At 40.1% G+C, this 60,948-nt stretch overlaps 1 protein-coding gene across 6 annotated transcripts; it reads left to right on the forward strand.

Annotated features, from left to right (window-relative positions):
* The first annotated feature begins 9,956 nt into the window (after positions 1–9,956).
* On the forward strand, positions 9,957–56,789 carry ALKBH8 (alkB homolog 8, tRNA methyltransferase). Of its 6 annotated transcripts, none has more exons than XM_017816022.1 (13): positions 9,962–10,032; positions 12,196–12,291; positions 13,415–13,555; positions 16,220–16,460; positions 17,532–17,663; positions 18,532–18,627; positions 19,958–20,062; positions 23,761–23,831; positions 41,169–41,275; positions 45,977–46,131; positions 46,948–47,213; positions 54,748–54,897; positions 56,098–56,789. In XM_017816022.1, the coding sequence occupies exons 3-13, from the start codon at positions 13,424–13,426 to the stop codon at positions 56,668–56,670; spliced, it is 2,028 nt and encodes a 675-aa protein (XP_017671511.1). In that variant the 5' UTR covers positions 9,962–10,032; positions 12,196–12,291; positions 13,415–13,423; the 3' UTR covers positions 56,671–56,789. The 6 variants fall into 6 exon arrangements, with proteins under 6 accessions (XP_017671509.1, XP_017671510.1, XP_017671511.1 ...); XM_017816026.1 differs by having other exon boundaries at positions 13,415–13,492; XM_017816024.1 differs by having other exon boundaries at positions 12,196–12,285.
* Positions 56,790–60,948: the final 4,159 nt, after the last annotated feature.

Below are 60,948 nucleotides of genomic sequence, written 5' to 3' on the forward strand. Positions count from 1 at the left end.
AATATATTTTATCTAACAATCCGAGTACTCCTGAAATAATCTAAAAAGTTGTAGTGCAAAAAGATAAGGAAGGAATAAGAACAATCTCCTTATTTACATAAGGATCTTTCTTACCTCAGTTTTCAAAATCTATAGTCCAGATTATCAATCTCTCTAGTTTTTACTCAGCATGAGACAGGATACTGTCACCATAAATGAAAAATTTCTAAGGCTGTTTTCAGTCTTCCTCACCTGCCTCTTTTGAGGGGACTCTAGTCAACTGGGGGTTATCAGGGATCATACCCTTGGCTTTAATCTGACAGGAGTTTTCCAGAGACCTGTGGATCACCAGAAAGTTTTTATTTTTTATTTCTTAGTGTTTGATCTTCAGGCTCAATCAACCCAAGTGTGATTTAAGAGACCATAGTATATTAGGCAACTGGTGACAGTGCTGTGCATTTAGAAGAAAATAGCTGTAATGGAGGCATACTGCTAAGTATAATGAGACTCGTGATATCAAAGGAACAAGAGTGGATTAAGTACTGCAAGACCAGCTGCTCTTTTTCTTTATTACTTTGACTGAGATGATCAAATATTTTTGCTTGTGGAGAAAAGCTTTGCATTAAAAAGGTTATACCTTTCTCCTAGTATTCCTGCCTATTGGAGCACATGGAGTAAGGTTTCAGTTTAAACAGCTATTTGCTCTCCATAGGAAAAGGCATCTCAACTCTTGTAATTTGGAAACTCAAGTTTTTGTGAAACTGTATGGGATCTTGGTGTTAGACCTCTATAAGAAATGATCAAACACTGGTATGTGGTGAAATGGAGCCTTTTCAAAGCCAGTAACAAATAAGTGACAAAAGAATGCTGTCATCTGTAAGTCTGATCTACAGCTTTTGCTCACAGCAGAATCAAGCTCAGATTACCTTAGGCGTAGGACATCACCAAGCAAAATTCCAGACGTCTTCTGGAAGGTGTTATATGGTCCAAGTTAGTGGGATGTTCAGGTAAAGGTGCAGATGGGAGAACACTTGTCTGAGCAAAGTTTGTCACCATTCTGCTCTCATGGATCATGCCCCATATGAGGATTAGGCTGAGAGAGTTGGGGTTGTTTAGCCTAGAGAAGAGAAGGCTCTGGGGAGACCTTAAAGCATCCTCTCAGTACTTAAAAGGGCTCTACAGGAAAGATGGGGAGGACCTCTTTATCAGGGAGTGTAGTGATAGGATGAGGGGTAATGGTATTAAACTGAAAGAGGATAGATTTAGATTAAATATTAGGAAGAAATTCTTTATTGTGAGAGTGGTGAAGAACTGCAACAGGTTGTCCCGAGAAGATATGGCTGCCCCATCCCTGGAAGTGTGGAAGGCCGGGTTGGATGGGTCTCTGAGCAGCCTGGTCTAGTGGAAGGGAGCTACATGATCTTTGTGGTTGAACTAGATGATCTTTTAAGGTCTCTTCTAACTGAAACCATCCAGTGTTTCTACACATTTGAGGTGTAAGGTACTTGCTGACCAAAAAAGAAGAAAACTCCAGTAAGAATCATTGCAGGGTTTGAATCTGTAGTCTTGGAGGCTGCCAGTGGGAGCAGAAATCATGTGAGAGATACACTAACTATAGCAAGCTCTGGAATGGAAAGTGTCTGTAGTAAATTGAATTCCAGCTGCTGGACTGTACTATGGATGCAGCTGGACAGGTGCTCCCAATACAGTTCTTACTTCTGTGCCAGCATAGCCACGAACTTTTCTATATCTACATGGAACTTTATAGTTTACTTCTCATAATTAAAAGAAATTAAATATTTGGAAACAGGCTTTCTTGGGTATCCATGAGAATCTACAAAGAGAGTACTAAACATCTGTAGATTCGCTTATGGGTAAGAATTATTGCTCTTTTGGAGCCTTTCATCTGAGGATACTCACGTGTTAGCATGAGTTAGCATCTCTGTTTTATGTTTGATAGTGCACAACATATGTAGGAGCCATTTGGTTTTACTCTATACAATCATATATATCTGCACTGGGATTTACTGAGTGGGATCTGGAGTTTGTAGTTCATTCCTCCCCATTCCAAGCAGTGCTCAGGTAGTGGGCATGACCCTGAATTATGTGATTCGGTCATAGATTCCTCTCTTTGGTCTCCATGCACATTCAAGTAGGTGGTGATTCCATTTCTAGGACAGTGTGCTGTGTAATTGGCAGGTTTTTGTTGACTTCCTTGCATATATCCTCACCTCCAAAATGCATTCCTACAAACTGAGCTGTAGAACACTAGAGAAGTATGTTGTAAAGAACCATTCTGCTGCAGTGATGAGAAGGATGGGTGAAAAAATATATTTCCAAACTCTAACTTCTATAATTTTCTTGCTTAAGAAATGATTCCTCACATTAAAAACTATTTTATTGTCATGTGTGAGCATCTATTTCAAATCTACATTCTACTTTGAAATATTGAACAGCTGTCAATTCTTCGTGCCTAGCTTAGGACAAGCATCAAATACAGATTGTCCTGCAATGGTGAATTATATGGCTTTCATGGACTGATATCACAGCAACTAGAGCAGTGTGTACACAAGCTTCATGATAATTTTTTAAACCAATCTTCTCATTATTTTGTTCATTTACAGTCCCACGCTTTGCCTCACTTGTATTCCTTTGACTAAAGATGCTGTTAAGTTTAACATGGAAGACACTAACAGAAGCATGTAGATGATGAAAACATGAGAGATGAAGTTTGTCAGGCTTACTTATAGAGCCTTTGGAGAGATGACAGCTAAGTGAAGCAGCCAGTATGCTCATTTAGTTCAGCTGTCTCTTTAAGCAAAGATTTTTGCCAGAAAGGACTTTGTCTACGTATGAGTTAAGAGCATTTAATGTTATAATATTTTAATTTAAATAATTCTGACTGATATTTCTATATAGAAAGAGTAAAATAGAGTGATGTAGACATGAATTTCAAATACTATATGCTCACAATGCCTGCTTATTTATCTTTATAAAAGTGAACACACTCAAATATGCTGTAACTGTGTCCTAATCTTCACCAAGATGTGTTCTAACCATGTTATGTCTGTGTGGAAAAGAAAGATTTGCATTTGTAAAAGAGAAATTTTTTAAACCACTATTGAACAAGTAAAAAAAGCTGATGTGATATTTTTTTCATCTATTCTTTTCATTTATCCTCTGCCATTCTTCAGATCCATACTCTGAATGCATGTGCTACATTTCATTCAAGGATTACAAAGTGTTTCACAAACAATGATTCATGAAGATTAACAACCTTGGCGAGTTGGGTAAATATTTATGTAAATGTCATCGAGATTGCCAAATTGAGTCACAGAGAAGTGGTGTTTGTAAAAAAAATTCAGTAAGTTAGGATGCATCTTCTTTGGTTTGCCTAATCAGTTGAAAAACTAACAACTTCTGTTTTTCAGATATGTCAAGTGTGCATATAGATCCAGAGAAGTAAATGAAAACCAGATTACAAGAGCAGCAAGTGGGGTGACCCAAGTATCCAACCATGTTTTGTGTAGAAAATTTCAACTTAGAGTTGCACAGCTATTCTTCTTACGAAGAAGGTAAACCAATTGCATGAGCAACAGCTAACGAGACCTCCTGAGATGATGCGTGAACGGAACTGAAAGGATGGAGTTCTAGTTTAAGGAATACATTGCAATATTCTCTCCAGTCTCACTGGAGGCCCCAAGGATCTCACTTACGATGGAAATGAAATATTTAATTCTTTGTATGTAAACAATACTATGTCTTTAAAAAATAACTTCACAGATTGTGTCCAGGTTGCAAGCACCATATCCTTAAAAATGTATTGATTGATGAAGTAGACAGAATTAGTGCCTGATATTCCATTATTGTCCTTATGATACATTTGTGCCCTAAAGTTATAACTGTGAGAAACGATGGTTTCCAAAGATATGCAGGAAAGCAGGCTGCCTGCCCAGTGTAGATATCAGGGAGGATCCCTGTGTAAGGTCGCATTGCTTTCTGCATGCCTATCAAATCCTAATTGCTTCTGACAGAACTGAATTTTGCCAAGTTAGTGTAAGATTTTGACTGTAGGGCCAGAAGAGTATAATATAATTCCAGCAGTAATTAAAAAAAATATATATATTTTCTATTTCTTTATGGAAAACAGGCCTAAAGAGTGAAACTGTAAAGTACATGCAGACTTTGAAGAAGAGTTGATAATTTTCAGTCTTCATGTCAGAGAAAACAGAAATATTTTGTTTGAATCTTTCTAACAACATTGCTTTCAAGGCTAAACTAAACCGTGTGTTCACTGATTTAGAATGTTTCTTTCAGTACTTCATATTACTTTTCTGACACCCTGAAAAGTGTGTCAGATTGGCACAAGATCTTCCCTAGACTTTGCCTGAACTGCAGAGAAAGAGTTGCATGGGCAGTGAAAGCAACAGTTCTTGTTCAGCAGAGAACTATCATCTCTTCTTCAAAGCCTGCATGGCTTTGGAAAGATTTAAAGCCCCAAGTCTCCAAGATTGTTTACGCCCAGAGAAAAACTAGAAAATTAAAACCGAGGACAAAAAAATTTCCTGCAATGTGTGGTTTGCTTAGTATTGAGGTATGTAGGACTTTGAAGGCTGAAGACTATTCACTGAGAGCCTTTATTTGAGCAGAAAAGGCTGGCAGGATCTTCACTGTGAACTTTTATCTGAACTTCATGGATATTTATGCTTTCCACTAGTTGGGCCTAGGGAATTTACATCTCCTCAATTCTTCCTTAATCAAATTAAGAAATTATCTAGTTTCTGACATATGTGTTAAAATATGTGTGTTCCCACATGTTGCAGGAACCTCACAAGAGCTGATGCTTTGCACTGGCAGTATGTATAATGAAATGTCTTCAGACTTGCAGCATGCACATCATAATTACAGTAATTTCTGTCTTATGCCTGAAAGTTCAGAGCAATTTTCTGAGGACTCACCAGAAAAGGATCAAAAATTTTCTGTTTATTGAAGCTTACAGATTGTGCTCCCAGTCTTAGTGCAATGTTAATGGTCATCAATATAGGCTCCCAGCAATATAGGCACACCTTTGCTGTGTCTCTGACAATAGAGGTTAAAGTTGTTCCTCCCTGGCTCTGATAGACAGGCTTGCATTTCATTAATGCAATCTCATGGCATAGCAGAAGTGGTCAATTTAGCTAACCTCTGTCTAATCCTAAACATTCACTGATCAGTTTGGTTCTCTATATGACAAGACCTGTAGCTGTCCCAGTACAGAACTGGAATCTTCCTACCCAAAAAAAGTTGTCGTCACACTAAAGAGAGTTGTCCTACAAAAGCATCATACCTTCTAAAGGAGGCAGTGAACCCGCAAATAATCATGTATTTGTGCCACAAACACAGTGTTGCCAAATCTTACAATTTTATCATGAGACTTATGCTATTTAATGTATTTCTTAAAGTTACAGTATGATGAGTCTTGAGATTTCAGGAAAATTGCAGATTTCATTAAAGGAAAGGGGGAAAAAAAGTACTCCAAAGTCTTAAGTTTCTGGAAAAAAAGCTTGAAGGTATGAACAGGGTATAGCCTAAAGCTTAGAAGTCAGAAAGCGTACAGATATTACTTGACATATTTAGTCTCTTGAGAATACAAGAGTTTTTTTATTACTGATTTTACCAGGACCTAGATTTTTCACATCTCTTTCTATTCTTATGCAATTGCTAAAAAATTTCTTAAGGTTTTTTTTTTTCTTGAAAGAAATATGAAATCTAGCATTGAACAGCACAAATGCAGAATCAGAATGACATTCAGCACAGAGTCAGCCTTGCTGTCTTCCTGAAAAATATAAGCCTTTGGCATTGCAGAGGTTTGATATAGAGAGTTTTACTATCGCAAGCAGCAGCAGTAGCACATTTTGAATTTAGGTCAACACATATTTGTCAAAGTGCTTAACTATTACATGAATGCTACCCTAAAACAATTCATCTTGTGTCTCATCATTTACTACGGTACTCCTCTGCAGTACTAGTCACGGATGATTTTGAGCTGGATTTTGTGCTAAGAAGTTTCTTCTTACTTCTGAAACAAACTGTTATCCTGAAATATATCCTATTTGTCATGATTCTTAAACTGCGGTTTCTTAAATCGAGAGATTTGATACAGAAAATCCTACTATCTTCTTGCGATTCTCTTTTAATTCGGTTTGAAAGTGATGGAAATCCAGTATGATCACATTAGGCTAAAGCATGGCTTGGCTTAGTTTGCTAGGGAGTAAAATTGTTTTTCCACATATGGACCAGTAACCTCCTGTTTGCTGAAGGAAAAAAAAGTGTGTTTACTTGTTATCATAGAAGTGGATTCCCAGGAACTGACAAATACCTTGACTCTCCCTGGGAATGTGGCAAAGATAAAATAGCTAACAGCATAGCAAATATTATAATTTGCTCCTGAGAAAAGTGAGCAGCATTTTATTTTTCACCTATGAGTAAATGGGAGCGTGATATTCTTCTTTAGAAGACGTTTCCTCATTATCAATGAAAAAAAATAGAGCCAGAGCAAAGATTTTCTGATATAAACTTCATCTTAAGAGAACTATTAAACCTTAATATCAAACTAATAGAACATTTAAAACCAAAATAGTATTCATCATAAAAACTAGGTTTTTAAAAAGAAATATTGAGATTTCTGCCAAAGCACTTTAAATCAGAGATCATATTAACATCAAAGGTAAATGTATTTGAATCCTCACTTCCGTGACCTATTTCATGGGTTAGTCAGTGATAATGTTGTTAATCACATAGAGATGTATTTTTACTTGCAGTCAATAAGCACTGTGGTATCTGTAGGAGTCTGTATCCACGTTATCCAGCATAGGAGAAAACTGCACAGTGCTTCAGGGCCTAAATTATGAAGGGAATAATAGTTCTGATTTGACCAGAGCAAGCTTGTATTAAAACCCTTCTAACCAGCCTTTAACTGTTTTCTCTTTAAGTGGTGGAATTTTCCTATGTGAGAATGCTGTTAATAGAAGCAAAATCTCGATGTATTTACAGTGGAAATGATGTTGCCATATGCATGATAAATTCTTGACCAATACTAATCATACAGAGATACTTAAAAAAACCCAACCCCACAGGGAGTTTGTTCTCACCCAGAGAACACGCATGGACATGCAAGTAGAAGAATGGAGAGCCCACACAACCTGGAGTGTGGGCACTTAAGAGAAACAATCTTTGGGCAGGTATTTTCCACTTGTCAGAACAAATTGGTAATGAATTACAGATTGATTTCATTAGGATCATCTTTTCAGTAGCTTTCAGGGTTGGGTGTTTTCCAGGGCTGAGAGCCTCAGAGAATATTTTAATAGAGACAGCAGCTGTTGATGTGGCCTGGTTGTTCTTTCCCATTCATTTTGGCTCACAAGAAGACCAGATGATGCTAATGCTTAGTGTTCACAAAGGTTAACAAGATATATGCTATACTCTTACTAGGTAGGCAGTTTATGTTCACACTTTACATATAAGACAACTTAAGCAGAAGATCTGTGCTATCACGAGACCTTGCTACCCTCTGTGCGGGTCAGAGCGTGATGTAATGTCACAGAGTGTGGAGGAAGGACAGAAGTGGAACCACCCTTCTGACCAAATACTACCTTCACAGGCTGGTGGATGTGCCCTGTCAGCCTCACATCCTTAGTGCACTTGTAGCTCCTGCACACAGAATAGCTGTGTGCCTGGCACAGGGAAAGGGACATGCTCCAAGGGAAGCATATGGTTCATTCATTTATTTGTTTTCTTCTGAGTAAGCACAGCCATGGGTAGATTGCTCCAGAGTGTGGATCTGGGACAAACTTGAAGAGCTGGCTTTTGTCTACAGGTTTACAGGCTCATCAATCACCTTACATACTACCCACTTGGGAATCCCACACATAATTGATGTTGAGGAAAGTTACACACCCACAGGAGACTGAGGGAGGAAAAATAAAAATAAGTTTGGTACTTAAATGGAGAAAGAAAAAAAAAGTTAGAAAAAAGTTAGGCTTTTGGTAATAAGCTACAGTGAGAAGTAGAATATTTGCCAGGTGAAGACAGAAAAAGTAGGTAGTCCTCAATTTCAGTATTTTGGATAAAGAAGGGGGAAAGGCTATGTTTAGGGGCACAGTAGTGCCCCTAAGGGCTCCATTAGTCTATGATGAAGAAAAATGAAGGAAAGGCTTACACACTGAATCTCTGATTTAAGGGACCACTTTCTCACAGAGGGAGTCATGAGCTCTGGAGATGCTTCCTTTCAGTGGGGCAGGTCACTCAATAGCGTGGGTTTACTCTGCAGCCTTACTGGGGTTGCTAGCCAGCTCAAGGACGGAGCAGTGAAATATTTATGTACAACCAGAGGCTCGACTTCACATGGCCTTGTCTGGACGGGCATGGTTTTGTCTTCCTCTGTCCCTAGTGTGGCAGCGTGCCAAAGGTAACATGATCAGTGCTAGTGGCTTGTCCAGGTGATGGTCTCTTCTAGGGAGCGCCTCGGCCTGGGGGAAGCTGTCTTTAATGCACCCCAGCCTGAGGGGTGCTGCCTTTAGTTCATCTTGGCCTGGGGGAAGCTGTCTTTAACCTGCAGTGTGGATGTGCCTCCCACTGGCTGGTTTTGGATCCCTCATGCTGGATGAGGCTCTGCCCCAACCTGCTGTCAGTGAAGGAGCAGAGGCAGGCGTGGGGTTAAGGGATGGTGCACCACTGCACGTGGGGTTAAAGCACTTGTTCTGTGCAGACTCAGAGGGAGACTCTATCGAAGGAGAGGAGGATGACAAGGAGTTGGCTCTACCTGGAGAAAAGGTAGCACAAAGAGGCCCTGCTGGCAAGCGGAACTGGGCAGCACGGAGTGAGCAGGAACAGGAGGTGGCACAGTGACAGTAAGCATGTGTCCATGGCAAGCAGTCATGGGGGACTGCTCATGCCCTTCCCCTTGCCACTCCAGCTGCTCCCCTCAGTGCTGTGAGCCCCAGACCTCTGGGCATGGATATCCCTCCCCTAAGCAGTGGCTGCATGCCCCAGGAGAACATCACCGCGGTCATCATGAAGTCTTGGTGCAGAGTACTGGCTGCTGTCAAAGAATCACAGAATCAATTAGATTGGAAAAGACCACCGAGATCATTGAGTCCAGCCTTTGGCTGAACACTACTGTGTCAACTAGACCATGGCACAAAGTACCATGTTCAATCTTTATTTAAACACCTCCAGGGACGGTGACTCCACTACCTCCCTGGGCAGTTAATTCCAATGTCTAATCACTCTTTCTGTGAAGAAATTCTTCCTAATGTCCAACCTAAACCTAACCCCCCCCCCCGGTACAGCTTAAGACTGTGTCCTCTTGTCCTGTCACTTGTTACCTGGGAGAAGAGACCAAACACCACCTGGCTACAACCTCCTTTCAGGCAGTTGCAGACAGTGGTAAAATCCTCCCTGAGCCTCCTTTTCTACAGGCTAAACAACCCCAGCTCCCTGAGACACTCCTCATAAGACTTGTGCTCCAGACCCTTCACCAGCTCTGCTGCCCTTCTCTGGTCACACTTGAGCAACTCAATGTTTCTTGCACTGAGGGGCCCAGAACTGGACACAGTACTCGAGGTGCGGCCTCACCAGTGCCGACTACAGGGGGACAATGACTTCCCTATTCCTGCTGGCCACACTATTGCTGACACAAGCCACTATGCTACTGGCCTTCTTGGCCACCTGGGAACACTGCTGGCTCATGTTCAGCCTCCGTCGATCAGCACCCCCGAAGTCGTTTTACTGCGGGCAGCTTTCCATATGCTCTTCTGGCAGCCTGTAGCGCTGCGTAGGGTCAGTGTGACCCAAGTGCAGGACTCCGCACTTGGTCTTGTTAAACCTCAAAGTTCGGCTTCCTCGACCTATAATAAAAGGACAGACGTTTGCACTCTTTGGAGCGCCTCCGCGTCCCCGTCGCCTCACCGCCGGTGCGAACCCGCCCGCCGGGGGCGGGGCGGCGCCATGACGGCGTTAGGGGGGGGCGGTGCCGGCCGGGCTGCCCGCCCCGACATGGCCGCCTGCAGCCAGGTAACGCGACCGCGAGGTCGGGGCCGCCGCGTCCTGCTTCGGCTGGGGACGGCGAGCAACGGGGCACAGCGGGGGCGGCCTCTGCCGCAGACTCCCTTCCCCGCCGTGCCGCCTTGTGCAGGGAGCCGAGCCCGCGGCGGCCCGGCCCCGGCTCTCTCCCTCTGACCCCGTCTGGACGAGGTGGTGTAAGGGGGATAAGGCCAAGTCAGCCCCCGCGTCTGCCTTACAGCTTCTACAGCCCCACTCCGTGTTTACTCAGGGCAGAGCAGCACGGACACTGCTGTGTGGGTGCTGAGGCACTGGAACAGATTGCCCAGAGAAGTTGTGGATGCCCCATCCCTGGAAGTGTTCAAAGCCAGGCTGGATAAGGCCTTGAACAACCTGGCCTAGTGGGAGGTGCCCCTGCCCATGACAAGGGGGTGTTGGGACTAGATGATCTTTAAGGCCCCTTCCAAGCCTTTAACATTCTGTGATTCTGTGACACGTTCCTGTAGTTATTCGATTATCGTTGTTGTTTGTACGAGTGTCCAGGGCCCTCGGGTTTATGGGCTGTCGGTGGGAGGTTTGTGTGCCGGCTGTCCGTGGCACAGGTGGGGTGGGATAAGCCGCGGGGATGTGCTGGCGCCTTCAGGTGCATTTAGCCCATGATGGAGCTTTTAAAAGTCCCCAGCGGGGCTGCTGAATTTCGTGTTGTTGTTTTCTGGTTTTGTTTTTGTTTGTTTGTTTTTTTTTTCCCCGCGAATTTTGATTTCTATGTGTATGCAGCATCCGTATACGTTTATATTGATGTGTCCACGGCACAAAAACAAGCAAAAACTGAGCAATAAAACCAAACTTATCCCTGATCGTGGCGCTCCCTCTGCCGACGGCCGCCGCTCAGCTCCGCCCAGACACCAGCATTTTCCTTTTCAGAAGCGGCTTCTACAGCAGATAAGGTTCCCGCACTGCATAAAGCTTTACGTTAACCTTTATAGTAGTTTCAGGCCATTTGTGTGACCTGCTGTAACCTGAGCTCGCATTCCAAGGGCGAACTCTTTCGATGTATTTTCAGGAGCTACTTTTTAAAAATACTTGTCGAAGGGGGTGATAAGAGTAATACATGCAGCAGTGGATTATCCCTTTTTCTTCTGTAGTTTTGTTGGCCTTTGTAAAACGGGCGTGAGATCCTACCAAATGAGTTCTCACTTCCATGCAGTTTAGTGTGATTCCTTTACTCGGAAATCAAGGCAAACTGTTGGTTTCTGTGCCTGCAGAATTGAACCTCGGGTAATGATGCAACAGACAAGGCAGAGAATTTAGACCCAGTTCAGAGACCAAGCTGAAGCTGTCGGAGAAGCTTCTGCTGTCTCAGCCATGCAGGTAGTACTGTTTGAGATGCCTTCAGGGGCTGGAGGCAATACTGGCAAGCGTGACACAGCACGTTAAGAAGGTCTTCGGCTTCTTGAGCAGCAGCTGAAAGGACGGGCATTGTGGAGCAGTTTTATGTGCTGTTTAGGCAGCTGAATCACATCTCATCTGTCCCTTGTTCCGTTGTTTAGTTCAGAGGTTATGAGGAAGTAGTCTTTCAGCTTCAGTTTTTGTGCTAGTTTGTTAAATATTGTGGCAATGACTTCTCTCCTTTTGCCTGGAGAATGTGGGAGTTTGAGGACCTGACTAAAGGCCTGACTAAACTTCAGAACTGCTTCCCCCAGAGATCAGATGAAGTTTTCCAGTAGATGTTATGAGAAAGACCTGAGCCTTTTAGTTTGAAATCATTTTGTCCTGGCTGAGTCTATTCTGCAGGAGCTTCATGACAGTGGTCTGACTGGTATGGGTGATGTGCATAGTCTCCACGCTTTTCCATCTGAACCAGATTTGCCTGGTTCCAAAGCATTAACCTGTACTGTATTTCTATTTTCTTTCTGTAACCCCTCCTCATCAAGTCAAAGATGTGTCTCTCCTGTGTTTTCCTGTGAAGTAGTTTGAGACTGCCTGACCCCCTCCCCAGAAAACCCTGCACATGGGCCGTCTATAAAGCTGTTGGCCTCTGTGCACCTGTGTATGGCAAGAAAAGTTGGACATGCCAAGCCTTTTGGACCAAATTGTGTAGATGGTGGTGCTTACGGATGTGGTTTAGTGGTGGACTTGACAGTCCTAGGTTAATGGTTAGACTCCATCTTACAGGTCTTTTCCAACCTAAATGATTCTATGAAATCTCATAATTGGACAGCTTGGTAGGCTTGCTGAACGACCTTGCAAATCAGATAAATCCTGGTAAAGGTAACTCATTAGATGCACTTAGAGGAATGAACTTGATGTAAACTTTTTGGGCTTCTTTTCATGAGACTTTTATTTTTCCCCTCTCAGGTACCTTGGCTTCTATGTATGTTAATGGGGTTTTTTGTGATTTTTTTTGTTTGGTTTGGGGTTTTTTTTGTTTGTTTGGGTTTTTGTTTGGTTTTTTTTGGTTTTGTGTGTGTGTCTCACTGTGCCTTTTTTGGTGTAAGCAAGTTTGAGATTTCTTGATCATTATTTAACTAATGAAGGTTAAGAGGACCATTGCTCTCACCAAAAGTGGCAAAAGATGCAATAAAATCTGGAGAAGGCCAATGACCCTTAAGTAACTCACTGCTTGGTAAATAGTGTTGCCCTGAAATTCAATAGCTAACATATATGTGTACACAGTTTTTTGTTCCTTCTCATGACAGGAATGTGATTTGCATTAAGTTTGGCCTTGGGAGATGTACTAAATGAGGTGTGGAGCATCCTGGTTGCTTGTTCTTGAACATATAAGTATTGAACACATTTTTCTACTCTCAAAAAAAGCAAGTTTGGCCAAATGTCATACTTGTTTACAATTAGGAGCCAAATGAACAGTTCAACTCAAGCATTTGATGAGGCATGAGAATAACTTAGGAGCTGTGATGATACAAATCTCATGGCAGTTTCACATGTATCTTTTTTTTCATGTTGTGCTCTGGAGAGACTCTAGAGAGAAGGAAATAAGTTGAAACTACTGTGTGAAAACAGGAGAGGCAGACAGGTTAAAACCCACAAATGGGTGTAGTGATACTGTGAATAAAGGAGTGAGGAGGAAGAGAAAAATTGGAAAATATAATCAAACATCATGACAGTCTTTTTAAAGCTTTATTTTTGGGAGAGATCCTCTTAATAAAGCAGAGTTTAATAGCAAAACTTCAGAGATGGGGAAAACTCTTCAATTGACTAAGGAAGAGCGTACTTGGCAGGCTCGGTTTTGTCAGCCCCAAATAATTCATAAAATCTGGAATTATCTGAACTCCTATTCCTGTCCTAGAGATGACATAGGAGACTCTAGAGCACACTGAAGTACTTAATTTTTCGAGCAGGACACTTACTTTGTCTTGTTACTTCTGCTTTTCAGATCACCAGCATGGAAGCTAAAACCAGCAGAGATCATTTGAAAGTCCATAAAATGAAGAAGAAGGTATTGAGGAAGCAGGTCAGAGCTCAACATACATTGATGAGACACGAAGGCATTGAGTGCATCTCCCATGCCACACAGGTGACTGGTAGTTGTGATTTTGATGGTAGTGTAAAAATGCTGCTTATCTGTGTTCTGTTCTCATGTATGCCTTGTTTAAAATGCTGTTCTCCAAAATGCACTTTCTGAGACTGAGGGTTTTCTGTGCATCTTTGGTTTCAAAGCAGAACTGTACTTCAGCAGTTCAGTGTCCATGGAGAGACTTTGATGGGCTTTGGATAAGAGTTTTTTTAACCTGAAACAGTAGTTCCTTGGGTTGAGGAGAAGGAGGAAGCATGGGAAATGTTATTGAAGTAGATAAACTTTTCTTCTCTTTCTCTGTGATTTTTTTTTCCTCAGGCTTTTAACTTGTGTATCTTTCTTGCCTCTGTACTTTTTTTTTTTATCAAGTGTAATTTGTCTCATCTAAACTCCCCATTAAAAATATGTCTATTTTAGAAATCTTTTCCACTTTATTTTCTTCACCTAGATAAATTAAGGCTGTGGTTCCGTGGGATTTGCACTGATTGACTGACATACTGCTGTTGAAATGGGAACAGCTTTCTCTTTCCTTGCACAAAAGGGAACAAGATAGGAAGGAATTCTGCTTTCTTGTGATGCTTAATGAACTTTATCACGAGCCACTTTATTCCCTAACCTAACGGAAAACTACTCAGCTTTTTGATTTTCTCCCACAATAGAGTTATAGCAGATCAGGTGACCTCACAGATACTGGTGTAGGGAAAGATGACAGAAACTTGCAGACAGAGAGTGAAGAAGTTAGAGAGTTTCTAATTTCCCTCTGTTATTTGTGGAGGGATACTAATGGCTTGAAACGCTGTAGAGCAGTATCATTTACTCTGTCCTTGTTCATCCTGATCCTGCAAATTCTTCCCATTCATATGTGGAAACATCAGTTAGATTTTTATACGTTTTTGTAACAAAGTTTGATTTAGTCTTTACTTGGATTTCACACTACATGGACAGATGTTAAAATGACTCAGGAATCTTGTATTTATTGTAAACTTTTTGGAAGAAAGACTATGTTTTTCTAGTGTTGCTTGGAAATGGGTCTGTAATTTGGGACTTGTTCCCCTTCAAACTGTCCAAGGTACCAAATTATGCATCTAATCTATCCAAAGAGAAGTTTTGTGGTCCAGGAAGATCCTTATTGGTGGCAGAACATTTGAATAAGTGATATATGAAACAAAATCATAGTGCTAGTGGTAAATTTATGTCAAGAATACAGAAAATTATTTCAGGCTTTGTGCAAAATTCTGATTATCTCCAAATTGCTCAGTCAGAAGAACATGGTCAGTTGCTGCATGTGCTGCAGCTGCTGCATAGTGTAGGTCTGTGTAGATGAAGTGAAAGCACTGGTTTGAGCCTCTGCATGTCCTTCACATACATAGGCCTCTCCATTAATAACATTCTAGAAAACAACAATAATTAATAGTGAGGTGAACTTTGAAAAAGGTGATCAGTAATGGACAGCCTGATGCAGTGCTTGGAACTGATGTTAACAGAGCCATTGCAACAGGCAATACAGCAGCACTCAGTGTATAACTTTTTTTTTTTTGAATAATCCTTCTCTTCAGTGCTAAACCTTGTTTTGTGTTTTTTTTTAGAGAAGTGAAATGCTGTCATTTGAAACATTTGAACACTTTCCCAGCTGCCTTCAGAAAAGGTCATAGAACATTTGTAGACTTTTAAGGAAAAGATTGTCTGAAATCTTTCTGGAAAGGTATTACATGGAGTTAATCTGAGCAAATTGTTGCTGGCAGTTTGGAGTCACATTTACCCTTGAAAAGGGTCTTAAACTTCTTTCAACTACTATGATTAGATTGAGCATCCAGTTATGGCATATAGATATACAGATGTCAAAAAAACTTGTTAATTTATTTTGAAAAGGCCTATGTATTTTCAAAAAGATATTTCTTGAATAATAGTGCCATTTTGTTGTTTCTTGTAATATTTGGCAAACCAGCAACAGTCCTCACAAACTGCATGTTCCTTGGTAGTTTTGGACATAAATCACTATGAAAGCATAGAATTAAGCAATTAGGCATTATGCATTAAGTAGCCTGTGTTAACTAAGGATAGGACATAAATCCCTTTTGTTTATAAAACAAGAGAGAGAATTTTCAGAGAAAAATGCTGGAGCAGAACTAGATGCTGTGTTTCTAGAGGTTGCTGGTTATTTTTGGTGAACCTGATGTATGAAGGACTTACGGTGGGACTGGGAATATCGATCTCTATGCTTGGAGAGACTTCTTGGCAAAGATGAGAAAACCTGTCTTAAAAAAGGAATCAGTCTTTAAAGGATTTTCTGTCTGGTTTTGTTAGTGCTAACAGGTCTCTGGAAAAATTGTGTTTTAGATACTTCCAAAGTTATGTGTGCCAGTGTCACCGTTTGCCTGCAGTACACTCGACGCACGTGTGCTGATTCAAAGCATGTATTAGCTGAGGAGGTATTTCTGATAGAACTTGCAAGCCTTTTTGCCAGAATGTGTGCTAGGCGAGCAAAGGTTGCCTGAGCCACATACCAAGGTCATGGAAACGTAAATATCCCATGTGGACTACGAAAAAGAGTGCTCATGGGCTTAATTTTTCTTTACAGCGCTGCTCTCTTGGTAGAGTGTTAGTTTTAAAGGAACCGAGAGTAATCACTAATTCTTAATTTTTTAAACATTCCTTTTCAATTAGAGCCTGGTTATTGCCAATGCTGGTCTTGGTAATGGGATGAGTAGAAACCAACTGCTCAGGATAGTAGAAGAATATGGAGAGGTGGAAACACTCTTAATGCCACCGAATAAACCATATTCATTTGTGAAATATGAGACAACAGAAGAAGCCAAGAAAGCCTTTGATGCCCTTAATGGAAAAGAAGTAACATTGGAAGACTGTGGCCAAAACATTGTTCTGTATATTAATTTTGTGGAAAAAGGTATAGTTTTTTCTGCTCTCCTCTATATCCAGCTTCCTGCATATTGCTTTCCTTTGCATTTACTTCCTGGGTTGTAAATATAGCTAAAAGCCCACTAGTTCTTGTAAGTAGACACAGAGAATGAAAGCTAGAATCTAAGATTCAGGACATAAGATAATCTTTGCTCCTTGTATTTCATGATAGGATACTATCATGAAATTTAAACCCTTTTACTTGGAGGCAAAAAAAAAAAAGATTTAAGTAATTTTCTGACCATTCAGTACTGCATGTGAATGTTTTGCCATTAAGGAGCCTGGAGTTCTCTGAACAGTTAATTGGATTTCTTGCATGACCTTAGTCTTGTAATTTCTATCTCAACTCCAAGAAGAAAAATATGCACAATAAATTTTATGGCTTTTTTTCCCCTTTCCCCCAAGTTGTGGGGTTTTTTTTGGCTGATTATAAGCTATTTACTGTAAGAACTGTTGCTCTTTCTTTGAGCTTTTATAATGTCTAGGGAAAAGGCTTCCTGGTGTTGGTCTGTACATTCTGACAGTGAATAGATTTTTAGCTATTAGGATAGCAAACTGAACGTCCCTACATCATCAATGCTTGTGTTCACCTAGGGATTGCATTGTGCTACTCCATATTTGTGCATATTTGATTACAGAGTATTCTCTGTCTAGAGAAGCAATCTGCTGATATGGTACATCATCAAAGTTCTACAAAATTAAAATGAAATCCAGGTAGAACCTTGAAGTGACTGGGAAATTCTGCTTACCATTATTTTGACAGGAAAATCACAAGTGGTTTTGTGTTTGGGTAGTGTGGAGTCTTGTTGGTCTTATGCAGTAAAATTTTTAGGAAGTGCTTTGCATGATGCAAAACTTGAACCTTACCCTGTTTTATCATGACAAAAAAGGATCATTCGTTTTCCAAGTAAGACCACAATGAGGGCTATATTGTATCGTTAAAGTAAATATTTCTACAGCTGTACTATATTCTCATACAAAATAAATATCCCTTCAGGGAACACATGGTTTTATTTTCTCTAAACAGTGACAGTATTCTCCTTTTTTTCATACACCCTAGTTTCCTTGCAAAATGCTGTTCCTACAAGCTTACCTCCAGGCTTAACGGTAATTGAAAAGATTATTTCTCCAGAGGAGGAAAGGAGGATGTTGGAAAATATCGAGTGGATAGGAGATGAAGATACTCAAAGTGGTGGGTACAACTATAGGAATCCAGGTCTTTTATGCTGTTTTTTCCTGCAGTTTCAGTTTACAAGAAGTCTGCATCTTGGTAAATGCGTTGTCTGAAATGATTGTGTATTTGTTCTTAGTATTTTAGAAATTGGGTCTTATACTGCAAGTGATAGACTCCTTGGAGCAAGTGGTCTGAATTGATGTTCTAGAGTGGATTTACTTGATTAACATACCTGCATCCAAAACTAACTAAAGTCTTTTTTATGTGTTGTGCCAAGCATAAGACAGTTCTGTGGAGGTTCCCCTTGTAATTTGATGGCCGACTGAGGAGCTGTGTGTTCTTTTAATTAAAAAATAATTCAGTGAGACACATATTCTGGATGCTTTTTTTGCTTTCACTTGAGTTCTGTGGAGTTAAATCCCATAATAAATTAATTCTTGGCATTTGCTTCAAAGTTTCTGGGTAAATTTTGTTCCTTGGAGCAATGCAAGGGGTTGTGTTGACCTTAGCTAACATGTAAACTGGTGATTGATGAATATGAAGGATCTTGATCTTGTATGAATATCCGTAGGATATTCATCAAGTAAGTGAGTTCAGAGATCAGGACAAGAAAAAAGATGCATTAAGCATGGCTCAAGAAAACTCCCTACTTCTTGCATATACAAAACCACCATCCATTTGGCTTGAAACAGCAGTGAATGTGATGCTTGATGAAATACAAGAGTTAATAGGGCAGAAGTGTGTGCCGTGAAGGACAAGGGTGACATATATTGTTTTGACTGCTAATTGAAGAATGTTTAGGCTTAACAGGAATAGGGAAGAATAGCAAATTGCCTGTACTGTTTTGAGTAGTCTAATTTTACTTTAAACTTGTGTGTTTTTACAGCCCAGAAGAATTTAAAGCATAGAAGAGTAAAACATTTTGGATATGAGTTTCGCTATGATAACAACAATGTTGATAAAGACAAACCTTTACCTGGAGGTGAGAACTTCCCTATATGTACTTATTTTGCACTAATGTTTGAACCATTATGTGAAGCCTTTAAGCCTCACTGAGGTATGGATGTGAGATTCTAGTTGGACAGCCTTCACTGTATCTTAAGTACGCATCAAATAGTACTTTTGAATGAGATCCATTCCAAATTATTGTGAGTGCTGTAAGCTTATTTTCCAATCAGTTGGAACCAGACCTTGCTGCCCTTTGTTGAGGTCCAGTCAAGTAAGGCTTTTAGGAGTGTAATTGTCATTCTTTTTTAGCTTTTTGTTTCATAAAACAATTATGTGTTACAAATTGCATATAATTTGTTTGGGGGATGTGACGTATATTGCTGTATATATGTATCTTGATTAGCTTGAAGCTTGCTGGATGCATACCAAAATAAAATTTCCTTTGGACTGAAAGAAATTTTGAAAAGGTTTTAATAACTCTTGTTTGGAGTTGAAAGCTGTGAGTCAGAGCAAAGCAAGTGAGTCATCTTATAGTCTTAGATTTAAAAATAGTAAAATAGGGGAGTTAAATTCTTGTAAAACTTGAACGTGTTTAAGGTGATGTGTGCTGGGATGGATGTAGCATCTAGCTGAAGGATTCTGATTATATTGAGGTTTTAACAGTGAAGCTGTACCATCATAAAAGCATTGATATTTGAATTGTTTTCTAGTCTCACAGCTGGACTATTTTACGTGTGAAAAAAGCATACACACTTCTTGCATGAAAACAACTGAAAATAAAAATCAATAGGTTCATGGAAGGACTATTAGTAACATTTGTGGGTGTTACCTGCAGCAGACTTTTTCAATTACGTCCTTGGGTAAAATAGGAAACCAAAGCTTCACTGAAGGACTATAACTTTCCTTCCTGTTTCAAGACCAGCCTATCTTGAGCAGAGTTTTTTGGTCATATTCAATCTAATTCAGTAACAAATTTTCAGGAAGTAATTTTTTTAGAGCTCTCTGCACAACTTCTGACTCTCTGCATAATAATTTTGCTTCTTGACTGAAAATTTTTTACTGTAATTGGTGAAAACTTTACCTCTGATTTGATGTGCTTTTATTTATGTGTAGAGATACTGCAATTTTCAATTGTAAGGAGCCTTGGAGAAGTGGCCTTTCTAATTCTGAGATCTTATAAATACATTGGACTTGGACATTAGGTCCCCAATTCTGACATGTATGTTAGTAATCATTATTCAAGATGGACTTGCATTTATATAAAGCTGTTTCTGTGTACTTTTACAGTTATATTTATTGTAAAAAGAAAGGATAAAAATGTAAAAACTATCCTGTTTTGCTTAAAGTTCTGTTTCTATAACCAGGTCTTCCTGAAATTTGCAACCTATTCTTGGAGAAGTGCTTAAAGCAGGGATATATCAAACATAAACCTGATCAACTGACTGTAAATCAATATGAACCTGGACAAGGTAAGTTAATTTGTCTTTCAAAAATTTTGAGTTCTTTACCATGTTTAAACCACAATGTAAGGTAGGTAACTAAGCACCACATAGCCACTTGCTCACTCCCTCTCACTGAGATAGAGGAGAAAATTGGAAAGATAAAAGGGTGAATACTTATGAGTTGAGAGCAAGACAGTTTAGTAAGTTAAAAAAAAAGAAATAAAAAGAAAAACAAGTGATGCAAAAAAAGCCCAAACTTTTAGTCACTACCAGCCAATCAATGCCCAGCCAGTCCCTGCGTAATGACATCCCTGGTAAACTTCACCCATAGTTTTATTGTTGATCACCATGTCATATGGTCATATGGAATATTCCTTTGTTTAGTTTGGGTTGGTTGTCCCACCTGTGCCACCTCCCAGCTTCTTGTGGCCCCCCGAGCCAACTTGCTGGCAGCGAAGTATAAGACCCATAAAGGACCTTGATGCTGTGCAAGCATTCCTCAGAACTAGCTAGAACATCCACTTATTATCTACACTGTTTTCATCACAAATCCAAAACATAGCACCATACAGGCAACTGTGGAGCAAATGAACTCCATCCCAACCAAACCAGTACAATTTCACTGAAAATCAGGAGTATAGCATCGAAATGTGACATGGTGTAGGGACAGGATTTAAGCGCCTGCTTAGTGTGTTTCCTCTGTGACCAGAGATGCTTTGAATCAAAACTAAAGTCTTAATACTGGTTTCTGAACATGGAAGCTTGTTTTTAGAAGTGAAGTTTTTGATACCACTGCGAAAGAAAATGATGGTGTTTCAGAGTCCAGGCCCATGACATGAAAATACAAAGTTATGGGAATGGTAATATTTTGTTTAGTCAAGTGCATTTTTTCACTCCAAACTTATCTTTCCTCCTGTAATGTGTATACAGTCTCCAGGAAATGGCTCTTGCTGTTATTAAGTGTGATATAATGTGAGTATATGTGATATATGGACTCTTAAGTATGATGCAAGAAGTGTTCCCTTACCTTAGAAATAAGGAATTACTGTATTTCTGTAACGTTTCCCAAGCTGGAGACATTTGAAGAGAAATATGCTTCTGATCTCACATCTAGGGAATAAATCACATGCTGTGCTTTTTGCTAAACTCAGTCATCAAGGTGAAATATCTGGCATGCTTTCTAGATTGAATATCTCATTTGTCCTTAGGAAGAAAGGACAATGGCTTTACTCTCAGAATTAGTGTCTGACAGCTATTACAGTGTCTGCCCAACAAGGGTCTGAAAAGCTGATCCTATTTGTTTGCATGTCTGACAGTCTGTTAAATTGATACAGTCATGTACTTCTGCCTGGGACACCAGAGGAGATTATTTCGAATTGTAGATTTCTATCTGGGATAGAAGCAGTTTTTTTAAAAAACAAACAAACAGAAAACCAAGCCCAAAGCAAAATACCCTTTCTTAAGCGCAAATTGTTAGGATATGAAAGAGCAAAGAGTGCAGTCAGATTAATGCTTTCAGTATTTTTGTTGTGAGCCATATTTTCACTGGAAATCACACTTGAAACTTTAGAAAGTGACTCATGGCTTTGGGTATTTAAGCTGTAGGGGCCACACATAAGACATATTAAAATGAATTCCTTTTTGAGGACACTTTTTCCATTCAGGATCTGAATAACATTTGAAGTTGTAGATTTATACTTGGATGTTACCATATACTTTTGAATGCTTACAGAATTATTAGTGTAGAAGTCATCCAGTCCAACCCCCCAACGAAGGCAGGGTGACCTAGAGCAGGTGACACAGGAATGTGTCCAGGTGGGTTTTGAACATCTCCAGAGAGGGAGATTCCACAACCTTCCTGAGCAGCCTGTTCCAGTGCTCTGCCACCCTCAGTGTAAAGAAGTTCTTCCACATGTTGAAGTGAAACTCCTTGTCTTTTAGTTTATGGCCATTGCTCCTCATCCTGTCACTGGCACCACCAAGAAGAGTCAGGCACCATCCTCTTGGACCCTGCCTTTGAGATATTTATATGCATTGATGAGACCCCCTTTCAGTCCCCTCTTCTCTGGACTGACCAGGCCCAGCTCCTCCAGTCTGTTCTTATAAGACAGATGCTCCAGTCCCGTAATCATCCTTGTGGTCCTCCACTGGACCCTCTCCAGTAGCTCCTTGTCTTTCTTGTACTGAGGAGCCCAGAACTGGACACACTACTCCAGATGTGGCCTCACTAGGGCCAAGCAGAGGGGGAGGATCACATCCCTCAGCCTGCTGGCCACACTCTCCTGATGCACCCCAGGATACTATTGGCCCTCCTGGCTCCAAGGGCACACTGCTGGCTTAGGTGACTCTCCTTCTATGTGCTGGATATATGGAGTATAAACAGCGGACAGGTAGGTCAGTGTGTTCTTAGTTGAGTTGTGTGAGTGACGATGCAGAGAGCTGTCGATGTTCTGCTGCACAGTGAAGTACACAGACTGCAGCGTGCTTCTGAAGGCAGAGCCTCAGTCCTTTATAGAGGCAAAGTTATGAGCCTAGCAAACTGTATCTGTCCTTGGTTTTCAAGTCCCACTGATGTTCCATCAGATTAAATGCTGACCTCATAAAACACTTGTATGGCTTTCACTGAAACTAATGGAATTCAGAATATTTACACCTGGAAGTAAAATCTGACATGTAATAAGGATGCTTTATAGAGCTGACCAACACTGTTAGAAAAAACTGTTTTCAACTCAGGAATTCTTTAGTGTCCAAAGAAGACACTGGTAAGAGTTTTTAAAAAACAAATAAAACTGTTTTGGTTTGGATCAAATAGGAAATCACTCTATCTGTCTGGGCCTGCAATGGAGTCAGAGGAGGGTGTAGTTGCAGTTCTCCCAAGCTGTCTGCTGGCCTTGCGCCACTGCTGACTGCCATTCCCCACCATGTGGTTAGATTTTGCTGTGGCACACACACTGCTGTTTCAATACTTGATGTTAAAATATGTAGCACAAGCTGCAGGAATTGGCAGTTTCTTTCCAATTAGAAGATCTGAAAGGAAAAAAAAAAAACCTCAAAAAATTACTGTCCTTTTGGCGGTTCTCAACAGTATGTGTTTACTCAGACACACATCAACAGATGTACTACCCAGGGCTTAGCCTAACAATGATGTGTGCTCTGCCAGGAACTGCAAAGCAGAGGCAGGGCTTGACCCTGACAGTGCCTGTCTTTGTGGTAGTAGGTCCTAATTCCAAAGCTGAGACCCTTAACGCAGCCATTTGCTTAGCAAATAGAGGGATTTGGGATTACTCCTCTGTGAAGAGAGTGGGGGAGAAATACATGGTTGTGGATGAACTAAAGCCCAAAGTTGTCAAATGTCCCATAACTGCTATTGCTAAGGGCTAAACTGCCTACAAGGAGAGCAAAATCATTTAGCTGCTCCCTGCAGCAGGGAAAGTATTTGGAGTCATCAAGAGGTGAGGCCTTTGAATGCCCTGAACTGTCTTCTAGATATTTCCGCTGATTATACAGGACATTTAGGTTAACTGTGTCAATCTAATCCGGGCATGTAAATCAGACAGTTGCTCTCAATTCTTTTGGAAGGCAACTCTGTTGTTTTATGATAACTGTACATCCCAGTTTTCCATATGGACATCCATGGAAATAGAGCTTCCTAGCAGAAATAGCACTCTATTACTGTTCTTGTTGTTGTTGTTATTATACTGATATTTTTGTTTTTTCTTGTACAGGAATTCCTCCTCATATTGATACACATTCTGCTTTTGAGGATGAAATAATCTCTCTCAGTTTAGGAGCTGAGGTAAACTTAATGTTTGCATGTGGTTTGATGCTTTACTGAGAAATTTCATTTTTATATTGTTTAATACTAGTTAATTTGATTTTCCATATGTCTGTTCACATTCACCTGAGTTTAATATCAAGTTTGTAAGGTAATGTGATATGCTAATTAAATAAGTAACTGCAGTTCAGTGTTGTCAGTGGAAGATATGCCAGTGATATCAGTGATTTTTAAATCACTGTTTTTAAATCTTAGCATCCATTTCTCCATTGACCTTCCTTCATTTTGTTTTCATCTTAGAAAACATTTCACTTCTATTTATGTTCTACTTAATTTTCCCTGCAAGATCCCCTGTTCCCTCTGGTCTTCATAAGCCTCCCATTATTATTGTATTCAGATCATTTACAGTAGGCTAATGTAGATGTTTGACCTGTAGAAGATCCAGTCAAAGTCCGAGCCCTACTGAGCTAGGTGAGGGCAGAGGTAGGCTCTAATTCCATAAACCCCTAATGTTCACAGGTGATGTAGACAAAGTGTGGAAAGGGAAATGGAAGAACACTGAACTAGCATCTGTATCTCTCTTACAGGTAGTATTCTCCTGTTACAAAACAACAACTTTGCTCTATCTTACTCTTTAGGCAGAGAGAGAAATGTGAATGGATATTCTGAGCACTGATACTTTTTGAATCTTTAGTCTTATCTTTGGCATTGACTTACTAGTTTCTTGCAAGTTGTGTAGTGGTTGTGGAGCTCCTGGGACTAGGGGTGAGTCTAATGAAGGATAGCTTTTTCAGTATCATGTGTGGCAGTGGCACATCTGTGTTGTTTGTCACTTGAAAATGGGGGGTCAGTGTTGCCAGTTCTCTCAGTTTGTCTGTGGGTGTATTTATCCACCATTCACAAAAGCATCCAGTCTAGAGTAGGAATATCATGGATTAGTTATGAGGGTGGTAGCTGCACAGTGGCAGTAGAGTTCTTACTACTTTTGAAATCTCTCAGTCTGGGGGAACTTCCTCATGTGTCTTTGGCACCTAACCTTGTCTCAGAGTTAGTACATTCTCCTCAGTTCAACAGCCATGTTGTCTTTAACAGTGCCAACACCTCTGTGCTAGGTGGCACATGGGAACATCCATTTCTTTCATGGAGTTTCTCTAGGAGAAGGGTTGTAGTTAATCTTCTGTGCAGTTTATCCATCCTAAGTTTAATTTTTCTAATGTGTCTGTGCTGAGCATCCAGAGCAGCACAGCAACAGTAGATGACCCCAATTTACAGCTGTTCCTATGTTGAACTTATAAATAAAAAAAAAGTTACTTTAGTTTACTTTATAAAAGCTGTATTGGTATTCTGCCTCAGTCCAGAGCCTCAAGCTTTCTAATCCTTTCTGTTTCACTTAGAAGGCTGAGGCTGGCACAGATACTCTGTTTCTGCATTGATGTAACTCCATATGCAGTGCATTTCTAGATTATTGCATTACAGCATACCTTTGTGATGCTCTCAGAGATGGCCAAAAGCAGAGTGATTTTAATCATGTGAAAAATACAAACCTTTCCGGGAAGTGGACAGCCTGGAGCACTATGATGCTGTAATAAGTTGAAGTGTGTACATTGCAACCATTGAGACAGCCAAACTTGGGCCATTTCTACATATTTCAGGCATAGGTGTTGGATTACAGTCTGTTAGGTATCTCTCAAGTTTCAGTGCCTTTTCCTAATAGGCCATAAATGCACTTTTCAGGTGCAGGCAATCAAAACACAGATGTAGTAAAACAAGCTAGTGGCCCATGAAATGCTGCATAATTTAATGGCTTTCCTTTCTAGTACTCTAAAACTTTTTATGATTTCTTTATGTGTTTTTCTGCACTTCACTCTTCATCTGCTTTTAAAATGAAAATATCAGTTGCAGTAATATGTGAGCTAGCTATTTTAGGAGTAAAGCTCCCTTCTCTATTCCCACGAAAGCTTACCATGTACAAAATTTACACACTCTTGTTAATAAATAATTGGAACTACATATACAGCATCAACCTTTGGTATCTTTCTCTTCTCTTTGTTGTTCTCTCTGTAGAATGACTGGTTTCTTTTCTACCTGAATAAACTAGGCTACATTTTAGTGGAAAATATACATAAAGTCGTATGTTTTTTCCTTCTTTGTTATTTTCAACAGTAAATGCACATGTTTAAATAAAACGTGCTGTAAAGAAATAACCTTGCAACCCAACTGATTCTGCATTCTATTTCGGAAGTAGGCTAACCAGACACTTCAGAGAAAAAGAAATTAAGCAGAATGCCTCACTGTACTAAGTCATGAAAAAAAGCATTTCTTTCAATTGCTGGTATGCTTGTCCCTCCAGGATCTGAGTTAGTCAGATTGTGGTAATTAGTAACTAAAATAAAACTGGCCCATCATCCAGGTCATTAATGAAGATGTTAAACAGTGTTAGTCCCGGTATCAGTCCCTAGGGCACTCCACCAGTGACATGTCAACTGTGCTTTGTGCCACTGCCATCTTCGGTGATACCTTGCAACCTAACTCACATTACTGAGACTCAGTCTTTTCCTCAGTGGTGAATGAGTTTATCCTGTAACAAAGCACTGTGTGCTATTTTGCTAGAGGAATTATTGTAAGTTTGATTTGTTTCTGCAAACCTGATTTATGTTGAAAAAGGAATAGTTGTTGACATGTATGTTCATTTTAAATATGAACAAAAAGTCTTGAGAAGAAAACAAGGGCATGATTCTTCACAACACTGTATTTGTCTTGCATCAGATAACCTATAGCAATCCAAGTTCTTAGGTGTGTATGAAATGAGGTAGAAACATAGGTGTGAGGTTCTCTTTCGTATCTCAGTCACCTGAAACAGCTTTGTCAAGAGGCTCAGTTTTGTCCTGGTTGGTTCAATACATTGTGTTTTGAGTAGTTTACAAGACAGATTAAACTTGATTCAAAGGAGAAAAATCTCGTTATTACTATGTACTTCTGCCTAGCTTATAAAACCTACTAAATAGTTTGAGGGCAAAGCAGTGAGATGTGATCTGTCTTGTCCCATAATACTTCAGGAAAAGTGGGGGATCTCACTCTAATCACTTCTGTTTGTGACCCATTTCTTTGGCATCTCCTAGGAAACTGCAGAATAAAGTGAGACTTATAGAATGTACTGCGGGATTGTAATGACATTTTATAAATCACCACATTCACCCTTCCTTTATAGGAGCCAATACACTGAAAGTATTAATGAATATCAATTTCAGTGCTGTGTTACTGAATGCAACTTTCTTTTATTCAAAAGTTGTCATAGCAGAAAAGGAAAGGCAGAGGTGTAAATTTAGTTGAGCAATCTTTTATTAAGCTTAATGGCAAACCACATCCTGTGTCTGTGAATTTGAACAAAGTACTGCAAAACAGGGATCAGTCCTTTCTGTTGAGAATCTTTTATTTCAGTTAGGTGTTATTTTCAGTGCCTCCATTTGGTGTCTCTAAAGATATATAATTGTACAGTGTTTTGTCTTAGAAGCCTGGCCAAGTTTGTAACTGTCTGAAAAAAATCCTAGTTTTAAAACCTGTGGCAAATTATCTTTTGCAGGTTTACAGCAAGAGCTTGATCAATGTTGAGATTTCTGGTTTTCCACTTTTCCTAATTTGCCATATTACATGCTGTCATGTAAGCCTTGATACATTAAAATTTTAGAAATACAGAGGCAGTATTTCTATAATGAGCTAAGTAGTGCTATGAACATATCCAACCCATGAAAGAATTTTCCCTTCCTTGCTGCAGGTCTCAACCCCAACCAACAGCTACCTGCAGTCCCTCAATCAGTTCTGCTTGTTCTGTCCAAGACTGCCATGGGACACCCAGGGCAGCATGGCAGAGAGCAAAGCATTGTCATGATTTGCTTGAAGGGCATGACACTATGGTCTATATTGTTCTGTCCCATTTTCCTTTGATCCAGCCCTGATGTGGAAGCCCCAGGGCTCCTTAGTTTCTGCTTTTCCTTGAGTGCCTTATTCTTCTTCCTATCCCTGAGCCTTGGGCTGTCAGAAGGCTGGTGTAAACAATGAGAATTGCTGTGATGCTCTGACTAGGCCTTGACCTAATGTCTGCAAAGGGAACGCTTTAGGGTTTTGAGCCAGATTTGTGGCTCAGTGTTAAACATTGGATCATCCTTGACCTCTACCTAACTTCTGTCCATCTGAGCACATTCATCATATCTTAGCCTGAATATCTCATGTGCCTTGATCTATAAAGAAAAGCTGGAGCTCTCCTAAGCCTTGAAAGCAGAGCAATGCTACAAAGAAAAACCCCACGAGACCTTTTAAGCAACCTTTGAATACAGTTGTTCTAGAAGTGAGAGAATGAGGTGTGCTGCTGTACTCATCTCTCAGTCTGATAATTGACCCTTTTTCTGGCACTTTGCTTCTTATCGGTTGATCTATTTCCAGTCTGTCTTGGTTAACAAACAGAAACCTGTAGCTAGCATAGCAGCAGCTGTTTCTGTAATAACTGCTCGAGAGATTTTATGAGAAACCTTTGGAAAGTCTAGACTAGCCTTTGACAGTTAGCACTTGTTTTGTGTCTTGTATGAGCTTTAACAAGGTAGGCAGACAGTGGATATTGCTGTGCTAATTTTGTGGTCCAGCTCTTATTTTGCTTATCTTGATTAGTTGCTGATTCAGTTTAATTTGCGGTTTACGTATATATCGCTTTATTTTTCTTTTAAGGGAAGGCAGAAAGCATCCTACCTATTTAAGGAATTACTCTGGTAGTGGCTATACCAAAGTTTTTTCTCTGTCTATGCTAGCTGGATGATTGTGGTAGGTGAAATTGATGGGTATTTAAAAAGAGATTATATTGGCAGAAGCAAAATGTCTCCTAACCCAAATGGAAGACACTAATTTTAATCACTGCAACCCAATGCTGAGTTTAAAAGTTTGTTCAGGTGAGTCTGGCAGGATTCCTAAAGCTCAATAGTGTGCTTTTCAGATCTGTAAGACACGTTTCTTGAGTTGTACCCTTCTTACAGTCATGAATTTCATCAGTTCTTGCAGAATGGTGACTTGTAGTGGTTTCTGTATCATTTAGCTCAAAATCCAAAGGGACTATATTTATAATTGTATACCAAGTTGAGTTGGTTTGTTGCATTTCAAGTGGTATTTCATTTTTGAAAACTAGTGAAGAGCTTCTCCATGTGAAAGATAGCCTGACCACCACAAGTTAAACGCATCACGCTTCATAAATCTGTTTCTTCTGTTTGCATTTGTTCCGTATAGATATATATATATTCTATGTGTTTGTTTCTGTCCATGTCATACCATGATGTACTGTCACTGAGCTTGGATGAGATACAAGACCCATCCAAATCAAGGGAGAACTTTCTGTTGATGTAATTGAATGTTGAATTATCCCCTCTGAGATGAGCAACAAAGCCTGCAGCCCTTCATGGGAATATTTATAACAGTCTTACTGCCCCTTTTGGGAAAGGTGAATATTCAGCAAACATGCTGTTCTGAGTTTTTATTTCTGTGCTGGATATCTCTTTCCCAATTGCCTACAGTATTCTGTTCACAGATATCAACACACCCTGCTGATATTTCCACCTGATGAGTTATTTTAACCTTTGGAAGGATCCTGAAAGCCCAGCTTTCCTGTACGCTATTCAGAGGGAATCTGTCCTGCAATAAATTATTGCCTCCTTGGTTGTTTATAGATTGTTTTAGCCAAAGGTAACAAGAGCAAGGCATCTGTTGTGTGCAAGTAATGCCGAGAAGCATTTGTTTGTCAAGTGCTGTAGGAATCTGCTAACCAATCTCGATTTGCATTGAGGTGCTACAAGAAGAGCATTTGGTCAGAATTGCCCCCAGAACAATGATAGTAGCATTATTTCTCTAGAAGCTGTGTGTCAGTAATTTCTTAATAAACAAGACAGCACGTGGAGGTCTTACTTTCTCCACTACCTCCTCAGTTACTTGGGAAGAACAAAATCAAAGCTAAGCTATGAAAGGGCCTGTATTTCAAAGTTTTGTATGTAAAAATAGGCTTTATTTTCTCCCCTTTCATATTGGTGAGACACTATAGTTTCCAAGTGTCTCTTTCTCTGAGTTCGGGCATTTACTACCAGACCAATACTGGGCAAGTAGCTCTGCAGAGATTTGTCTCCTGTCTCACTTTCATTGGATTTATACCAGCCTTCCTTCCTCTCCACAGAAGAAAGTTATCATCTCCTGTGCCTTTCCATAAAGCTGTTCCCCACTATGCAAAGCCTAGTGAGTCCTAGACTGACTAGAGTCCTAGTTCAGTGCTGAGGAAGGAAGGTGCCCTGTAGTTTGATTGCTGTGGGATGTCCGATCTGCAGAATATGCTGTGACTTGCTGAGGTATTTCTCTTGGGTTTGCTAGAGTGGGAAGTTGCCTTACTTCATTCTCTGTAGTGGTTTTGTTTCCTGCACGTGGTTCATTATTTTGGCTACTGAGAGGGAAGGCAGAGCTGCAGCTCCTCCTGGTTCATACCACTTTGCTTTCTTCCCAGTCATTTGGTTGCTCTCTTTAGAGTCCTGTGTTTTATTTGACTCATTAGTTTTGAGGAAACATTGTGAGAAGACTGTTTTCTTTGTCTCCTGAACTCCTCTGGGCAGTGCATCCAAAATGAATGTTGGAAACAGAGATAAAATGACCTGCAATTAGGAGGAATTTGGAGATTAAATCCAGTCAATATCACATGGAAAAATACATAGACAGGCTAGGAAAAATGTCATATAGTTCCAGTTAGTTTTCTCACAATCACACAAAAATCCTACTGTGAATGAAATACTTTGAAAAATGTTTGAAGTCTGCAGTAGGGCTTATGATTTTCTGACTGTGGTCACAACTGCTAAATAATGGAGGAAAACTCCTGCATAATTCCTTTACCAGCTTGGTTTGGTTTTAACAGAACCTGTTGTCTCCAGGCTATTTGCTGTTTCTGTAGTGTGCTTATTTTGTATGCTGAGGCAGAATCATTTCATTTCCAATTCTCAGATGTCTCACTGTTAAGGCTTTACTGTGACACACAAATACAGATATTGAATTTTTCAGTGGAGGCAAATATACTCTCTAAAAAGTGTCTTGCTATTGCATAGCTATTGCTACATATTTCTAATTGGTTTTCATGTAGTAGGAAAAAGATAGATAAAAATCTTGGAAAAACATTATATTATGATATACAATACTGCTTGTTTTAAACTAAAACCTTTTCTTTTTTCTTTTCCACTTCATTCCTCCCATGTACCCTTCACTACAATACATGAACTATTTTTCTGTGGTGATGAGATGAATAACTGTTTAAATATGAAGTTTTTATTTATTTCTGTGAAAAAAATACAGTTATTGTAATAGAAAAGAAAAGAAGAATCAAAGACCATCAAAAGCAGTGTGGGCAGCAGGCCTAGGGAGGTGATTCTCCCCCTCTACTCTGCTCTCATGGTGCACTACCTGGGGCACTGCACCCAGCTCTGGGGCTGCCAGCATAAGCAGGACAGGGATCTGTTGGATTGAGTCTAGAGGAGGGTCATGAAAATGATTGGAGAGCTGGAACACCTCTGCTATGAAGACAGGCTGAGAAAGTTAGGATTGTTCAGCCTAGAAGAAGAGAAGAGGGTGCTCTGGGGAGTTTTCCAGTACTAAAAGGGGGCCTACAAGAAGGCTGGAGGGGGACTCCTTATCGGGGAGTGTAATGACAGGATGAGGGGTAACAGTTTGATACTGAAAGAGGGTGGATTTAGATTAGATATTAGGAAGAATTTCTTCACTGGTGAGACACTGGAAGTTGTGAATGCCCCATTCCTAGAAGTGTTCAAGGCCAGTCTGGATGCGGCTTTGAGCAACCTGGTCTAGTGAAAGGTGCCCCTGCCCAAGGAAGGGGGATTAGAACTAGATGCACTTGAAGGTCCCTTTCAAACCAAGCCATTCTACAAAAACTAAGAGAGCATTTAAATTTACATTTCAGTTAGTATTTTTACAGCTGAAATGATTTTTGAGTCAGGTTTTGGATTGTCATTCTTGAAATACAGTTCAGTTTTTTTATAGAAAGCCCTGTGGTGTTGTTTGAGTAGTTACTAATTTCTTAATTTTTAAAAGAATTTCTAATTTCTTCAAGAGGTTTATCAGTGGAAGTTACTTCTGTTCCCCTTGTTATTTTTAGAAGATCAGTACTTGCTGCATGGAATGGAATCCTGGTGTCTGCCACAGATTAACAGCAAACAGGCTGAAGTGAAGCATTAAAAAGTTATCTTTAGCTGTTGCATTTCAGCTGTACTTCAGTTCTGGAATTCAATAACGAAATCTAATTTCATTAGCCAGTGATGTCATCTCTATTGTCATAGGAACCCTATTTTAAGACTGGCAAATTTCATGTATAAATAACAAGTAGTCAGTCAATAATAATCACAAGTAGCCTATGAGCAAAGAAACAAGCTTAACTTGTTAAGCTCCTGCTGTGTTTTCACTTGGCTTTGAACTGGACTTTATAATACCAGTAAGTGTAGTAAATGAGTTTGTCTCATTTACTACAGAAGGCAGAAGTCTGTCTGCCTTTATAGTATCTTTACAAATCTGAGTATTTTGCATAATGTGATGTTCTATTTCTGTTTTTCTTACTAGCTGTGTTTTGTGAGGAGTTTCTCCACAGAGCTCTTGTTTCAGTGGAGTTGTCTCTGGAAATTTTCACTGAGGCATTGGCAATTTTGAGCAGTTAAAGTGTGCAGTTAAAGAGCTGTGCTTAGTGTTTATCTTATTAGTACTTATAAAAAAAAGAGTAAGGGAATGTACTGAAACTTTCCCTTTCTTAAAGACCGTCAGCTGCTCTTAAAGACCATTAGCATAAACCATCAGTTTATTGGTTGTGGTTAGTCAAGTTTGTTGTAGTTTGAAGCTCTTGCCTCATCATTATTGGGCATATGAGTTCTGTCAAGTACACTTGACAGAAAGATTCTGGTTCCAGGCAGTGGGAGAGTTGTGCTCTTAGCAGAGAAGCAAGTTGGGAGGAAACCTCTTGGTGCAGGACAGGGAGAATGCAGGTGAAGCTCTGGCCTGCTTGCTGGGGCAGCAGAAGAATGGTTGGAAGGAACCAAGGCTGATGGTGCAGTGGAAAGCAACAAAAGCTGGACACTTCACAGTTCCTTGTGAGGTGCTCTTGTTCCTCCTTCTCTTCTTGTTCCCGCCTGCATCTCTCTGCAGTGCGAGTTCCTGCAATCCATTGTAAATTCAGGGCCAGATGTTGAGGCCCTGGTCGAGCCCTTTTGTATAACTTCAGGCTGCATTATGTGAAGACACTCATTGTGCTAATGAAGCAGATGGAGAAAGAATGATAGTTTGTGATGAAAATCAGCAGCATTGAAATACTGCCTATCCAAACTTCAGAATGTGTTTTTCCTTTATGTTTGTTTTCCATGCTTTAAAATAATATATATATGTCAGATGTGTGGCAATTCTTTGGGGTGAAGCATAGCAATTGTGTGAATTGGTAAAACTGTTTTCTTCAAATGATTTTAAAAGTCTTTTTGTGTCATGCAGTGTTTTGAATTATCTTATGACCCTTCATTAACTAAGAAGATGGCTTTTGTTCATTCTTTGGGCTTTGTTTAGGTTTGGTGTAGTTATATGCTTTTGACTGCTAAAAAACGAGTTTGATTAATGTATTTAAGCCATTTCTGTAAATTCATGCCCAGATCTTCATTCCTCAGTAGATTTCTCTTTTACAGTGAAGATGTAGAGGATTAAGAAACAGGCCATATGGTAGTTTCTATAGCAATAGATTAAAAACCTTGTCTTGTCAGCTCTTATGAGGTATGATGCAAGAATTATTTTGGGAAGGCACAGTTTGCATGTCTTGTATCCTGGCAGTTCTCTGTTACTGTAATGATCTCTGGGACAGCTGTATGGTGCAGTTATGAGAAGAGCTCAATGACCTTTGTTTAAAACTCAGATTGAGTGCTTAAAATCATAATTTCATCCCTTTGAATTACAGCTATTGAGCACCATGCTGTTTCCATACTACTTTCTCAGTACGTAGGGGGCAAGATTTTAGTGGCAGTAGTGCAGGAAGAGGTTTTAATTAAGGCAGAACTGTTTTAAACAGAGTTGAGACATCTGCTGAATCCATACTTGGGTGCCTTATTTAATAACTTGTTGTCAGTGGTATTCAATCCAGGATTAAGACACTGAAATTTTGGTGTACATGTGCACTGCAAGCCTGAGTTCCTCTGTGGTCAATGGGGTTTGAGTCAATCCATCCTACAGGGTCATTCAGCTCATGCTGAACTACACATCTATTGTCTTGTTTCACAGGTTTCACTTCCCTAATGGGTTGTTTTAAAATCTAAGTCCAAATGTAGATATCTTAATCTTGAACTGATTTGACTATTCCCACCCTATGACTTAAAGTTAGCTTGAACTCTTGTACTACAGCATTGCAAGCAGAAAGCTGAGACCTGCAAAGGAGAGTAAGGTTTTATGAACAACCCCAACATCTGTAGAGAGTGAGGGAAGACGGTTTTCCACTGTGTAGGATGATGAACATGCAGCATGTTTTACCCATGCCTTGGAACACCCTGAACTTGCAAGGACTTGGGCCATTATTCAACAGCTGCTGTGGCTGTGCCACACTAGTACGTGGTATGAGTCTATACTCTGAATGTAAGTATTTCAGGTCCTCTTTCCTGTAGATTGGTCTCCTGTTTTATTCATGTTTGGCAATATTAGTCAGCCACAGCCTGGTTTGTGCTGTATCAGTTTTGGTTTATGTTATGTGGAGGCTCTATTCACAGTTCCTTACACCACTGGTGTTGTAGAAAACTGGCAATTAAAGGGTATAATGGATGATGACAGGATGATAAATGTACAGATAGTGTGGCATGGAACTAAAATTAAGGTTGAAGGGAGTCCTGCTTACATGTATTTGCAACTTCAGTAATGTGAAAATTTTGTGTGTTTCCACAGATTTTCGTAAACAATCGACGGTTTAAAAATGTGAGATGTGCTTTTTGAATGCTGAAGTGTTTCCTTTTCTACTTAGATAGAAAATATCTTGAGAACTTGTTTTTAATGTGTGAAAGAATTGCAGATATGTCACAGCACCACATAGACAGATGTGCATACCAGAAGCCTCTAAATATTTGCATATAAAGTTGCACTTAGTACAGAACAGCTGTGTCTGTGTTGTAAGGACTTTTTCTGGAATTTCTTGGTAGGCATTTGGTACAACATTAAACATGTAAGTAAGGATCATTTGTTTTCAGGACATAGAATAATACAATAAGTCACAAACCAGCAAGACACAGAACTGCTTTCTTGTCACCGGGCATTACATCTTGGAACAGATTGAGTTCTCTGGAGGCCACTAGAGTCAGGATGTGTAAGAGTGCTCTTCTATTCAACTGTACTCCATTAGAGAGCAAGTGATACAAAATGTTGGAAATTTTCTTTCCTTTGGAAAAGAAGATGAATGATTTGATGTATTTGGGACATATTCTGCCCTGTTACAGGTAGATGCAATTCCTCGTATGTAGTAGCTCCCATGGATGTGAGAGAAGACTGAAAGAATGGAAAATATTGCAGAGGAGGCTAAATCAAGAAAAGAAATTAAATGAAGACTAACAGCGTTAGCCTCTTGCTTTCTGTGTCCTAAAAGAGTTTAAGCTAAGAGCTAGGGAGACAATTTACTAAAGGATGAAGATGAAACATGAGCAAAATTGAATAAATTGGATCTTGTTGAGAACTTGACTGGGTCTTTGTCTCTGGATTCACAAAAGGACATCAAGGTCCTATGCTTGGGTTGGATAGCATTTTCCAGAAAGGAGAGATTTATACCTTTCATGGCAGAAAGAGGGAAGCAGTGGTAATGCAACTATTGCCTTTTAGTGTAGGGATTGAAAGTCTTTTATCTATAAGTCTTATATTCAACTTTGAGTTTTAACACAGGTAATGATCTGGGAAGATGCAAAGACCACAGGTAATATCCTGACATACAAAAGAAACTTGATACTTTTGGAGGTAGTAGGAACCGACATATTTGATGGGTTGTCTTTAATGAATTAGGCTTGTTGTGTTCTTTTAGTCTGGCTATTCAATCATCAAGACTAAACAGTAACCCTGGACTTATGTAGAGGCTTTTGAAACAAGGAGTCAACTTGAGAAGACATATGCGTGAAGCATAAAAATTTGTAGCAGCTCTGAGACATCTTGGAGTGGGATCAGCAGCAATTAAAAGTTGGTGTGACAGTGGCAGAAGTACCACCAGCATCCCAGCCTCTGCCAAGGCTGGGCAGAGCTCCACCACAAGGAGCTGGCATCCAGCTAGTGACGTGACTGGTCACTTGGAGTTGGTGGACCTCAAGAGATGAATCCCTGGGTATAAAGGGGGAGTGGTGTATATTCCAGCTAGCTGTGACAAGGCCTGCAGAGGATTGTAAGCTCCTCCATCCAAAAGGGCTTAGCTTGAAAATTGGAATAGTTTTTCTCTTCTTGTGCATTACCTGAATCTTGTAAACAGAGGCCAGACAGTAATGGAATTTGTGTCATGGAGTTGATGGCATATGTAATAACTAGGAGAGATACTGGCATACTGTTCAGTGGATGCACTCTACTCCTTGGGCTTATCAAGAAAATCGTAACAAGGTGAGACCTCAGATATAAAAGAGTGAAGTACTGTCCATATACTGAAATATTTTTTAAACTCTCATGTGCTAGACTTCAATTAAGAGGAAAAAAATGCATAGATAACTTAAAATGACACAAAAAATTCAGGCGGATAGTAATGCATTGCACAGATGGAAAACTGAATACAAATTTTGAAGAAAGAAAGCCTAGAGTAAGTATATTAAGCATCTGACTAACATCACCATAGTGCCTAAGAAGATAAGCAGGCTTAGCAAGAGATAGTATGCTTTGGCATAAATCTAATATGGGGGAGGCCTGCACATGTGTTGAGAGATTTTTGAGGTAAGCACTACTGAAATATTTCATCTTCACGATTGTCAGTGTTGCACTGATTTTCTGAAGTATGGCCAGAGCAAGGTAAATTTGCTATGATGTAGATTATTCAGAAAAGATAATCCCATCCACTTTCCTTTTAAAATGCAGCGTTTTCTGAATTCCAAATTTTGGAATTTAGCATGGTTTTTGCAGTGATAGGCGCGGTGTATTACCAATTGATTGCCTCGGTCCTGTGTAAGCCAGCAGGCTCTTGTCTCTACATAGAGCCCCATTGTGTTGTTCAAGCTCCATGTGTGGGCTTTAAACCTCTCAGCTGTCTTTGAAGTAGACATTCTTTTTCATCTGTTTTACATGTGGGAAACTGTTATGTAGGCTGGTAATCTGTCTTTGCTCTCTGAAAATTCAGTAAATAATGTCAGAGACTTGAGAAGCATTCCACATTGTACTTTTTTTAGCTTTAGAATATGTTTTGTCTAAGGTAGTCTATTAACATCAAATACAAATTGCATCAGAGACAAAGCTTAGAAAAACAATTGTCATTCCTCGCTGTAGCAATGAAATCCTTATTAACATTGTCCTTATAGCCCTATTGCATTATTTCTGTTTTGCCATTGAATCTTTACTTATTTGATAGATCAGTCATTCACCTTCATCCTCCTGCTCTTTCCTGAAGTACAGCACCACTGCACTGAAAGTGGTGCACACTTCTTATTCCCTAAGGAGTTAAGAAAAAGCTCCTTTATTCCCTTTTTCTTCTATGCTGGATTATTTTCTGGTTTTTGCATTTTGCAGTATTTTATGCCACAGGAACAATGCTCGTGATGTGGATGTCCCTTTGCTTTGATGTTTAGCCATCCTTGAAGGCTGTTTACTGCTTTGCATGCTTCCTTGTTATGAACACCCTCTCTTAAATAACCTGACAGTGTGACAAGTTATTTAAAACCACAAGTAGATATATTATTAACTGTTTTTTTCTTTTAAGTTTTTTTGCTATATTTAGAGGCACACTTTTTTGATAGCACAAAGAAAAATGGTAAAACTTGTGTAAGATCAAAGCATCCACTATTTATATTTTTTGAATGTAATCCTTGGATGATGCACCATGGGCTAGCTGGAAATTTGATCCTTATTGACTCTGCTATCTAAGAGAAAAAAGAAAATAGGTAAGAACTAAAATAGTAATTGGAAATGGCTCCTGTGGAGGAAAGCTATCACGAAGCAAATTGATTCAGCAGCGGCAGAGTTGCTTTATTGATTGTGCGTCCTTAGTAAATTAAACAGAGGACCAAATACGTTAATCTTCTATGTGCATGTGTGTTTGACCATGACAATTCAGAATGTTCTGCCAGAATAAAGACACATATAGGACTGTGGGAATGTTATCTACTTCAGTCAGTAACAGAATTGTCAGAGATAAGAACAGAGTTCTTCAAAAACCCTTCTGGATGAAATGTTCTTTCCTGTGCTCTAAACAAAGGATAGAGGAAGTACTCTTGCTTGGTTTTTTTAAGCATTCAGGTACAGTTAATCTAAATAAAGGAGTGAAGCATAGGAATTGCACTGATTTTCTTCAAAGGTTCACAGTAGGTTCCTTAAATTTGATTCTCTGTCTCAATTGCAATGTCAAATTTGTTGTTAATAGAAAAAGTGCAAAACTGTAATATATTCTAGCTGAAGACCTCAGTCTGCTTCATAAGCGAAAGTCAGTTTTGGATTTGGATTTTTGGCTCTTCTAATTACTGCTAATTACTTAATGTCGTTGCCCATTTGCAAGTAAATTAGTCCTTTATTTATATTTTCCTTCCCATGTCATGGGAAGCAGCCACACAATGTGAGATTACAGTACAGTACAGAAAAGTAGGGAGCAGGAACAGAGGTGGGATCCTGTGCCTAGCGAGGATTAGACTTGCTGGATGTTACAGAGATAATCTCCTGTTTTCAGCCTCAAATTCTGCAGCGTCATAAATTTTGTTTCACATATTTCTTGTTGGGTTAGAGTAGCTGAAATTCAACCAGGAGGACATGCTCTTCTCTTATCTATTTTCCTGCCACTGCTGCCTGAAAATCCAGTTACCAGGGATAGTTTTGTGGCCTGTCATTCCCTATGTGTTATCTATTACAGAGCATTCTGAACCTCTGTTGGTTTGGATGCAGTTGTTAACAGTACAGGGTTTGTGGAGCATCTTCTGTGAAGAGACTCTGAGGCCATGCAGTTGATGAGGGGAAAGGAATTGGAGATGCATGAGGTGAAGCAGCACAGAAGCAGGGAGCTGGAGGTACTGTTTCCCACTACTTCATATGGAGCCTGGCATGTGGAAGTGAAAGGGAACAAGGTCCTCTTTTGGGCCCTGAAGGGAAATGGGAACTGGAAGTGTAGGGGACCCAGTACAGGTCTCTTCATTGACTCATGGGTAAAAAACTCTGCAAAAACCGAGCTTTGTAGCTACTACTGACCCAGAAAGACGGACAGTGGGGTGGCAGAGCCTCCAGGAAGGAATCCGGACATGCTTGTGTTCAGTTTATTTTGCCATACTGTCTTGCCCCCTCACACCTGTCCTCAGCAGCAGGGAGCCAGAGAGGCAAAAGACAAACTGAGATATCATCTCACCCATTTCATCCTACCACTTCACTCCTCATTTCTTTTCTTTCCATGCTTTTCCTTTCTTTGTCTGTTGGTCCTGATTAGTTATCTTCTGGTTTATTTGCCTTGCCAAACAGCTACATCTTTTTACAGAAAGTTGGTGCTGCTCATGCTTTATGGGACAGCCTCCCCATCAGATTTGTAAAGCCACTGTGTTTTCTCCTTTTTCACTCCATGCTTCTTTGACATTACCTAGAAATTGCAAAGTGCAAGGGAAGGAGTACAGTACCAAGTGGCTGCCATTCATCTATTTTGTAGCTACTGAAGTGTTTCATAATCAGAGCTTATAGTTGTGCTTTATTCCTCTTCCCCCATATCTCTCCACCCCTTTCAACCCTGCTGTTTCTTATCCTTGTCACTTCTTGCCTTAAATTTAGATAGCCCAATAGGAGAAGCTGTATTACTCTATGTGAGTGGTACTACAGCATAAATAATTTTTTTCCTAAAAATGTAAATGCCCTTGTCGTTTGCTTCAGTGTGCACAACATTAAATAGTAATTGTTGTAAGTGGCAATTTGTAGTGTTTAAAAGTCTTGGTTAAGTCTCTGTCTTGCTGTGTAATATAAAGTCTCTGTCTTGCTGTGTTTTTGTGCTGAATGACTGATCGTTGCACCACTTTTTTCTCTTTGTTAAATGCATCTGTATGCAGAAGCAGAACTGCTCAATTTGTTTCAATCTGGCATACTGTAGTAAGTCTGCTTTTAAATTGCATACTTAGTAGGTTACAAATCAGGTGGCAGCACTTTCATGGTGCTAATTCTCCAGTGTACCAGGAACTGCTGACTTGAATCGTTTTTGACCACTTTTCTTTCTCAGTAAGTCTTCTGTAACTTGTTTGGCTTGCTTAAATTACCTACTCCTTATTTTCCACAGCAAGAGTTTCTCTCATTTGGGAAATGTAAAAGGATAACATTCCTAGCCCAAGCGAAAGCAAAATGTACCACTGCCATCTGGGCTGTGAGATTGGAATAAAGCTGAAAGCGTTACCTCAATATATTGCCATGGCTAGAAGCCAGATGACAAATAATAAAAGGATGGTCTGGTAGTTGGCATGTTAGTCAGGATCTTTGGAGACTGCATGTGCTTGTTGTGCTACAAACCTCCGAGAATGTGGGCAAGTTGGAAATTATTTCTCTCACCTAATACTTCTTATCTAAATGTTATGTATCTACAGAGTTAATTGTCTCAGCTCAGTCTGCTGGAATGGATAAGTGTTTCCAGAGGGTATAGGGCTGCTCCACATCACTTAGCTCTACATTTTACAGTAGGATGAATAGCCCTGTGGAGAAACTTGTCTCTCTGCATAGATATCACAAAAACACGGTAGCTGATGGTCTTAGATATAGCAAATGAACCCTCTCTTCCTCTTATGCTGTTGCCTTTAGTTGCGGGGTAGTAATCCTTTCCTCCCTCACAGGTACACGTAGAGATTGAACCTGTGCTACTGTGTTCTTACAGAGAAAGTTTTTACTGTGAAAATAAAATGTTATATACACGTATATATATAAAATTTTAATTATATATGCATATATTTGTGACTGCCTGAGATTTTTGAACACAGTGCTGAAGGGGAGAGATCTTTACGACAGGAGACCTGGAGACTTTTGCATCCCTAGGAAATATGCAGCTGTTCCATAGCAATATTCGGTTGAACACGTTAGAGAGGCAAACAAAGCTAGGACTTGAGAATACCTGCTATGTATATGAAGCTCTGTAAGTCACACTCATTCACAGTGACTGGTTTTGTTTCTTTTTAGATTGTGATGGATTTCAAACACCCTGATGGCCATACCGTGGCAATTTTGCTGCCCCGATGCAGTTTATTGGTGATGACTGGAGAATCCAGATACCTGTGGACACATGGGTAAAAGTCCCTGCATTGCTGATAATAGAAGAACAATAAATGTTGTTTGTTTGCTTTATTAATGACATTCTGTATTTAAAATTGCTCTGAAAGAAATCAAGTCAAGTTTTATAATTAATATACAAATTCACTCCTCTGCTCAGTTGCTGCTCAGGTTAAATTATAAAACTTGGGGATTTAGGAAGCTGATTGCTAGTCCCTAGTTTACTGCTGCTGTCACAAGTGAAGTTCACTGGGAAATCTCACTCTCTTATATTGGCAGTGTGAAAGTTCTTAATAACTCTGAGCTGGCAAAGAATTGATTTTAGTGCAATTAGCTTCATCTTTTCCTTTCTCTCTTTTCAGCTCACAGCTTTTCCCATTGGATCACATATGCCAAAGGCTTGAGAGAGGGGCTGGTTTAGGAGAGTGACTTCCCTTGCACAGAGGGCATGAGGGTGACAAAGGGTAGTCTTCCTGAGCTATTCCCAACTGCTTTAGGGACGTTTTAGCTGCCGATAAGATTGCATTGTACTGAGCAGGTTTGGAAAGAGATCTCTTGAAATATGTCTTGATGTTTTACCTATTATAGAATTTAAATACATACTTTTAAAACTGTGACCCACTGGGAGATACTTACAATAGGAGTGCTGAAATTGGCAAAAAGGCTGAAACCTTGACGAGATGTAAGACTGACAGTAATGCACTTCAGGAGAATATGGAAACCCTCATATTGGACAGAAATGCCCATGGTAAACATTTCTTCCTTTGTTTGACCCAAGCTGTCACTGGTTCAGCAGTCAATTGGAGACACTAATTACATTCTGTGTAAATTAAACATCAAATCCTTTTATTGGCAGAAAATTTTCTGCCTTCTAATTTTACTGGTTAATTTGTATTATGAAGAAGGATGAATATGAACTCCTTGATGACCTTTACGTTGTTCATTTTTATAGAGCTCTTATACCACCTGTATATTCCCTCATGAAATAAATAGTTGTAGAAAGCACTTGGTACTTCTGATGTGCACCATTATAGAAGCCCAGGGCAGTGAAGTCCGTTGATTTTCAACATACAGGACTGAACATGGATACCAGCATTATAAGCTTCTTATTCTGTCCTGTCAAGTACTGTCAGTCATCTTTTGGAAAGGTTATCTATGACGCTGAGAACATAGTGCAGTCAGTGACACTGCTGACCAGGGGAGCCAGTGGGCAGTCCCCAACCCCAGGCATCAGGCAGCACCATGGGGCTGGGCTGAGGCCAGATTGGAATGTTAGCCTGGGGGTCAAGACAGTGGCCATGCACAGGCAGAGCTGGGGATGCATTTGGGGATGTAACTAGAGCAAGGCCTAGTGGGGTAGCTTCCCTTTAAAAGCATCTCCCGGGGAAGGAGGGCTTGCCCTTGCTGAGGCATCAACTTTCTCCAAGGCTACCAGCTGTGCTCCTTCCAAGCTGGCCCTGGGCAGCCATACTCCCAGGAGGCAGAAGGATGCATCCCAAGCACTTGCAGTACATGCCAGCAGGCATTCAAGTTGGGATAGTGCACCTGCCTATTAAGAACTGGAATGAGATTATTACTTAACTCACTTGTACCTTCAAGTGATGGTTGTCTTTTGAGAACCGATGACAAACTACGTTTGAAATGAAGATCTCAGGTATTTCTACTTACATATAAGTGCTACTTACAAGCACTGTCCCAGTGCTTGTCCACCTTTCCTAAGAATAGTTTTCCTGTATATTTTTAAAAGTGGTAGTGGGTCAAGATACTCAACAGGAGTAACCTTTTCATCATGCTAGTGGATCTCGCAATCAACGAGATTAATCATCCAGTGAGAAAATGTAGTTATTTCACTTGCACGCATAATGTCAAAAGGTGGTTAAGGTCAGTTGTGATGCCCTTTATCTATACCACAGAAGTCAAATTAGAGAGCAAAAGAGTCAGTTTTGAAATTATTCTGGAAATGTTTTTGATGTGTATACTTGGATACCAAGGAATTAGAGACTTAGTTTTGATCCCATTAACAAAGTGCACGAAAGAAGGATTTTTGTTCAGTTCTCTCTGAAAGAGAAACATATGATTTAGAAATAAGCTATACAGTGTCATCAAGGAGGACAAAAGATGTATGGTTTTTTTTGTTTCATAGGTGAAAGTAAAATTCTGACTATTCTGATGAGGTTCATTTGTGATAGTTTTTTCCAATGAATTTCATTTTTGGTTGGGTAGCCTGGCAAAACTCCATTCATGACACTGCAATAGTAAAACTCCTCTGTGCCAAGCAAGAGGGTGTGGAGCATTTTATTTTTGCCATTGGGAATCCTGTTTTTAGCCTAGCCTTTATCCAGAGTTCTTGCTTGTCATATAGGTAAAAGGAAATTATTAAGGTTGAAACCACAACCTTGAAAAAGAAGACCTAATGTCTTATCTTATTGATGCAGGTACAAAAGAAAATCAAATGAAAAATCTTCTAACTCAGGATTTGAAGTTCTGCTGTCAAGGGAGTCTTGGGCATCCTCAGCTGATTAATTCATCATAGCTCCATTATCTGCTGTGAGCAAGGCAGTTCCTTATTAAATCCCATCCTTTCCATGGCTACCTTGGGAGATTTCCATTCTTCAGTCTATTCAATGTCTCCTTTTTGCAACATCTGTATGGAGCATCAATATGCTGCTTCCTGACTTTCAGACAGAAAGGACCTGCGCTCTTTTTCCCTGATACTGCATGAGAAATCAGCTTTCCTGCTGCAGGAAAGCTGGCATACAGCAAAGTACAGGAATGCTTATCAGGCTGCAGGATGTCTTCTCGGCATTTGAGTCATTCTTGGTTAAGTACAGGCACTGGTTGACAGTTTCATGTGACCTGCAAAAAAGATCTGGTACAAATTTGAGGCGAGATTGAATGGCCAGCTTTATAAAAATGTCAGACACCTTTTTTTCCCCCCTTTTAGTTCGACATGTGAGGGTTTAACTCAACTAACAAATATGGAAGTCAGTTTTATGCTGAGAATTTGTCCTGCTGACGGTCAATTACTTGGAAGTCGGCATTTTTGAAGGGGCTTCACTGAGAGGCCAATTCCTTAGAGATGATTTGTTTGTTTGTTTTTTTCTTCAAGAAACTTCTGCAGTAATCTCTTTGATGACTAAGTTCAGGAAGCGTTTCAGCGTGACAATAACAGCTTTGAAGTGCTGAGCTATTTCCCTGAAGAGTTTCCATTTTGTTCCAAGAATATCCACTTTTTCCCATTTGCAAGTGATGGGAAGTTACATGTAGATGCAGCTGTTTTTCTTCTCACATGTTGTGTTTCTCATTTTACTTCCTCATTTTCCATTTCTCAACTTTGAGAGAGATCCATTTGTAGAGCTATTAAAAATTCTTGGGTTTGGTACTTTTTCATAATGTAAACCTCTTCATAAAATTAGAGAGCTCATCATCACTTTAATTTTATTAATTTTGTACATGTAAAAATATTTTTGTGTTCCTCTAAGACCCATGCCAAGCCCAGAAGTAGCTTAAGAAGCTCTGTTTCCAGTTTGCTTGCTTGCTTGCTAGGTAGATTTTGCTCAAGAAAGATCTACAACAGAAATTCTCCCTTTAAGCAGTTTAATAGATCTCCCAAGAGCTTAATTCTTTGCATTTTCTGCTGTCAATAAATGGAAAAGCAATTTTGTTGTAAAGCAGAATTCATTTGAGAGGCCCATTTGCAACAAGAAACTTCAATCTGCTAATGTAGACCTCAACCAATTCTACGCTTTTATACCCATAGCCACCATTTTTAGTAGTATATTCTATCTTTACCATACATATTTTTATGTCACATTGTCATGGTTTAACCTCAGCTGGCAACTAATTACAATGCAGTTGCTCACTTACTCCCCCTACCCTGCTGGGGAGAATTGGAGGGAAAAAGTAAACTCTGTGGGTTGAGATAAGAACAGTTTAATAATTGAAACAAAATAAAATACAATAATGACACTCACAATGATGATAATAATAACAATGCTAGCAATAGTAGTGAAAGGGAGAGGAATGAAAACCAAGTAAAACAAGTGATGCCCAGTGCAGTTGCTCACCACCCACTGACTGATGCCCAGCCTGTCCCAAGCAGCGATGGGTGCCTCCTGGCCAGCTCCCCCCAGTCTGTATGCTAAGCAGGACACACTGTGGTTATGGAATATCCCCAGTTTGGGTCAGCTGTCCTGGCCAGGCTGCCTCCCAGCTTCTTGTCCACGTGCTCTCTGGCTGAGCACGGGAAACAGAGAAGTCCTCACTTAGATTAAACACTACTGAGAAATAGCTACACCATCAGTGTTTTTTCAACATTATTCTCATACTAAGTCCAAAAGACAATACTGTTGCTGTTAGCAGAGATACTAAGAAGAAAATAAGCTCTATCCCAGACAAAACCAGGACAAAAATAAATATATTAAAAAATTAAGTCCTAGACAAATAAACAATCAAACTTTATGGAAGAAAAGGGAGGGAGGGCAGGGAAATGTAATTACTTAAAATTAAACAACACTTTAATTAATGTCATTAGTTTGTGTCAGCTCTTTTGTCTCTAAAATTGAATAAGTAGAAAACTGAGAAGCAGTAGTATGTTAAATAGCATGTTGTAATCACATTTGTCTTAGTGTATAAGAATTGCCTTCTTACATAGATAGATTGGGTTTTTTTCTGATGCAAATTGAATTATACCTTTATTTTGTATTACTTTATTTTAGGATCACACCCCGAAAATATGATATCATTCAAGCATCTGAGCTTGGGCAAAAAGTTGGAACAATCACTGCTGATGTTGGAGATATAACATTAAATCGAAGGGAAACAAGGACATCATTTACATTCAGGAAAGTGAGGAGAAGCCCTTGCAATTGCAGTAAGTGTCTTGAGGCAGTCTTCAAGTCAAAATTGTTATTTATCACCAATACATAAGCTTTTTCTGGTTTGAGCAAATCAGTTTATTCCTTTGGGTAGTTTTGGCAGTCCTTGTAGCCATTCCTGGATGGCTCAGGGTTAGGCATACCATATGGCTTAAGTTGGTTGCATTCATGTGGTTGCTGGAGTTTCTCTATACAAGGAGTCAGTTGGCTTGCTCCAAAGCCAGGCAGGTAATCTGGAATCTTGCATTTCATTGACACTTCAAGTGCTTAAATAATGTAACAGAATAGAAATAACTACTATTCTTCAGAAGTAACTACTATATCTCAGTTTTGATTGTTTTTTGAGTGGGCCTGTAATTTTGTGAAAGTACATTAGAGAAGGAGAAGCAGACATATCTGCAGTGATAGAGCCATGTAAGTGCCTTAGGGCAGTACAGATAATAATAGACAGATGGCTCAATGATTACATAGAACTGAAGTCCATTTGTGCCCTCAGAACAGAATTTCAGAGGCTGAGTTGCAATGATGTCATGGTCTTTGGCATTGGGGACACTATCTCAGTTCTGAAAACATTAACATAGGAGGACTAATGATCACTGCAGACAGCCTCTGGTACATTGTGGGCAGGTTGGCTTGTTTTCAGGTCATCAAACACTTCTGCAGTTTGACCTGCATTTCAGTTTTTAAAAGGTAAAGGAGGAATGAAGCATTTTTGCATTTTAATATTTCGCTTTTAATTTTATTTTGCTAAATGCACTTAACCCATAACGAATCACTTAAAAAAAATGTTCTTTAACTGTTGCTATATCTAGTTTACTCATCTGTCTGTGACAGCCAGAAAGGACAGCAAAGACTGGTACAACCTTCATTTCCCCACAATGAGATGGAGGCCTCAAAGTTGGAGCAAGAATACGTACACAAGGTGTATGAAGAGATTGCCACACACTTCAGCAGTACCAGGCATAGCCCATGGCCCCGAATTGTAGAGTTTCTCAGGTCCCTGCCAACAGGATCAATAGTGGCTGATATTGGTTGTGGTAATGGGAAATATCTAGGCATCAGTGAAGATTTGTACATGGTAAGTAGTAGCTACTGTCATTTCCTTTCATTGGTTCTAGTGTTTATTCTGTTGTGTTGTTGTAGCATGTTGGAAGTTCAGTTGTGGGAAGAATGCCAAGAACAGAAAGCTGTTTCCTGGTCCAAGATCAATTGCCAGTTGTGTTAGGTTTCCACATGTGTTCATTATGTGCATTACCCTTTTCTTTTTTGCAAAGCCACTTTTGCTTTGCAATTCAAAATATGTTAATAAAAAAATAGTAATGGATGCAATGGATTGAAAAATTGTAACGGATGGTTTAGCCTTTTGTTGTTGAATAAACTTGTTAAAAGAGAAAATGGTTGGGCAATTTGAATCCTTCCAAGAACTTTTTCACTTGGCTCGTGCACAGGTAATGCAATCTACATGTCCCTGAAATCTCCATGGGCAGCACTATTTTTCACATATCCTCTTCAGTTCCTTTTGGCCTGGTGGCATGTCTCATTTGTGAATGATGTCATGTTTGGCTGTCCCACCTCTGGCTGTGTGCATAGGCCCAGTAAATATGCCAACAAAAAATTCACAGGGAAGTCTCAACTTTGGTACAGAGTTCTGGTCTTTCTCTCACTCCCTTTTCTTCACTTTTAGACAGTTCTGACATCATTCTTGCTCATGTTCTCTCTTTCCCTGTCTCACAGTCTGTACTTAGTCCAGTTTTACTTCTCCCCCTTCCTATCAGGGAGAGATGAAGCACATACAAATATGAACCAAGAGATAGTTTTTATTGCAAATATTTCAAAGACTTTTTGGAAAAAAAAATACAAACTTCCTGTTGTTTTAAATCCTCAAAAATCTCAGAGGAGTGTGCATCATGGTATCTGCTCTCCCCTGTTCCAGATCTGTCTGATTTTTTCACATGCTTGTACTGTGAAACACTTTGAAATCCATCAGTCTTGAAAACTTCTATGTAGAGCAAAGCATTCATTATTGATAATAAAACTTGGAGTTATTTGTCTGTTTCAGGAGTTTCTCTCTTGCTGTTTATATTCAGCTAAAACCATAAGTTGTTATTTACAACCCTGTCTGTGTTAGTAATGGATTTATTTCCCTTACTGTTCTTATAGGCTAGAATAACATTAAGCAATGTATAAGTAGGTATGTTTATGCCTGACTGCTGTAGCCTGCATATAATTATTAACGTTCAGTACTTTTCAGTCTTTCACTCCTGACTGCTATTAAAAAAAAATCAGCATACCTAACTAGAGAGGGGCAACTTTTATCAGGGTCCCATGAAGATCAGCTGGTCCTAGAATGAATTTGGTAAATTGCACTCGTGGAGGTTTGTGGTAGACTTTTAAGGTGAAATCAATGCAAGGTGCTGTGTTCCAAAACTGGCAGCACCAGTCTGTTTCCTGAAGCCCACAGTTAACCAGTTAAGGGAAAGAAAGATCATATATCAGCTGGCAGACAAAGGAAAGCTAGCCCCTTTCCTCTATTACTTTAGGAGTTACCTCATTCCTTATGTGTCTGCAGGAGAAAGACAAAACATGAAAAATAACAGTGAAAGGGAGGAAACTTTTAAAGAAGTAGTTCAGACAGTTGAAAAACAGAATCTGGGAATTGCTTCATTCAGTTGGCCTCCCTCAACATTTTATTTTCCACTGGTGACAAGTAGTTGTTCTTGGTGGAGACAGACTTTAGACTTTGCGTTTGCTTATTTTCATCTACAAGTCAGCACAGTGTCTCAGGAGGATGGATGTAACTGCTTCCTGAAGGCAAGCAGTGTGCTGTAAAGGTTACTTTATGCTTTTATGTTTTAAGTAGCAGTGCTGATGGTAGATCAAAGCTAAGGTAGCTCTCTTGGTGGTTTTAAGCATCAGGCACTGTCTGAACATATCTCTGCTGTGGCCTATGCTATTGTATTTGCTTCAGTTTCTTTGGATGATTACATGCAGTCTTATCCACTTGAGTATCCTTGTGTGACAATGAAATGCACAAGTCCATCTATGCTCAGCAAAAATGACAGTGCCGTAATGGCTGCATGATTCTGGCACAGTGAGAGAGCAGCAATAAGGAGCAGCAATTTCATGACAAATAAATTCAGATTAAGAATGTTTGAGTTAGAGATGGAATCCATGTCTGATGTAGCTAGGACAAAGACTGGAGAAAGGTTGAATTTAATAGAGTTTCAGATTACTTTTTTTTTTCTGTCTCACCCAGCTTTTTTATTGTTTGAATGAATGCAAAAGAGAGACATGATTTTAGGGTTGTTTATCCACAATTTTCTCCCCACCCAACCTCATTTGGGGGAATTATTTTAACAGATTTTATTTAAGTGCTTTCAAGCTTAATATTCACATTTGTAAGCAGGGCTTTTATGGAATGCTGTGTCTGAGCCTTAGCCATTCCCCCCTTACCACAAAGGTTTCATTCCAGAGCCAGTTGACATTATTATAAGGATCTCATCAATTTTTATGAGCTTTAGCTTTGTCTCCTAGTTTCCAATGTTCAGGTAGGTGTGGTGATGTGTAATCCCTGAAAGAACGTTCAACATCCTCACAGGGCTGGTGTGTGAATGAAAGACATTGAAACCTTTCAAATTTGTGGTTTACATTTTTAGTTGAACTAATAAACTGATGGGAAATCCAGTTGCAAACAACTGAAAATGCCATTGGGTAGATATTTTTTCTTTATATGTAAAGAAATTACTCTCCTTGACAGAACAGTGATGCTAGGAAAAAAATTGTGGCTATGCAGGAGCCAAAATTATTTGCTTTAATACAGATGTTCCTATTTCTGTAGTGTGTGTCATTCAAAGGTAATTGGTAATATAGTTTATATTTCACAAGACCTTGTAAGACACCCTTTTTCTGCGAGATGTTCATCTCTGTTTCCTGCATTATTGTCCCAAACTGGGATTCACTGGAACTTTATAAGAATTTGATTTTTCCAGGGTGTGGGGAAGAGAGAGGATTAATATTTGCTGTGGTATGGTTGCATAGTGTTGGGTGGGTTTTAGTTGCACTGGGTTCATACTTATTAAGAACAGATTTCTCTCCCAAGGACTTATTAGTAGAAAGTAAAAGCAGGAAGGACAAAAATAATTAGTAAAGGTATACCTGGAGCAAGTTCATCATATTTTAGCAATTGAAGGGCGAGACGGAGGAACCTCTCCTGCCCTTTTCTCTCAATGGATAGCAGTCATTAAATTGATAAGAGATCTGGGAAGAGAGCTCAGAAGGAACTGGGCAACAGCAACATAAACCCAGAATGAATGCTGAGTCGCTCAGCTTGGTTCTGTTGCTTTGTCATTGAGAAATGAACTGCGCGTCTTAGACATAATGCTTTGTTTCCAGAGACACCCTGGCTATGTGCAATGGAAAACCAAAACACTACGTGAAAGGAATGCTAAAAGCCTGACTCAGACCAACTGGAGCAAGGAGATTTGTCTGTCTTGCTGTGGTTGTGCTGGCGTCTCTTTTTCTACGTGTGTGTGTGTGTGTTTGCTGGAATGTAATTTGGTTCCTTGAGGTTCTCATGCTATTAGTTATAGCTGAGGTATTTCTCCGGGGAGCCACATAATTCCATTCGGTGGCTGGATTTCAGAATTAGATGTTGTTTTCTTCATTGCTTTCTAATGTGCTGAATAAATCAGGTTTCCAGATACTTAAATGAACTAATTCTACCAGGTTAGTTATAATGAGATAATGTAGAAAGAAAATATATGATGGTGGGCAACCTCGACCTGTCTTTACCTATATTTAAGCTTCCAAGAGAATTTATCTTTTGCAGATTTGCAACACCATTACAAAGCAAGCGATTTATTTAGTGTGTTTTTCCCCCTAATGATCTATTCCAAACCATTATGTTAAGTAGATTTTATAAAATTTACTGTAGCTACTCCTGGCTGAAACGGTGGAGATGAAGGTGCCTAGAAACATGAGAGAGCAGGATGGGATGTCTACCTGTGTTATCTGTTCCCAGGAAGGCAGTACAGGGCTGCTGCAAACTCAAACAAATCACAAGTGTTACATTTGTTTCTCCCTCCCTTCTCCTCTTTTATATTGGTCTTTTTTTGTTATTTTTATTTTCTCAAGGTTTGTGTTACCCAGCATGCCCAGAGTTGGGTGTGGTTTGCCAGAATGACAACATACCTTTGCCTCTTTCCTAGGTTTTGTGTTTGCTGGGCTTCTAGTTACAGAGTTACAGGCCTCCATACTAATATTTCCTGGCTTAATGTAAGAGTTGGATGCAGATAAAATGAAAATCAATGCCTGAAATCCAAGTGGATTTCAGCCACAGTACATAGGTTTCTGTGGCCATTCTGGTGCTCTTGTGTGCTATTGTCCACATCACAGAAAGCAGTGAAGACAAGGGTGGTGGTACTTCCCAAAAAAGCAGGACTGTGGGAATGGTTGCCTGGTGAAAAATCCAAGAAGCCTGAAAGCCAGCCTCCTTTGGGGAAATACTAAAAAGAGTAGAGCAACTAGCTGAGAGGTGGACTCACTAAGAGTAGATGCAGCTGAATAGTCAGCCATGCTATTTGAGATATATGTGAGAAATTGATGGGACTGAGCAAGGAATTTGATTTAGAAAACTGGGAAAACAAGTATAAGAAATGATTGAGAAGTCTCGTAGATGATAAGAAATGGAGAACTGTTAAAATGTATACAGCTTGTCTCACCAAGAGATGTGCTAGATTTGGTTGGATTTGGACACTGAACTAATAGTAGTTCATCTACCTTTCTCCACTCTTCTGGAAAAGATATCAGCAAGGACAATAAATATCCTGTGCTGAGCATAAAAATTAGAGATATGAACTGGCAAAAATTAAAGCTTTCCAGTTATATTTTGAGGGGTTTTTTTAAATGTTTGAATACATATTTAATTAGAAAGAGAAAAATAAACCTGTTGTTCATTAAAACAGTCTTTTGAACTCTTTTCTGTAAATGAAGATTCATCACATGAAAGCTTCTGCATGCTTTAGAATGTAGAAATCAGTTAGTAACGGAATTGGGAAAAGCTGAGTTTGGGATCTCTGGCCCTTACTATAAATGTTTTCTGTACTCATAAAAACCACAGATAGGCTCATTTTCCAGCTGCAAGCTGGCATTGCACCACGAAAGTTATCTGGGTATTGATAGCTTCTTGTTTTCTAAGTGACTGAAACCAATGTATTTTGGGTTTTACTGAATGCATGTCTCTTGTAAGCCAGTAAATGCAGGAATGTGTGATTATAATTATTTTAAAATATTATACAGAGATAATAGTAGTAAAATAATTCTAAATTTTCCTAGCTTCTGCACCAGGCATCTGTGGTGACTTCCTGTGTTCACCATTTATGCATATATGCATAGCACCTATTATCACATTTACATTTAAAACCACATAAAGTTTAGGCTAAGATACCTATTTTAGAGCAGCTGCGCATTCAAAGTGATCTATTTCAAGGTCTCCATTTTCATTGCAAAACAGCATCTTTTTGCTGTTGGGTGAACATTGGCTTTAGTAAGTATGACAATACAAGTAAGACTGACTTCATAATATTTGATATAATTTAGATGCAAATGAGGACTTTGCATTCTGGCAGTCATGCCTTTGTTCTCATTCTCAGTTCATTGGATTTCATCACCATACATTGTAGTCCTTTTCAAGGTCATTTTGGGAACAGAGGATTGCGTTCCATTATCCAACCTGTTTTCTCTGTAGATATGGAGGGCCAAAGCAATTCTTTCTAGGAAAGCTTGCTGTCAGTGGAAGCTGCAAGTGTTCTTCTCCCTCCTTCTGCCAGCAGTGAATTTGGTCCTTTGAGTTTTGTTATTAAGTACTGCAAGCTAATGTCTTAATTGCAGAAGTAGTTAAAGGCACCAGTAATGAGGTGTGCAATTGCCAACATGCAGGTTTGCCAGAGTAATTTAAAGACACTTCAGTTGGCTTCCAGTGTGAAGTGATGGAGATTTATGTTTACTTCCAAGTAAACACAAATTTCTTTTTTTTATTCATGAACAACTCTATTCACTCAGTGCTTCAGTAAATGTGAGAGGCCAAGAAATACATGGGAAGAAAGCAATGCTAGGATTGATCTTTTCAGGTCTTTTTATTGCTAACTGGCAGGACAATATGTACATACTCACAGTGCTATTTTTGTGGAGGATTATCTTGTGTTGTCAGGTTGGCATTTTCACAACTGTTTCATTTACGTTGGATCAAAAGTCAGGGACCTGACTAGAAAGCAGCTCATCTGGAAGCTTTCAGGATATACGACTGGAAAAGAATTCTAGTTTTCTTCAAAATTGTGATGGTAGGCTAAAAGATAAAATAATTTGAACTGATAAAATGAAAAATTATGATGGAAAACAAATATATTTTAATCACTGCAAAAGAGATTTTTAATTTTAGCAGTACTGTTGTCTCTGCTGGGTTGATTAAGCAGAGCAAGTTGTTTGTTATTCTTCTTGTGTCAAAGATGGTTTAGTATTCTTTCAGTATTGAATGCAATAAATATTGTCAGCAGTAATTATTTAGGATTCTGAATCTGTTCTCTGCTATCTACTTGTTGCTGGTCATTGAAAACAAAAATAAATTTAATATTTTTATACAAGCAGAGTTTGATATACAACCTGGTAGCAGGGCTTTGGTTAATGTTCAGTGTGCATGGCAGATGTGAAAATGAGGGTGGTGCATGCCTCACTATTTCTTTCTTTTAGAAAGGGTATTGATCAGTTTGGGTTTATTGTTTTTTTGCAAGCATGTAAAAAAGCTTCTTCTAGATGCTGATTTTTCAAAGATGGTAAGTCTTGCTGTCTTTGGCATGGACACTTGGCAAAGTTTAAAGGGGCAAAACCCAGATGTTTTATGAGGTGTTCTGAAATGGTTTTTAGGGGTCATTTCACCTGGACTGTACAGAACCTTGGAATATGGTGTTGTGCTTAAATTTTTTGTGGATCATGATACTGAGGGGTAAGAAGACTGTATCTGAGCACTTCCTTACTTCCACTGAAGTGAGAAAACCTGATTGTGATCAGTGTCACTGTATGACATACTTTAGTGATGCCACCGAAGTCACCAGATGGTCATTTGCACTAGTAGATCAGCTTTTGTTAGTTCAGTACTTAGGTGCTTCAAATGTTGTCAAGTTAACAAATGGCAATTGAAATGGAAAGAAAATACTGAGGTTAGGTCACTTCTCATTTTGCTGGTTTCAAGATACTTTGAATTAGTTTTGAAGAAAAGTTGGGTTGAAACCTGGTCCATCTTAAGCTGGTTCAAAATCAGGGTGGTATAATGAGCTGTCTACTATCAAAATCAAAGTGGTATAATGAGCTGTCTACTATCCAGTCTTCCAGCTTTGTTTTAAGTTAGCATCAGGATTGTTTTCTTCTTGTCTATACCTGGGAACCATATATTCCTCTTAAGGCTATTTTCTCACTCTCGCTTGTTTTGATTTCAAACTAAAATGTGTTCCCTCAGTGGGAGACTGTGATGACTCTATTACTGTAAGCATCAAGTGAAAATCATTTTCCAGTTTTGTAATTATCCTCTTATGAAAAGCTTAACAAAACACTTTCTGTTCTAGGTTGGCTGTGATCGCAGCAAAAACCTGGTGGATATTTGTGGAGAAAAGCATTTCCAGGCTTTTGTCTGTGATGCCCTGTCGGTGGCAATACGCAGCGGTTCCTGTGACGCCTGCATCTCTATTGCTGTAATACACCATTTCTCAACAGCAGTAAGTCACCCCTCCCTGTGCTCCACTGTGCTGCTGTACTGCTGTGCAGAGCTGCTAATACTACAGTGAAAGCAAAAGGGAAGACCAAAATGGGAAGAAGTTGAAGATTTGCATTCAGTGTAAGCAGCTGTCAGAGCAGAGTTAAGCTGCTATGCTACTGCTGCTTCTTAGACTTTTCTGTTCATATTCTCTCTCTCCTTGTCAGATGCCCTTGCTCCTCCTGGTGCTTTGGTCTAAACGTTTATGTTTCCTTTTTGTCTGCTTACAATTAATGACATAGGAGAAGGGGGCTCTGCTTTGGGAGTCAGGAGCTATATTTCTTCCTGGCTCAGATCTTTGGCTCTTGGGCAGATCTTGTAGTTTTGGTTTTTTTCCCTCTGTGCATTCATTTTCCACCTCTGAATGAAAGGGACACTGCTCACTGGTCTGCTTTATCTCTGGGCTGTGTAAAGTTCTCCTGGCAGGAACTGTGTGATGGTAACAAGCTTCTAGACCATGAAGCCATCTCAGGGCCCCATGGATCTCTCAATACCAGAAATGCAGCAAATGTTTCCAAATCCAGTATAAAAAAGTAGAAAGAAGTCTGTTTTGGAGAAGGCTGACGTGTTTGTTTGGGTGGTCAGAGGACCTGTGTTTAAGCTGTAAATCTGACTCCTTCAACTGCAAACTTAGGGTGTGCATCATCAGGTTTGGTAGATTGGAATCTGGGATTTTAAATAATGAATAACCTTCTTGAAGAGGCGTGCGTCATTTTCAGATGGACTGTTACGCTCAGCACAGGACTATTTTCAAATGGAAAGAGAATAATAAAATCATTTAGGTTAGAAAAGACCTTTGGATCATCTAGTCCAGCTGTTAACCCAGCACTGCCAAGTCCAGCACTAGACCGTGTCACTAAGTGCCATATCTACATGTCTTTTAAATACCTGCAGGGATGGTGACTTCACCACTACCCTGGGCACCCTGTTCCAATGCTTGACCACCCTTGTGGTGAAGATGTGTTTCAGTGAGAACCGTGTTTAGAAAAACGTCTTGGCTTGCACATAGTGATGGACTGTATTATGAATGAAAATGAGTAGTGAAAAAATCCCTTACTTTTAATTTTTATTGTATCTTGGGAGGACAGTAAGGAGGAGTTGCTGCCATTCTCCTTACTTTTTGTTTATGTACTAGCTTCACGTTTCTGCTTTTCCTTTCCAGGAGCGGAGACTGGCTACTATCCGTGAACTAGCCCGGCTTCTAAGACCTGGTGGAATGGCACTCATTTATGTCTGGGCAATGGAACAAGAATACAAAAACCAGAAGTCTAAATACCTTAAGGAAAAGAATGGTAGTAAAGGCAAAGAAAAGGAAATCAATACTGGCACAACCCAGAGACTGCTTACTGATCAAGTGCCTGGAAGCAGCAGCCAAGACTCAGCATCTTCTGACCAACTCATTAATGACTTGAAGGACGAAGGCTGCGATGCAAGGCCAGTAGGAGCAGACTCCAAACTGCCTGTTCACACTAACCGAACCTCCTTTCAGTCTCAAGATTTGCTGGTTCCCTGGCACCTGAAAGGTGGTACTAAAAAGAAAGAGGAAAGTGTTGATACAGTGTTGGTTCCAGCTGACTCCAAGGAATCACAAGAAGTCAGCCCTGTTTTCCACCGCTATTACCATGTATTCTGTGAAGGGGAACTGGAAGCAGTGTGCAGATCCCTGGATTGTGTGAGGGTTCAGAAGAGTTACTATGATCAGGGAAACTGGTGTGTGATTCTAGAAAAGTTGTAGCCTGTGGTGTTTCCTCCACCATCTTTGTTTTTTGCAGTGTGAAAGGTATTTTTAATGCAGTCTGCAGCTATTGCCTCTTTAAAAATAGCAGAATAAAGACTGTGTTTGAATTAATAATGGTGGCTAGCACTGTGTGCATATTTTAACAAAATAATGGCCAAATTCAGATACTACATCTGTAGAGTGTTTACTTCTGTGAATTACAGTGGAGAGGATTAAGTGGGAAAATACTGGCCATGCAAATCAGTGTTGAGCTTTTAAAGACAAAGGGCCTGGTTCTCCCTTCTCTTACACTGGTTTATGATGGTGTAGCTGTAGTGGTCTCTCTGCAGCCCACAGGTAATTGGAATGGAGCTCTGGGCAGGAAAAGCAGAGCTGTTTGCTGTGTAAAACTGTGGGCCAGGGAGGAGGGAATGAATGGCATGTGAAGTAGTTTGGGTGAAGAGTCAAAACATTGCCTCAAATTTGATCCTGCCTGTTTTGGTATCTATGAGTGGTCACAGATCTCTTTCAGTTTAGAATTTACTCTCTTGGTTGTGGTAATAATGGTTTCCTCAAAGAGAACTGGAAAATCAGTGGGGATACCACAACCATTTTTCTCTTCCTTCACTCTCAAACACCCACAATTCATGCTGTCACTCCCCAGATTTCCATAGCTCTTCACTGTAGTGTTGTTTGAAAGCTCCTCTGAGGTGTGAGTTGCCCAGCTGGAATACCCTGGCCAACTCTGCTAGATGCCTGTGTTCCTGTGAGCACAGGTCTCTGTGCCAGTAGCACCAGGACTCGTGTTGTGGGGTGACCCTTAGATCCCCCGTTGAAAAAAACAGGAAATATATTAAAGGGAAAGCAATACTGGTGCAGATTTTCTGCAGGGTAGTTTCAACCTCTGAAAGTTGGCAGTGGAACAAGTTTTATTTACTGCACTTCAGAAGAGCAAAGAACTGGAGTAGAGAGGAACTGATGCTGGGCTGGCTGACCCAGCAGCCCTTTTGGCTGTGGTCTGCAATGACTAGCACAATTTATTTAACACAACTCTTGTGCTATCCAAGGGGAGTGCCACCTGCAATGCACTTCTAGAATTAAAATATACTGGGCTGGCTTTTGCAGGGTGAGTGGCTATTGGTGCCTCTGGAAACCAGGGCTGCTAAGCTGCCTGTTATATTGCTTTATTACCTATAGTTGTAGCAAGACCTATGGTAGATCATGTTGCTGCAACTGATGGCATCTAAACCGAGGTGTCCACCCTAAATCATGTGGGAACTTGGAGATCAGCTGCGTGCCCTTGGCCTACTCCTGCCTGCCTCACAGTTTAAAGACTGCTGTGCTGGCAGTTTGCTCGCAGTCACCATTTCTCCTGGGCTCCCATCTTATAATGGAGAAAGCCTGATGGGAATGACAGTGGTAAGAGAGGAATTTGCTGCCACCACAACTCACCTCGTGTGTGTCCTGCTCACTATCTGCTTCCAAAGAGCCCTTGGGGAGGATCTCATTCCTGAGCTGCAGATATTGTCCAGGTAGCCCTGTCCTAACTGATTTCTTTCCTTTGGGCTACATGGAAGCTTGTCTGTGGCTGTGAGCCTGCTTGTGCACATTCAGGAGTTGATTTGCATGCATTCAAGGAATATCACATAGCTGGAAGCATGTTTTGCATCAAGGTCTCTGAGCTGGCTTCAGTACTGGGACACTGTCTGAGTGCAGCAATGCACCCAGTTCCCAGCTGGACTGTGGGACCAGAGCTAGGACGCAGTGCCACACAATGTCAGTGTGTCCCTGGTGAGAGGGCAGGAACAGCCTCTGCTGGGTGTCTGTGCAGTGACTGACTCACTAAATTGAGCTCCTGTTATTTCTGATTATGTGAATTGCATTCATGTAGAATAAAGTAGGAGGACCATGGACTACATCTTTCAGGCTCTGTGTCTGCATGGCCCTGTGTTTGCTGGTGCCTGGACTCCTGCTGAGCACATGGCAGCTGCTGTTTGTACATTTGCCTGTAGGTGCATTTTCTGTAAGAATATACAGTGTGCTGGCAAGAAACACAAGCATTGCTTGAAACAGTCTGAAGCGTTGCCATATCTTGACCTTGTGTGACAAATTAGGAATCAAGTCTGCAGCTGTGCTCGATTCCTCAATGTACTCCTGTTCTGCCTGGGGATAGCTCAGAGGTGCTGCCTCCAAATTCACTGCTGGCTCTGAGCTGGGCACAAGGTTAAGCAGTGTTCTAACCTGGGGCTTGAATGCATCAAGTTGACATAAACCCTGAACAGTCGAATGCTAAGTCACAGCAGCATTTCTAATTCATTTCACCCTAGCTCAGAGCAGAAAGTGTTACTCTCTATGTCCCAGGCAGCCCGATGGTGATGGGTCTCAGCAGATGTTGGTTCTGGAAGGAGGTTGTGGCATGAAGAACACAAGCTTGGGCAATGCTGGTTGAACAGGCATTCTGGGTTGAACATGCAATACGTAACTCCTTGCCAAAGAGGGTTTTCCTGGCTCTTCTGAGGGCTGTGAGCTGGAGGATGGTCACAGCAGCACGTCAGCTCTTGAAAGACGCTAAAAGAGTTAAAAGTACTCTGACATCCTCTGGAAATGTTATGAAACATTTCTTTTGATTAAAGTCAGGCAGCCTCTTCAGATGCTCAAAGAGGAATCAAGTGGTGAAGGAGAAAATTACAAGGGAGGATGGCACATTGATGTTAACAAAATGTATTGCAGACGTTTACTGAGGAGTTCTTCCAACACAGAAATACGTGCCACCGGCAGCTGCCCTCAGCTGCCCTCTACAGTATTCACTTGCCCCTTTTTACCTCCTGGACGTGTAATGAGATGAAACTCTTTAAGGTGAACAATTGGATTTAAATGTTAAAGGTTTCATAGTGCAGTGGTTTTCATAGTACTTATGTTCCTTTTTTGGCCTTATTTAAATAACAAGTGTGCTTAAATGCTTATTCATTTGCAGTCTAGAAGATAAAAGGAAAGCAAAGCTCCATGTGGGTATGACCTGTGCAGTGAATGCAAATGCCCCTCCTTTGGCAGTACTCCCTGATGTCCCAGTCATCCTCAAAAGTGCCTCAGCACACCCAGAAGTAGGGAGGTGGGAGTTTCTGCTCTGGCCCAAATATGACCCTTGGTTTGGCTCCGGGCACAGACAGACAAATGTCTGGTTTGACCAGAGGTGGCTGTTTTGGGGTTCCCTGTCCCCTTTATTCCCAGCTTCCTGTTCCAGAGACCACCAAGGCTACCCCAGGTCAGGTACCTCTGACCCTGCATTGAACCAAATGTTGCACTGTCCCGTCCTGACAAAGCAAGTGCTTCAGAGCATCCCTGGGCTTAAAGCTACAGAAACAATGATGTGATTTGTTGTCCCAGGGGCGGACAGAAAATGAAACCTGCAAAGCACGGAGGACTTCTTTTAACTTCATAGAGTGATGTCCTGGTGCAGCCATGCCAATCACAAAAACTCCTTCAGGCCTCAGAGAGGCTGGATTTCCCTTGAAGTGCTCATCTTAAGTTTAGCAAGGAGAGGTTTAGGGCAGCAGATGGCACAGGGCAACATGCTGACTGCGTTGCTTTGCTCACTGAGAACCACAAAAAGCTGCACAGGGACCACAGCTTCTCTTCAGAGAGTTTGAAGGACTGGCCTTGGCACAGTTAGCAGATGAGCTTTTCTACTGCTCCCCAAGGCTATATGAAGGCAGCATAGAGGAGAATGCAGTAGTAAAGGCAATTTGCCCTGTTTTTGAACTTCTCCAGAAGTTTTAATATGATGGAAGTATTCTTGATAGATTTATATGTTAGTCTTTGATCAAAACATCAAAATCTACTTGAGAACCTATTTCTGGTGAAGCTTCCAAATGATCATTCTAAGAGAATATTTAGATCTTTTCTGAGCAACAGAAGTCTTAAGTTTGCTATTTGCCTGTTTTGGTGGTATGCTGTTTTTTTTTCCTGTTTAGTGTTTGTTAGTATTTCAGAACTGTTTCTCTATTTTTAGTGAAGTTTGTCAAGATCTTTATTTTTCTGTGCACAACAATTTTCAGCATGGTTTTACTGAAATCTGTGGTGAAGAAATTGTGGATGTCTGTAATGAAGTTCTGTATGTGGAAAAAAAAGACATTTCCATGTGCACAGAACAATACAAAAAAGCTTTATACTTTAAAACATAAAAAAACCAATATGGAAAAATTTCAAGTACTCTTCCCTATGGCAAGCCATGCTTCAGCCGTTGGACTGGCTGGTTAAGTCTGTTTTTACCTGTTTCATGTCAATCTGGAAGGGGCT

This window comes from Lepidothrix coronata, unplaced genomic scaffold (genome assembly GCF_001604755.1).
Source record: "Lepidothrix coronata isolate B3197 unplaced genomic scaffold, Lepidothrix_coronata-1.0 Scaffold53, whole genome shotgun sequence".
NCBI classification, from domain to species: domain Eukaryota; kingdom Metazoa; phylum Chordata; class Aves; order Passeriformes; family Pipridae; genus Lepidothrix; species Lepidothrix coronata.

Bases quoted from the DNA above. Each gene is read 5' to 3' on its own strand.
- ALKBH8 (XM_017816020.1), top strand. From the start codon at position 9,967: ATGACGGCGTTAGGGGGGGGCGGTGCCGGCCGGGCTGCCCGCCCCGAC. The intron at 23,832-41,168 runs GTAAACTTAATG...GTTTCTTTTTAG, and splicing joins CTCTCAGTTTAGGAGCTGAG to ATTGTGATGGATTTCAAACA. The intron at 47,214-54,747 runs GTAAGTAGTAGC...TTTCTGTTCTAG, and splicing joins TCAGTGAAGATTTGTACATG to GTTGGCTGTGATCGCAGCAA.